Below are 72089 nucleotides of genomic sequence, written 5' to 3' on the forward strand. Positions count from 1 at the left end.
CGACTCCACAAACAACAGCAATATCTATGTAGAAAAAATCTACAGGAATACAACTGTGTAAAAGGTTATTATCTCTCATTAAACTGACTCAGATTGAATTTTGAACTGATAATACATGTGATTATATCTTAAGATGTTGTGTGGAATGATTCTCTAAGGTTAACACTGACTGCATATGATTATTGTATTTTCCTTTTAGCTTTAATTTATTGGTGTTGATTTAAATGTGTGCTACATTTCCATTCTATATTCTCACACATGAATATAGCAAATATATTCTATTTCAGACAACAAACACAACATTAGACAAACGTTATATAATGTTTTGGTTGTGTTGAATATATCCATAAACCACAATTATTACTGCGATGTTAATATGAGTCAGGTGTAAGCCGTAGGAGGACGAAGCTTGATATATTAATATTTAAAAAAAGAATCATATCTTTTACAATTTTACATCAACTGTGATTTATTTTTCTTCGTTATTTAACAACACTTTAAGATGTGAGCTATAAACAGACAAACATTTAAATGTTTGTTACAGACATAAAACTAGCAAAGATCCTTATTCCCTATTACAGGTAACCTTTCTGAAATCAGATTACCAGTGTTGAGAACTTCGTCCATCATTATCTTTTATGGGTTAATTTACATTACATAGTTATGACTTTTCTACCATATATTCAACACTGTTACATACACTACTGTAAGCAAGGAAAATTTGTCACATGTATTAAATGGTCTTTTGAAAAATCTTACATTCAATTTATTTCTTCAATGAATACAATGCTTTTTTCAGTGATTTTAGACGAGTAAAATACACTCACTGGACATATCAATGCATTGAAAGTTTAATTAACAATATTTATATTTGTTTTATGGGGAATGATGTATACAGACAGGTTTTGGTTGACCAAGTCAAACATAAACAATTCTCGTACATCATTTCTTTATTTGATATATTACACTAGAAAATGGCAGCCATCATACAAGAACTATGGCAAGAGAGACGCTGTAAAAATTGAAAAATAATTTAAAAAAAACAACTTTACCCCTCCTCCAAATGCCAAAATATAATTTCTAGTTTAATTATAGTCAAATCTGGGTAATTGTATGTACGCAATCAAAACATCGATTTAAAAAAAAAGATCTAGCTATAGTTTAATTCAAATATTGTTTTTGTGGATATCAGGTATAGTAATTAAATACGTAAATAGACACGTTTTTCAAGAGTCAAGTGTACCTTATAAACGCAAAATTCGTTGAATCGAATATTTACCAATGTGGTAATCGAGGTCAAGTCTCCATTTAAGGAATTGGTATTCAGAAATAAAACTGAAAAAAAAACCTTACAAATCAGGGCAGATGTTTAAGATTAGGAATATTTCAATATACATTATTGTTACCATAACTATATATTTTGAAAAAAATAAATCCAAAAGCTAAAATGTATTACTAAAAAGTAAAAAAAATAAAATTTTCCTAAAGTGTTCCGGTGCTTGACGGAAACTTTTCAAAATTGTATAGAATATTTGTTTCCTTATTGAAAGGAAATATACATCACTAATAATTTTCTCTTGTTTGAATCGACCGAAAAACCTGTGAAAATACAAAAATGAATTAGGTCATAACAATACACGATACACGATTAATGCAGGAAAATAAATACTACTGTTTTTCCTATAGAGGCGGAGTTAAGAAATAGTGAATATACCATCTGCGTAGGAGAAAGGTGTGTAAGATGTTTTTAATTTCCTTTTTACAGAGATTTTATATTATTTCCTTATTTGATAACATTCGTTTTCTTTTATAAGATCACTTGCTAACTAAAAACAAAAGGAGATATCGAAACCGTTTCAAAATCAAAAAGGTCCTTTCGGTTTCAGTGGTTGTTTTAAAAGTTATCATTTCCTGTTTGGATATTTTGAACATAACATTAATTGACGATTTCTTTCATAAGATTGGTTAATTACATAATTTTATTGGTTACAGCTCAAGTCATAAAATTTTGTTAAATTATGAAGAAAGATGAAGAAAGATAAATCCAAATTGATGTAAAACTGGCATAACTATTTTTAAAAGTATCAATTTTTTTCACCTTCGTCCTCTTTAATGTTATAACGGCCTCATTTTAAATAAACATATAATGTAATACATATAAAAGACATTTAATTGTAGAAATAATATACTTCAAGTTTCCAATATATCAAAAAAATCATCATCTAATTAAAATAGTAAACGTTACATATGAAACAGAGACGTAGCACCCAAATATCGATTGGTCCAACGGTGGTAACGAACACATAAGTTTTGAACTTGTTTTAATTAGTTACGGAGTAAAATACTCAGTTTTATTCCGTTTTTTATTAAGAATATTAGGTACTGGATGACGTACCAACAAAAATCTGGTACTGCTCCAGTAGTACCTGACGTACGAAGCGCTACGTCCCTGATCGAACAAAACACATATTAATATATCAAAAAACATTTGTTTACAAAAACTTAAATGATAAAAGCTAAAACATATTTACAATATTTAATATTTCTAGAACATTTGAAGCTGATTTGAAAAGAAAATCTTTTAATAGGTGGTTCCATATCAGAATAGTAGTATCATAAAGTTATTGCATATATATTGGAAAATATCTAATGAGTTTGCGAGTGCAAAATCTGTTCCACGAGAGGCACTATTATCCCAGCATTACCTTTTTCATCGTAAAACAAATGTTACAGAATTAAATGAAAATGTGTTGTTATAGTTGATGATGTCATGATTTTAAAGCTATTTACATCACCAAAATAACGATAAAACATTTTGATCAATGACAATATTTATCTTTTCTAGAAAAACAATTCAGAACTTAACAGAAAAAAATATTACATTTTTCATTATATCAGAAAGTCTGTTTAATATGTTTTATAACGAGTAAGTATTCCTCGGATCGTATTTTCCGTATTCACTGTGCATTTGCGTAACGTATCACTTAGCCGTAACGTTATGAAGTATATCGGCGTCTCAGTCATCACCTATTGATTTACGGCGAACTCGGCTCGGTGGTGACCGGACGGAAAGGTACCATTCCGGGTTTGGGTTTTATTCGTGTCAGAACATTTAGGAAGACAACTGATTAACAGATCCTTTCTGGTCTTGTTTACAAACAAACATTGGTAAAGAAGGTATTTAAAACGTATATTAGAAATATTGACAAATTTTTCTTTATATCATTTCTTTTGTTATGACAGGTGTATATTGGACTCAGTGCAATGTGGGAATATACTGCACGCTTACCTAACCTTGCTTTCTATAACACAAATATTGCAATATAAAGATACAAATATTCAGTAATGATGAACACAATGAACCAACACAGCAGGAAAATAACAGCAGTAAAACAATTTAAAAAAAAAATCCTCAACCGTCAAATCTTGAACAACAAGGAAATTGCCAATTCATAAAAAAATAAATAAATAAAAAATAAAAAAGTAAAGAACTAGTTGTTTTCACAGAATGTTTAGTAAAAAATTCAAATACAACTAAGTCAATTATTTGTGTTTGAACGAAACTGAAAAAAAAAGATTTTGTTGAAAGTATTCTGTAATAACCAGGCATAGACAAAATGAAATGAAGTTAAATACATTATGTCTACCTAGTCGCTCAGCCATAATTTGATTCTCTCAACAATTGAAATGATCATTCAAAACATATTTTGTATACAAATCAACACAAATGTGTGTTACTATAGGCATACTTGAATAGTAGATTAAACATGTCAAAATTCTATTCATGTCTACAGAATGGTGTCAGGTACACATTTATTTTGCTTTACTCAATACGTAACAAACGCTATTTTATAAGTGGTAATCGAAAAAATATTTCTCATAGATAAATCGTTTAATGAGGCATTATGGGTTCCTATCAATCATGGTGAATGGTCTTTGTAATCACTATATTATCAAGAAGTGTAATTTAAAACAAAATAATCGAAAGTTTTTTTCATTTTAACATACTTTTGTAAAAAAAAAAAACAAAACAAAACAAAGCGGTGGTAAGTGTATTTCATAATTTTCATCTTCACTGAGATTGAGAAAGGAAAGAAAATATCAAAATATCATAGTTCATTCTTTTCAAGTATATCAATATAAGAAAAGTTGCATGTATATATATATAATATCTAAGGCATGGCATTCTTTGTGTTTTGGACACCTCACATAATTAGTTTACTTGTGTTATCTGAAATTATTATTAAAAAGGAATCAAATGATTATTATTATTCATCATGACTACAATCAATGTTTAGCTGTGATGTTCATTACATTTTGCATTTTACATGTATGTTGTATAAAGTATTGTTTTCGTGATCTTTTGTTTTATCTTTATAATAAAGAGAATCATACAGTCAATATTATATGACTACTTTTGTTAACATTCGTATCTTTCTCTCCTTGAAATTAGATTTTACGTGAAGGGAAGCAACAATTGGGGAAACAATGTAAATGTTCTACATATTCAAGTATGTTTGTGGAACACAATTATGTGGCTTAAAAACTCATTTTAGTCAAACTGATCGGACATTTGAGAAAATTCTTAGACTTTAACTAAATTTTCAAGATTTGAGGCACTAGACCAAGGACTTTGATATGGATTTTCTATTTGCTGATCAAGACCAATTTTGTTTGCATTTGATATTTTGTTACTGTTTACACATGAATATTCTACCTTTAAATGATTCTATTTATTATTCTCATGAGGAGTGTTAATTGGATCACTATAAGTAATGCATTCAGAAATTGAATCAATTAATTTAATATTGTCAGTACTTTCGTACAGTGGTTCAGGATTGTGCTTTCCGTGGGTTCCTAAACAATTCTGTTGGGTCTTTGTACTGATAAAAGGACTGCTGTATGTTGCAGAAAGTTCAGGTAAAGAGTTTCGAGTAGTTCTATCCTTGTAATTCGTGGAATGGTTAGACAAAGATTTTAAAGATTTTTCCTGAAGTGTTTTGATTTCACTCAGTTTATTGTTTTCTACCTTTGGCTTTATCTGATGCTTTTGTTTCAAGTCACACCTGAAAAGAAATACAAAGCATACGAGATATAGACTAGAAATACTACTATAAAATCAAAACAAAAACCAAAAAAAAATAAATTGAAGCAATTTCAAATTGATCCATATTTTCCAGTAACAGAGCTTGATGTAAACGATAAATTTATGGTTTGTCCGCCTTGTTTTTCTTTAACTGCGTTATTTCTGTTTTATACTGCAATAGTATGCATATAATTATGACAAGTTTATTGTGATGTTTCCCTAACATGATTTTCTGTTAAGTAGCATCACATAGCGACCTTCCGTTGATTTGCGGTAATTTCCATAGAATTTTTTAAAAATGGCTTAAATTGGATTTCGAAATTACCATAAATAGTCGCACAGAGACTCTTCAAGATATTACACGTCCAAAGCGTCTTGAATTTTTTGTCATTAGATAGGTATTATCGCCTTCCCTATAAAATAGGACTCAGTATAAAGCAAACAAAAACTGATTTACGGCATACTAACACAAGAACAACTCGCATTTTGGGAATTTAGACTTAAACTTAAGATATATCAAACATATCTGATTAATTATGACACTTAGTTTTTCATTTTGTGATTTCCATTGTTATATTATCGTACGAAGGGGGATATTTTGTTGTTGTGAATTTTTTTATACTACCATATTTAAAGCAAGATTTTATATGATACAGCACAATGATATAGTATTTTAACATTTAAGTAAGTCGAAGAATAATTTTTTTTCAAGTCCTTTTTTGAGGAAAATTGCCACCCTTACCTAATAGAATATCTCAATATGAAGACAAAATGCTAACTTCTTGAAAATACTATACAAAGACATTTCTTTGCAATATTGTTTTAAAAATTAAGGTGTTCAGCATATCAGCTTATTCAAGGTTCATCATTGCCTTTTGACAAATATGGCCTCTATTTCACAAACAATTTCCCTCTGACTACAGATAAAGCTGTGTATCTAGAAGAATTTTAAGGCATAACATCCCGTTAATATAAGAAAGAGTAATCAAGGGAACCAGGGTTATAGCGGTAATCAAAAGAATGCAATCAAGGGACAAAGACCAAACATGGAAAACAGACACACACAACAAAGAACATAAAGTAACTAAAATCATACACACAAAGTAACAAAAGCAAATGAGCGAATCGGACTCCACTAAAAACTGGGAGCATGGACCAGGTGCAGTGGTAGGGTAAGCGTCCTCTGCCTTTCTAGAAATTACCGCCGATTTGCTCATTAAAAGTCAAGTCCGGGGTAGACAAACGTTGCATTCATTTTATGTAAAAACAAAAACATAATGACTTAATTTTATCAATTTTGCAGAAAATGAACTAAAATTAATGTTTTGAGATGTTCACTATGTGTTACAAGTAAACCCTATTCACACTGACATACTGGTCAATAGAAGGACAAATTAATAACCACCTGAACACAATAGGTGATTTAAAGTGTATAAATACGTGGACCACATCAGGTGACTCAGGTGGTTGTTCATTTTGCACTGTGTGCAGAATTGACAAAAAAATACCCTGCAAAAGTCAGCTCAGGTTTTGATGTAATTTTACATAAACTTGATGTAACTTTCCCATATCTCGCTTTATCCTCGAAAGAATATATTTTGTTTTTAATTTCTTTTTTTTACTCTTGAAATGCCGACTACAGGAAAAATGCAAAAATATGAAATTCCGAAAATTCATTTATTGAGATAAGGCCATTATGGTCACCTTAAAACAGAAAATGAGATGCCTGAAATAAGCAGATATGTCGAATACATGTCGAATACTTCTATTTCAAAAATGTTCAAGGTGTCATTGAAAAGTGTTATTATGCTTAAAGTTAGCATTTATCTTTATAGTGAGGCATTTTTGGGGGGAGACGGCTAGAATGTAAATTTTACACTTAAATGGACATGAAGTAGTTCAAGTATTTATTTCTTGGGCATATTTGAAATCTTAAATACTATATAAATAAAATTACTTAATACAAAAGCGTTTTAATTTTGATATAATAATTAGTTGCTGAAAAAAATTTAAAAGGGGGAATTCTGAAAAGGCAATTTTTATGAAATTACAAATCGATAGAAAATCAATGCTTTAACTGAGCAGACATGTTTTATATATATGTACGTTTTACAGAGTTCATATGCTGTCAATCGGCGCTTTACTTGAAACTGAGACCTTTATTTTATTGGGGTAGGGGTATTTTTTGTAGTTTTAAAGTAAAAGTAAAGTAAAAGTAAAGTTAAAAAAAGTTTGTTTTTTTTCTGAATTTTCTGTAAACAATATATAATCCAATACAAATTATGGGACGCTTTGGTCGTGCCTTAACCTGTAGAGTCTAACTTATGCAACTTATCATTAAAACTCGAAAATCACATTTCGAGCATTTTTTGACAAAATCTTATTATGAAAAAAACCACTAGTTATCAAAAGGGAAAAAATCCATTTGAGATGCTACTAAACAACTCATTCTTTACCGAAACATAGATACTATGACTTTGAAAAATTTAATTTGTCATTTTCATGAATATTTCGTTGGAGAAGGGGTACATATTTTGCATTTAACTTAAAACCCGCAAGCGTGATTGCAACGTTCTTGATATCATAAGAAAGCTTTTATTAGGCTTCATGATAACGCTTGTATTGCTTAAAGGTTCAAAATGCAATATTTTGTATTTTTGCCTCAACGAGGTATAAAAGTACAAAATGCTTCAGTTTATTTTTTTCTGATATTTCCAGCAGATTGTTTCGTAAGTGAGATATAAACGTACCTTAATACCAAAAATGGGTTGATCAGTGGGAGAAGTGCACTTGAGAATATCTCAGCCCACATATTATTAATATATCCTCTATTGACGTTATTATCATAATGTTAAAAGTAAAGTAGCAAGGCGGTTATTATAATTCAAAGTCAAGCGTAATGTATATGCACTTCAATAATTGTATTATTCACATTTTGGGCACATAGAAAAGCACGCAATGAAGCGCATAAAGCATCAATGTATTCTTCAATACAATGCAAAAGGCCGTACATGTAGGGCTGGTAATTCGGTTGTCGTTATGATTTTGTTCTTAATACTTGTGTTCCATTTGAGTAAATTACAGGTAGCATCCTTTGCATAATGATCAAGATATTCTTTTTATAAAATCCGGGGACAAATACAACGAAAGCCAAAATGATTTTTCGCACAGATTCATTATATGCATATGATATCTTATCCATTGAATTGTAAAACAAATATTACATTTTACTACAGTAAATCGTTAAGTAGTTAGAATAAAATAATGTTTACTTAAAAAAACTGAATGCATGGAGAAGGCAGTTAGCTACAATGATGCAAAAAAGAAAAAGGAAGTTTGCAATCATGCATTCACACATTCCAATCCTTTATTTAAATATAACATTGCATGATTTGAAACAGAGATAATTGTGAGATCAGAAATAAAAAAAAAACAGAACTTTTTAAATGTCCAAATGAGGAAGTGAAGATGTTTCTGAAAAGATTGAGCAAATGTTCTTAATTTACAGTGCGAATTTGTAAATACTAATAATGGGCTTTGTTATAACAAATAGATGTATGTATTCAAAATACGGACACTATTTTGTTTAGTGGTAAGAAAACTTTTAAACGTAATTTGAATATTCATAAAATTATTTTTATCACTTTAAATCCTAATTCTAAAATATTACTAAAGAGATATTAGTGGTACCACAACAGAACAAGACATTTTTTAATTTATGAATGAGGACAGAAAAAAGTATCTGAAAATTGGAGCAAGAATTTTTAACTTACAGTGAAAATTTCTAAATATTAATAATGTGCTTCGTTATATTATTATCAATTAGAAGTATGTATTGAAATTATGGACATGATTATTATTAAATTTATTCAGTGATAAGAACAGATTCAACAGTTAAATCAATTTTAATAAAATTGTTTTTATCACTTAAAATCTTAATTCTAACAAAAAAAAATTGTAATAGTGAAATGAGTATTTATTATTATCAATATTTTTAAGATTGAAAAGTTGTATATGTTATCTTTGAGAAGGTGAAAGAATGGTAAAGGGAGAAAATTTGGAAATTCTATAAGAATGCCTATTACCAGGGACTTCTTTTTTCTTAAGAACTAAACACACAATAATTACGCTGATGGTAGCACAACACACAGCCGCAACAACTCCAATTAATGTTTCTAAAGTTAAATAGAGACAAAATTAGAAAGAACTGAATTTACCAAAACTTCATAACGCCGGTACTTAAGACAATTCGCCAAATAAAGTGAATAGAAAGTGATATGACTGACTGTTTGTGATTTGTGAACTAATAATGCAAATGGCTACTGAATAATACAAAACAACACCAAGCATTGAGTCGTAACATAAAATTTAAATATTATCTTTATAAGCAGCTGTTGGTGTGACAAGGGTTGAGTCTTTATTGCATGGCACTGCATGGGAAGAATTAAGATTGATTTTACATACGATGGGGACTTGATTTTTTGTAGGTTTAAACTAGTCTGGAGTTGGCATGTCAATTGAATGCTAGTAGTCCTTATTTTGTAAATTTGTATTATTTATATTCAGTTACTTTATTTCCGATATAGCAAGGGACTTAGACCTTTTTGAGCTGATTTAAGGTGTGTTTAATTGTGTAATATGTATTTCCACAGGGGCCAGAATTTATATGGGGAGAGTTGTAATCATGTCAAAGTACTTTAACCCCGCCGAATTTCAGCGTCTGTCTCAAATCAGGAATTTCTGGCCTCTATGTGTCTTGCCTCGACTTCATCTTTAGTTTTTTTTAATTGAGTATATAGGAGCAACCCTTTCGCTTTTCCTGTGTATAATGATGTTTTGGAGGGTTTCTTCATCGTGTATTGAAGACCAGTAGGTAGTCACCAGTTGAATGAAAAGTTTGCTTATCTGTATTATCTAATATAGTCTTCATCGACATCGTTGTATAATCCTCTAGACTATAAGCAATATTGATATCAACCAAAGTGGCCTGTTTTATGTTTTTTTATTGTTTTGTTTTGTTTCATTTTTTTTTTTTTGGGGGGGGGGGTATATTTAGCCTTGGTTCTTGTATATCGTTACATGCCTTTTAGAGATGCATCTTCTGCAGTTTCTTGTTTCTCTTTGCCGATGTTTTGTCTGAGACATAATGAATACAAGCTCTGGTTGCAAAAAGTTGTAAAAGTTTCAAGTATCTGTCTTTCATTTACTCTTGCAGCTATGCAGATTGAATCATCACCACCTTTGGATATAAAATATGTATACGAAAATGTAAAATAGCCATATCAGTTTTTGTTCATATAAAACAGACATATAATTACATTTTTTTACAATAGGATATTTCGATTGGATATTTATTTTTTAACAAATTACCTAATTCATATTTTCTATTATTGTCAATATTGTATGCTTCAACTTTTCATCATGTCTTTAAATCATTTGTTTAAAAGTTTAAAATTGTTTAAGTATCGTATGTAAGTATTATTAGTAAAACATCCATGGTGACGCTAAATACTTTACCAGATCCCCATACAGTTGTTTGTTGACGAAATAGTGCAATCCAGTACTTTTTCGTTTCATTTGTGTAATCCTGAAGAAAATCTGCTTTACTTCGGAGCAATTGTGAATTCTGCTCTACACAATAGTGTTGTGCAACATGCCACGTAGTCTTTCTGTGACTTTGCACTTTTAAAAAGAAATAAGTAATAGTTTTATGTAATTTTATAAATTTTAATGTCAGGTTAAAGTCATACTCTAAAACAAAAGTTGGTTTCATTAGCCTAGCCCGAACATATGATTGGCCTGTCCTATCAATTTTAATTATTCTGGTTTGGCCTGAACATTTTTCTTTCTTATTGTTTGTGCTAAAATATGACTGAACCTATCTTATAGTATTTCTTCAAGGAATTGAAAAATATGATGAGTTATAAAGAAGACAAGTGAGTATAACGGCTGGAAAAGAGAAGACCGGCTGACTTAGCAATAATTGTAGTCGTAACACTGTTTCTAATGCTGTACTCATAGTATGACCTGTCATTATCTCTCGTATATAAACACTTGTTTGTATTCTCTCACGAAATATTTATTTTAACATTTAGAGTTTTTACTCCTTGAAATTACCATTAATGTGTTGGTTCCACTGTGGTCGGCTAATGTAACTTAAGATAGAATATAAACTTACAAAATGTAGTTATCCTCATTGTACGAAATAAACAAAAATAATAGTATAATTTTAAGATGGCCACTAAAGTTTAACAAACTGACCATACAAATCATAATTACACCGAGCAGAATAGGACATGATACCAACATATATAGATTTCAACATGGAAGATCAGAAGAAGAACCCTTTACACAGTAAGCCATTCCTAATAATCTTGTAAATTAAATAATTTCATATTCTTATAATTGAAGTTGTTAATATTCAGTCGTACAAGAAATTTATCTAACAAATTTTAAGAAAAGACTTACGAACTTACTGATAACTAATCTGTTGTTAGGTTCTTAACTTTTTGTCATTATTAACCATTGAAGAAAAATACGCAACAATTTGTCATTAAATGAAATCAATACAAAAGTACAAATCATATAATATTTCCAATTTCGATATATTGCACACGTATTTTAATGGCAAACCTTTCATTTGCAGCATTAAAATCTCTAAAAAGAAGATCCAAATAAGAAAACAATGCATACAAGAAATTCTCAAAACCAAAACTTCTGAATTGGAACACTAAGAAGTTCAACCATGTGTAATACAAAAAAAAATGAATCCTTTGTGTTTTATGATTTTTTTTTTTTTTTTTTTTATTTTTTTTTTAGAATTTGTAATACTGCAAACTTCGATAAATATATGAAATGATTCTTGGAAAGAAAGTCTAACTACTTGTTGGCGAATATTCGCTGGGTCATTTAGTCCACTTGCAATGAGAAGGGTGTCTATCTAATTTTTTGAAAAATATCCCTTTTCTGTCAGAAATGCTTAAGATCCTGACATAACCGCATTGAATAAATATGTACAATTGTAATAGTTTTCATGACAACAAAACGGTAACTTTGTAATGGCCCATAACTTCATGAACATGTGACTTTCATGGTGTTACGTAAATATTTATCTTATCAAAACATAATTTGAAACTTTTGATGTATTTTTTAATTTAAAACAAATTAGTGTATACCAATCAAAAGCTAAATTCCCATATGTGTGAATTTCAACTTGATACATATTGTTTATAGTACACAAACAAATAAAATGAAACAAAAAATATTGAGGAATTTATAAGGGCAAAAAAGTATAATTTCTTTTTAAATACTTAAAAACTCATCTTTAATGAAGATCAAAAGACAAAAAAATAAGACCAAAAATGTTCAGACCAATTCAGTCTATTAAATTTTCGAGACCAGGGCAAAATCGAAACCAGGTCAGGCCAAACCAGGTTAATGATGCCAGCCTGTTTTATAGTATGCCATGTATAAACTTATGCATATACAAATTCCAACTTGTATTTTTCTACGAATTAACTAATTATTTATATTTCAGTAATATATTAAATTAACTAATAATTGAATCAGTAAATGTTTAATACCTATACATTATATTATTTTCAATTCAGTTGCTTCATTTTTCAACTATATCATACACTTATGTATTTTTGTGTCCGTAGTTAATTTATTTTAGTCGGTATATTTTTTTTTAAATTACCGGATTCCGTTTTTCTCATTCAATTAACATGTTCATATTGGTTCTATTGAAAACATTTTTAATGTAACCTGCACTTTATTCTTTATTAATGTTAGGAAGTTTGATAGTTAACAGAGAAGAGTGGTACAAAACTAAAACTACATTTCCATGCAAAGAAATTTGCAACATTATATTGAAACAAGAGGAAATAATAGTTCATAGGTCACAGGTGTAGAAAAAATTACATGAAAAAAGTGGTTACGTTCAGTTACAAAAATACAATAAGGACTTAAATACCCACCAAAATGTATATAATATAAACAAATACAATACAGAACCACCACCCTCACCCCCCCCTCACCCCCAAAAAAGGGAAGAACAGCAAATTAGCTTACCGTAGACTTCAATAGATTACAAGCTTTAAAATTAAAGAGAAGTTTTGCTATTCTTGGCAACTTCTTTCATGTACTTTTCGCAGGTAATAATTTTAACTCCGTTTTTTTGGTTTATATATAAACTTTTGTCCAACAAAAATATGTAAACAAGAGTGATACAATAGAAGGAAAACGAATAAAAACTTTTCTGTTTTAGTTTTCATGCCATTTACATTAAGATGTAATTTGCCTGCAGTGGGTACTATGTCAAAGCGTGTGCTTAGGGCTATAAATAAATTAAATGTTAGTTAGAGAAGAGGATAAATAGACACACATATTGTGTTTTCTACTTCTGCAGAAATATATTACATTTAATGTTGCAAAGGTTATTAAATTCTTTGTTACAGTCATCAACTGAGTATGCCCAAAATCCTGGCTTCTTGAAATATTCAAACGTTCCGCAAACAAAACTTCTATCTTCAATGTCTTAAGAAAGAATATTGATGTTATTACATTAAACGGTATCAAAAAATATATATATATATATAACAACAAACATCGCCACAAACATTTTAATAATTCAAATTGGCAGAGTAAGTAATAAATTAATTCTAATGTAGAGAGCGGAAACGAATATACGCTAAACTTTAATAAGTTACCACTTTTACGATTGTCGAATAAGTTGCATGCCAAAGTCACAGACAATATCATTCTCTATAATGGCACTTCGAATATATGCTTTAATTGTTATACATAGGTCCTTGTGATTTAGATGTAGTTTCCCCTTGCTGAGTAATACCAAGCTAAACTATATTGCAATTAAACAGGTTTATGAAAAATAATTTACCTTTCTCGTATAATATACATTTCCTGGTTATACATAGACCATTCTCCTCTTTAGGACAAGCTCTAGCAGTGAATAATTTACCTTTGTCAGTAATGCCCGTCTCACAAAAACATGATTTAGGCTAGAAAAGTAAGGAAAAGTATTCTTATATCAACAAAATCAATATTACAATGATTTCATTTCTATAAAGGTCCTGCACATTATTATATGTATAGATATAAAGGCTTTTCTACCGACCTCAGAGCTTAAAATTGTTAGTTAAACGGACCCCAATCTAATGTTTCGGGATTATATTGAGATTGTATTGTATCCCTGTCGTAAAGACAAGATATCACAGTGTTTTTTCTTACATAGCTTAAATCGAACACCCACAGCCCCGTTTTCTAAAGATTATTTTTTCAGGTTTAAAGGTCTACTATGCCCATCTGTTCGTTTGTCTTTCAAATCATAGGTGGTTTGTATACTTTAAACCTCTGAAAGCATTTACCGGGCGAATTGGACAATGATATGAAAAATAATTCTGAACACATCTAAAATGTACAACACCCTTCCTTTTTTGTACTTTTGATCAAAATATATTAAAGTGTTGCATTCGTTGACTTGAGTAAGTCATTCAGTATACCCTGATGTTAAACGTGACTTACTTAATTAATCTTAAACCTTGCTACTCCTATTTGACTCATTTAATGATTTTTTTTTCAAAACATCGAAGATGTATATCTCATCTTATAATGATATTTTACATATACGTTAAATTTTTGTTTCAATAACTCTTTTTTACTTATTATGTGGGTATACATGTAGTACATTGTTGTTTAACTAACCTCCTTGAAACAGGAATTTATTAGCCAGAAATTCATGTCAAGACATCTTAGTCGTTTTGTTTAATGTACTTACATTGTGGTAGAAGTACTTTGTATCACATTCGTTACTACACTGATCTAGAGTTATTCCGTCAGGTCGATTTTCGTCACACCTATTCCTTACCCCTTTTAATTAAACAAGTCACAAATATTCAAATCATGACACATGCAGTAGCATAATACGGATGACCTTTAAATTAATAACATTGTTGATAACATTGGGAATTTTATGAAATTTCTTAGGCATGTCTTTTGTATTTTCGATTAATGATATCTGATGAGCACGCTCAGCTTTTTTTTACACCAAGCAATTATGTTGTTTTTTCAAAGTGTTGCTATTATTTTAAAATTGTTTCCCCCAAATATGTGGTGATAAATATTTGAAAAAAACTATATTATATTTAAAGTTTAGTAAAAAATGTATTCGAAATTCGGACTTGATATGTTGATTAATTGTATGTAATCGTGAACTCATATTAACAAAATCTGTCTAGAAAATTTATCACAAGGGACGTTTGTTACATGACTGTGTCATTCAAAAAGTGGAAAAGGATAAAATATATATGGTTTATTGATAATGTTTTTATTATCAAAATGTAGATGTATTGAAAAATGTAAACTGAAATATTTTTATCATCGTTTTTGGCATGAAATTTTACCTACGCAAACAAGAAGTGTGCTGACATCAACATAGTTTGACATTACATTCAAGTTAGCCAACACATAACTAGTATTTTATTTTTAAAATGTTGCGATTCGATTTTTAATAATAAAAAATAACTGTGAACGTATAGTAGGTAATAGAAGATGAACTCCTGATAACAGTATTCAATGTGAAAAATTGATAGCCCTGGAACCACTGAAAGCATGTTTAAGTCAATCATGATGTTACGTCCTGTGGAATCGTTCATACTGAGCTGACTAGTTTCATATCATCATCATTAAAATGCATTTATAATATGGTCTTTAATAACTAATAAAATCCAGATATTTTTTTTGTTCCGAAATGCCACAAGAAACTTTAGGCAAAAAGGCCAAGTAGGAATGCTAAGTAATACTGGTTTCAGTAAAAAGCCACACGATTTTTCTTTACAATTAAAGGCGAAATGAAGTAATTTATGGCTGTTTCGATAAAATTGACAAGAAAAAACAAATTGAGTCAAAGTTTAAGAAATTACGACTTAGAGTAGAAAAAGGGAAAAATAATGAAATATTTAATTAGATAAATAAAGGTTAAACAAGGACAAAATTTTTAAAAAATGAAATACGTTTTATCTATGCAACTTCGTCCTTTAACATGTTACACCTGCCTCATATTATATGTATAAACTTCACACCAACTCATAAAACAGTGTTTGGCATCAATTCAATGGTTTTGTCACTGTCAAGTGTGATAGTGTGTTTTATTTTGTTATTGTGTATTACTAGTTTGCTATATATATGTATGTAATAATTGTAAATTTTTCATTATGTATTTTAATTTTAGCGCCTTATATCGTTCATAACACATGGTAGTTAACCATAGACTTTTGGATATGGACAATATAGGTGACGACGACGTACGACGCTGTTGGATTTCCACAGTTTTGATTTCGACTTTTTCCGAGTACTTCGGGTATCGTGGGTCAATTCTTATAAAAGAATGACCAAGAATGACCCGGCCAGCGAAAGCTATATTTTATATAGCCTAGCTGGCCGAGTGGTCTAGGGCGCTGGACTTTGTGAAGGCGGTGTTGCCATAGATGTCACAGCAGTACGAGTTCGAGTCCCGCGGAGGGAACGACCAAAAATTTGCATCGCAAATTTGACAGTTCTAACATCGTTGGGAATTTTTCAGACCTTTCTATATATATATATATATATTTGTTACAGTGCCTTTTATTCGTTAAATTAATCAATAAATTGATTGAACCCTAACAGAGACAACCCAAAAATTAGCGCCACCGCACAAGCAATACACAATAACAAAATACTTTAAGGTAAATAGTTGTACCAGCAAACATTTGACAGTTTTATTTGAGTCCATTTGAGCATTTATAAATTTACTAGAAAAACGCAAAACTTTCCCTTCAATTAATTATCATAAAAAAGCAATAGGTTATTATGCAGTTTAATCTTGACAGAAATCCGTTTTATTTTGTAAGATGAATTTTATTAATCTTCGAACTACACCAAAAGATGATTTCATAACAGATCTTATTCAAAAAGAAAGATATGCACTTGTTCAGACAATTTAAGTTTTTGCTATATAGATGACGTCTTCGTGTTTAAATAATCTATTTCGATGATTTTATGAAAACACATGTAACAGAAGGACACAAGAGACACAAATAGATTTGCCTCTTACAATGATATTCTTTTTTCGATTGAGACAGCAAACACAGTTGCCTAATATTGTCAATTATTCTTTTGTCTGTGGCAAGATTTTAATTATGCTTATAGATTAACATTTTATGCCGGAACATCCCAGAGCATGCCAATATCGTTCTGATGTTTTACGGTGATGAACGAGGTTATGTTTCCGCAAGATTTTCGTATTTTCTTGTATTGTTTACATTACAGATATTTCTAGATGCAGAGAACACTTATCCTAATGGTGTACCTGATTCATACTCACAGTTTATGTGGAGACTAGATAGCTCATTTATTCAATTTAGTTTTCTTGTGTATTCTTGAAATACATTTGCGTAATGCTTGGTTAATGTTTTGTAAGATATTGTTCTAAATCACAGTTTTTTTGTTGTTTTTTTTTTTTGTCTCTGTAATAAATTTGTACACATAATTTTTGGATGAAAGTTAAAAATAGAACAACACAGATCAATGTACACATAAACTTACCTAAAGGGTTTAAGTTCCGTTTAAATCCAACCTTAGCACCTATCCAGAAATTTTCTCCTGTTGTGAAGTTTATCGTTATGTTTTTACTCACTACTCCACTTAAATCAGTTCCAAACAGTTTACAGTCGGATGGGATGTCACGGTATATTGTACTTTGGTTTAACAGGTACACATCATATCCTACATTCTCTAAAATAAAAATGACATTTAAACATAAAAAATTATCAAATAAAAATGCTGTCAATGGTAGAGAGGATTTAATATTAAAAAACCATGCTTTTCTTGTCTTCGCACACAGTTTATTTACTATAGTAAAATCTACAAATTTTGTAGGCAATATTTATATTTTTGCTGATTAATAGATTGTTTGTTTTGTCTCTATCTATTTCTGAATTACAAAACTAAACTATTCTACTTCCGTTTTTCAGAAATATATCATGCCATGCATTTTCTACTAAAACTACGATTGAAGTTATCTTTTTCTATCATGAGGGGCTTGGAATTCATTAGTATGTATTTTTTAATTTATATTCTTTAACAGTAAATTGCTAGTCAAGTTTGTATGTTTGTTGTTTAAATATTTAAAACACATGACCATGAAATCAGCGTTAAGTAGATTTTGATTAATTATTTTCATCATTGGTGGCAACGGAACTTGAATGAATTGCATTTGAGAGCAATTGTTCCTTAACAGGTTGTGACGGAAATAATTATGTTTTGACATTGTCCGCACTAGTTTCGTCTGTCGTTCGAAATAAAACCTCAGAAAATCTTTTCAGTATGTTCAGTATTCATTCAAAAATATTACCACAAATACAATTAAAGAAGCACTCACTACGTTTTGGCATTTGCATTTTCATTTCTATTTAAATTAAAAGTTGATTTTATTCATTTTGATTCTTATGTTTCGTATTCCTTTCGGTAAGGTATTGCTATTTAGTGGTTTACCTTTGCCTAAAATACGTTTGTTAGTCGCATTATGTAAAGTACAAAATACAGAGAAAGGATAATGCAGTCCGGGCTATTCAGTGATAATTTGAGCAACTGAATGCAGAATTTATTAATAATATTTAAAAAATGATACAAATACATTATAAAATGTAAGAACAAAATATATTTAAGTCCGGAAATAAACGCAATATTTTTATTTTAAAAAATCACACACTTTTCATTCGAATATTTTCAAACTAAAAATAGTATCCGGAGTGATTTTTTAAAAATAAAATTAACTTATTTGTGAAAAACTTGGAAATATCTTTAAAATTTGCCTGTATGGAGACGAAAGCGAATTTTTGTTTGTGTCATTAAAAACAAAAGGTCACATTTAAACATTCATAAATTACACTCAAATCAATACCCCGCCTACGCACAATGCGAGAGATGAAACCAATAGGATCTGGGTGGTGGGACTATCACAAATGCAGATTGCAGGTGCACTGGTAGAGTAAGCGTCCTCTGATTTTCTATAAACACTCGCCGAGTTGCTCATAAAAAAGTCAAGTCCGAGGTAGACAAAACGAAGAAAGGAAATCTATGATTAAATCAGTTTTCATGGTGCTGATGGATACACCATAACGATCCACGAGTTCATGATGACGACCATAAAACTTCTGTAGCGATGACTTCTTGTAGCAACATAACCCTGTTCCAGAAGCCTATTTGTTAGAGTTCTAGCGCGATACAAAAAGTCTGTGTAGTTTCGGCAAGCTCTGGCATAACGTATGAGTTGTGATATGAACACTCCATACGCAGGGGCCGAAGGGATGTTGCCACAGATGAAAGGAAAGTTGACAATTCTGAATGAATAGTCGTCACGTTTGTCGTAAAGTTTGGTGTTTGGTCAATAGTGTTCCTCTACCATCGATTTCTAAGTGTAGGTCAAGATATGAAGCTGACTTCACAGTGTCTGTAGTATCCTTTATCTCAAGTTCTTTTGGGTAAATGCAATGTATCAAATCCCCGAAATTAGGATTGTTTAAAGATAATACTTCATCTAAATAGCGGAAACTGAGATTGAAGGATCTAGCTAAATAATATTCTTTCTTTCTGATCAGATCAGCTATAAAGTCAGCCTCATAAGAGTGAAGGAATAGGTCAGCAAGTAAAGGAGCACAATTTTACTTCCATTCGACCGTTTGTTGAAAAATACGTCCACCACACTGGACAAATATGTTGTCGATTAAAAATTCCAGCATTGTGTAAACATCTTCCTCTGTATCTTTGGAAGATGATTTGGAATTATTTCTTACAAAGTATTAGGAATCTCTACCAAGAACTATATATGTGTATCTAGGTGTACCATCTTTTTTGGAAAAAAACAACGATGTATAATGTTTTAAGTCGGGATTTTAACTGAGTATGGGGAATAGAAGTATACAGTGTTGAAAAATCATAGGTTTTAATGCTATTATTCAGCATATTCAGATAATAGTCTTGAACTGATTGTCTCCAAAAGATCTTCGAAGTTTTCAGGATCCACATTGAATTAATACCACTACGGGAGTAACAAGTGTGGTGGTAGGACTGCAGACCCTCTTTGCCAGTTGTGAGTATAGAAGTTAAAAGTTTTGAAAGAGGTTTGGTGGTAAATTTTGCAGATCCAGCTATGAAATATTGTTTGTATGGATTCTTGTGAAATTAAGGAATCCAGTACATAGACGGTAAATCACAATCATTGTTCGTGGTAGAGAGACCAAAAGAGGATAGCACAGATTTATGGTTTTCCACAATCTCTTCTTTGGAGAGAGTGGTAGCAGTATAGGTCTTATCAATGCTATTATTTTCTACGTCTACCTCTGATAATAAACATTGGATATAAAACGTTTTGCAGACAAAAACAATGTTGTTTGGGCTTTGTCTGCTGGTACGGAAACATATTTGTCATGTATAGTAGACAATGTTTTTGCTACATCGGGGTCTTTAAAAAATTGATGTAGCCTTGGCACTCATTGACCTACTTAAAGTTATAATTCCAATTTATGGAGCGTGGTTCACGGTACTTGGGACCTTTAGAAAGGATATTACGCAGAGATTCGTTTTCGATAATGGTTAAATCTCCTGTAACGACGTGACCAAAAGGACCATATTTAAATGGAGATGTTTTGAACAGTCAGGTGGTTTAGCCTTGAAGTCCAAATCTCGAGGTTCTGTAATAGCCTTTTATAATTGAAAGTTTTGGATGATTTGTTTCCCAAAAAACATCCTTGGGCGAATAGACCGAAAACACTCGCTCAGCTCCAAACAGTACTTGAGAGAATGGAACTTTCAATATGCGTTAAATTTATGCAATACAACATAAGTGGCAAGCGTTCATAAATCCCAGAGGAGGTTATACACGGTATTGACTTGATCAACCCTTTAAAATTATCCGGAAATGTGTGATATTGTTTCAAATACAGAAAGATTTGTTTTTCTTTTTTGTCATAAGAAAGAAGACTTCACAACTATGTAAGGTAAATTTTCTTGCGGTGACCTTTTTTTTTAAACAAAGTATTAAACATTACGGTTTTGCTTATTTTTAAGATTCTAAGATTCGTCTTTAAACGATGAAGGATAAATATATGATTTCTGTAGTTTAAAAATGGACGCTGATGTAAATCGTCATTAGTGTAGATATCCTATATAAGAACAAATATGAGGAAGTAAAGAGGAAGAAATTTTGTTCTATTTACGCGTAAAGAATACACTGAAGTAGAATATAAAAATGGATATGGCCTACCTATGTCTACTGTTTCGAGACTTATCACATTGTTCCACTTAATAGAAAAAATTATTAAAACACACAACATATTGTCAAAGATAATTCTAGATAACTAAACGGCAAAATATGTGTGTACACACCAAATACCGGAAATTGTAATATTTCCTCATGTGATATTTAGACTACACACTAACATAACTAGCTCAAATGGATTTTAATTTTAATATTTTTTAATTAAAAATTGGTGTGTTACTTCTTAAAGATGCGGCAAACATAATAAGTGATTCTGGTGCTAATGATACCAATTTCCTTCAGGTGTGGGGGTTTGTCTACCACGACAATGCATACAACGTCACCTTGCGTCAACTTGCAAGCGTCCTTACAGCATAGCGACTACAAGCACCTGTCTACATTTACTAAGGAATGTAGCCTTTAAAAATGATAATAGAATGACTTGCTGTGGTCATCAATTTACTACATGTTTGTATACATTTGTATGAAAAGCCATTTGTTCCATAAATCCTTTAAATATTTCATAGTAATCATCACTGTTAGTTTTTTTCAAATTTATTGGAAATAACTCTCAATTATCAAAAGTTGAAATACTGACAACATAACCTTTTTAAATATCAAAGTGCTAGCACAGGTTTTCAGGCTTAGTATTTTAAGCATGTACTCCCCCATATTAATTTCAGATAAGCATTAGCTAATGGATGTCTGTGAGTCCCTATTTAAGATCTCACAGGTATTATTTCCATGAATACTGGAAATTCCTTTTTAATAGAAAACTGTCAATAACATCAAAAGAATATGTTTGATATATTTTTAAAAATATTGGTGTTAGCTTGGAACCTTTAATGCATGATGAAATAACTTACTTTTTAAATTTGTTTTAGCCTGCCTCAGTGGGAAATCCTTGGGGCCCTGTGGTTGACATTGGTCAAGGTGAAATGTGGGCTTTTCTACCAGAGTCACCAAAGTCCATGAGAGAACAGTTGAGGTTCAAATTGATTGAAGTTATGGCAGGAATAAATAAAGATGATGGATCATATTTTATTCGTATGTATTAAGTATGCATGTATTATCATCTGAGGGGTAAATTTTCCATGGACGTATTGTTACACTAGTAACTGTTACGGACCATGTTTTTTTTTGTTCGAAAAAAAGCTAGAGGTGTTTTTTTTACCCAAATCTGTTTTTTTTTAATTTTTTAACATGCATTTACTAAAGGGCAACCTAGGTTTCAATTTTGACAAGTATAATTTTTCATCAACTTGCACCATAGGATAAGGTTCTTGAAATGTTAATGGCACCATGCTACTCAAATTTTATTTATGATATGCTTTTTCAGCTAATTTGAGAGATTTAGATGATGTTATAGACAATACAAAATTCAGTATCATCAATGAGTTCATGACAGACAGAAAGGTAGAAGATCTATTCAACACCAAAGATGCTTTAGAGTTTAAGTATACATGGTGGCTACAACCATGGAATAAGTCCATGATTAGACAAATGTTGATGTATGTAAGGATAAATATCTTATCTACTTATCACATTGAAACATTTATGAAAATGAAAAGTTGTGAATAAAAATTTACAATGAGATTTTAATATAAATATCTAGTAAGTAAAGAGTAATCAAAGTTAATTCAAAAACCATACAAACAGTATAAATATTTAGTAAGTAAAGAGTAATCAGTATTAATTCAAAAACCATATAAATAGTATAAATATCTGGCAACTAAAGAACAATCAATGTTAATTCCATACAGAAAAGGTATGGCTTGATATTCACATGAATGGAAATCAGACAAATTTTCATCACTCCTCTTTAAAAGTATTATTTTTGTATAGTCCATGCAATAGCTTTGCATTGATACATTGTATGTTATTTTTGTTGCCTGTCTGTCTGTCTGTAAAATTGGTTTCTATTCCATAACTTGAAATTTGCTTTACCTGCCTTTTAAAGCTGTATCAAGTATAGATAGTAACAGTTTGCTGGTTTTTTGTTGAGTTAAAGTGATTTGTATGTTAGAAGAAGAACTGAGGAAAACTGTGGGGCTCAGTCAAGAATTTCACTGTTTAAAGCTGAGCTGTATTTGTTCAGCAAAAGTTTTGTTGAATAAGTGCACTACTAATTTTTGCTTTTATGGAACAGCAATGTTTACCAACAAAACAGTTTTTTTTAAGTTAAACGGATATCTTAAAACTGAGGCATAATAAAACATTGATATTTTTATTCAATTAACGCCACAAAAATTTTATTAATTCAAATTCGCATGGTAAGAAATAAATTAATTCTAATGTAGAGAGCGGAAAACGAATATACGCTAAACTATAACAAGTATCACGATTGTCGAATAAGTAGCATGCCAAAGTGATAGACAATATCATTCTCTGTATTGGTACTTCGAATCTATGCTTTAACTATTATACATAGGTCCTTGTGATTTAGATGACGTTTCCCCTTGCTGAGTAATACCAAGGTAAATTAAAATTTGCGTTTCTACGAAACGTGTGGAAGTCACCTCCCGTTTCTTGATTTGTATTTTGAGAAACATATCGTCAATTGAACTGCTTATTATTATTCGAAGCAGCGTAAAGTACGTGAATATCAAATTTCAACGAAACCGAAAAACTTGACTTTTCGACCGCGGTGGAAGCCATTTTGAAAATGCCGGTCGTTACGTAGCTCAAATTTCCAACTGAGCCGCAGAGTCATAATAGGGACGGCTCAAAGAACCTAGATACCAATTTTCATCAAAATCTGACTAAGTAAAATCATCGCGCGCAGTGGCGGCCATTTTGAAAATGGCGCCCGACTCGTAGCTCAAATTTCCAATTCAGCCGGAGATTCATAATCGGGACGGCTCAAAGAACCTAGATATCTATTTTCATCCAAATCTGAAAAAAATGAATTTCGGACCGCGTTGGCGGTCATTTTAAAAATGGCAATCGAGACGCACGCAATTTTTTTTAATGATTTTGTTTGGACTATTAAGCTTAATTTATACACTAAGTTTCGTCAAATTCTGATCAGCGGTTTTCGAGATATATGATCTTACAATTTCCGGTGTAAAAAAAATGGGTACCTTTAGTCCGGCGGCCATTTTGAAAAAAGTTGCGGCCGCTGGAAATATTTTTTAAAGGTTCTGCATCCTTCGAAGAGTAGTTCTAACATTTGAAAAGTTTCGTCTAAATCGGACCAGCACTTTTTGAGAATAAGGGCGGACACTTTCAACATTTTTTTATGACAGGAGAATTAAAATAATAATAAGAAGAAGAAGAAGAAGAAAAAGAAGAAGAAGAAACACTGTAAAAGCAATAAGTCACCGCCACTTCGTGGTCGGCGACTTAATGATAAAATTTACGTTTCCACGAAACGTGTAGAAGTCGCCTCTCGTTTCCTGATCAATCTTTTGAGAAACATATCTTCAATGGAACTGCTTATAATTAATCGAGGCAGCGTAAAGAACCTGGACATCAAATTTCATCGAAATCGAACAATTTTGAATTTTTTATCGCGGTGGCGGCATTTTGAGAATGGCACTCGATACCAGTTAAAATTATTAATTGAGCCGCAGATTATTAATTGTTGCGTCTTAAAAAACCTAGATATCAATTTTCATCAATATCTGACAACTTTGAAGTTTATATCGCGGTGGCGTCATATTGAAAATGGCCGCGATACGTAGCTCAAATCGCCGATTGAGCCGCAGATTATTAATCGGGACGGCTCAGAGCCTAGATATCAATTTGCATCGAAATCCGACAAATTTGAATTTTCGACCGCTTTGGCGGCCATTTTGAAAATGGCGGCCGAGACCCAGGCGATTTTTTTCCATTGAGCTTAATATATATACCAAGTTTGGTCAAATTCTGATTAGCAGTTTTTGAGATATTTGATGTTCATATTTCCAGAATAAAAAATGGGTACCTTTAGTCCGGCGGCAATTTTGAAAAAATGGCGGCAGCTGAAAATTTTTGTTTTGAAGTTCTGCATCCTTCGAAGAGTAGTTCGGACCTGCCACTTTTGAGAAAAAGGGCGGACACTTTCAACAATTTTTATGATAGGAGAATTAAAATAATAATAATAAGAAGAAGAAGAAGAAACACAGTAAAAACAATAAGTCTCCGCCACTTCGTGGTCGGCGACTTAACTATATTGCAATTAAATAAGCTGATGAAAAATAATTTACCTTTCTTGTACAATATACATTTCTTGGGTATAGATAGACCATTCACCTCCTTATTACAAGGTTTAGCAGTGGATATTTGACCTTTGTCAGTGATGTCCGTCTTACAAAAACATGAATTAGGCTAGAAAAGTAAGGAAAGGTATTCTTACATCAACAAAATCAATAATACAATGATTTCGTTTCTATAAAGGTCGTACACATTATTATTATAGATATAAAGGCTTTTCTACCGGACTCCAATCTAATATTTCGGAATTATATTGAGATTGTATGTGTGTACCTGTCGTAAGGACAAGATATCACAGTGTTTTTTCTTACATAGCTTAAATCGAACTCCCACAGTCCCGTTTTCTAAAGATTATTTTTACAGGTCTAAAGGTCGACTATGCCATCTGTTCGTCTGTATTTCAAATCATAGGTGGTTTGTATACTTTAAACCTCTGAAAGCATTTATCGGGCTAATTAGACAGTGATATGAAAAAATAATTCTGAACAAATCTAAAATATACAACACCCTTCCTTTTTTGTACTTTTGACTAAAATATATTAAATTGTATTAAATTGCATTCGTTGACTTCAGTTAGTCATTTAGTATACCTTGCTATTAAACGTAACTTACTTATTTAATCTTAAACCTTGCTACTCATATCTGACTCATTTAATGATGTTTTCTTCAAAACATCGAAGATGTATATCTCATCGTACAATGATATTTTACATATACATTAAATTTTTGTTTCAATAACTCTTTTTTTACTTATTATGTGGGTATACATGTAGTACATTGTTGTTTAGTTAGCCTCCTTGAAACAGAAGTTTATAAGCCAGAGATTCATGTGAAGACATCTTAGTTGTTTTGTATTGCATTCGTTACTACATTCATCTAGAGTTATTCCTTCACGTCGATTCTCGTCACACCTTTTCTTTGATCCTTTTAATTAAACAAGTCACAAATATTAAAATCATGACACATGCACTAGCATAATACAGATGACTTCTAAATTATTAACATTGGGAATTTTATGAAATTTATCATAGTTTTGGCATGAAATTTTACTTATGCAAAAAGTGTGCTGACATCAACGTAGTTTGACATTACCTTCAAGTTAGCAAACACATAACTAGTATGTTATTTTCAAAATGTTGACATTCGATTTTCCGCGATTAAAAATTATGAACGTAGAGTAGATGATAGAAGATGAACCCTAATAACAGTATTCAATGCGACAAATTGATAGCCCTGGAAGCAATGAGCCTATGGTTTAAGTAAGACCTTTCATATTTGTTTTACATTTATTTTTTATTTCTTTTTTAGGGGGGAGGGGGTAAAAATGTACAGTAATGAACAGTAATGTAATCACTGCATGTACACTGGTCTTTGACCTTTCAAAAGTCACTTATATTTGGTTACTTAAATTTATATTATTAGTTAGGTTAGTGTTTGTAGTCGTCTCGATTTTAGAATTCGATTAACGTACATAAGAAATCAACTTAGAATCCCCAAAGACGAGTACGTGAAGCATAAAGAACCCGGTACACAGTGAACGTTAACATGTTCGCATTTAAAAAGAAAACAAGGAAGAAATAAAATACATTTCTTAAAAGTACAAATGACCACAAGTGACCTTGTCCTTTGACCGATCAAACTCAAAGGATTTGATTTGTTTGTGTCTAATTTAAACAACCCTAAAAACTTAATGATTCCATCCATACCGAAAGCTTATTTTATTGGTAATATATCTGATGTGATTATAAATTCAAAAGTCTTCCGAGATCATAAAATAATTATGGGCAACACACGAGGTATAGTGGAGTTTACGAGGTAGATTTTTAGCGGTCTGTGAGGTGTATGTGAGAGAGGGGCTTTTTAATTTTCAATTTTAGGATATACTCTATGATTAGGAAATGAAACACATCAAATCTTTAAATGTTTGGTTTTTTTCACTTTCGATGCTCATTACGCGACTTACTTCACAGTCGGAAATCTCTATATTTGTTTAAGTTTCTGAATCATGTAAATCCGTGACGGCTAATGAATTAAGGTAGCCAATACAAAAGACGAGGATTCTATCGGGATAGTTGTATATTTTTCATGAAATAATAAATGACGAACTTTTTTCTTAAATAATAATTCTTAATATGCAAAACTCGGTATCCACGGTATTGTCCAGATTCTTTTAACTTTTCCGATAAGTTCATTGTTGATCTTTTCACAGACATGTGACAAATAAGTCACTACACCATGTTACTGAATGTAGAATTGATTGTAATATATTAATGCAATTACCCCAAATAAATGATCGAGTTATATCAAATTAGTAGTCTGTTATATCATATTAGTAATCTGCTATACCAAATTAGTAATCCGTTATATCAAATTAGTGCTTGATTATATCAAATAAGTAATTTGTTAGTATATCAAATTATTAACTTGTTATATCAAATTAGTTATCTGTTACATCAAATTAATAATCTGTTATAACAAGTTCCTAATCTGATAAATTAACTAACACAGATCAATAATCTCTTATGACAAATTATAAAAAGTAAATTGTATGACCCTAAACGGCTTCCGTAGCCCTGCATTACTTCATATTTTGTTATTTTTTTCCGCGAGTTGTTTGGTGGAGCGTGTTTCAATAGGAAGACGATTGAATTTTCTTCAGGGAAGTCTTGATAATCCAAATCGTTGATGCAGGAACAAGATCTGTGTACTCGAGTACGCAAATTGTGAAATATGAAGGTATGGATGTAGTACTCGGAACATGATTAACCTTTGAATATTAAACTTACTTTTAAAAACGATATCTTGTTTTAAAATAATTATAATAATACACAAAATAAAAGAAAACGAATTACTCAAGAGCGCAAAAAATAAAAACGCAGAAATCATGATTGGCCAATTAACAGTACTTTGTCGGTTAGTGTTACCGCGATATATCCCTCTTCGTGTTGAAGGTTAGGCGTTCCACTATTGAAAAAAATAAACAATACATTGGCCGGAAGTAGTTTTTTTGAAAGTATGTTTTAGATTTCAAATGTTGATTTATTCGGAAAGTTGCTATTCAAAACAATGAATTGTCAACACAAAACCAGGAAGTGACCTTTAAATTTTCGTAATTAACTTCCTTATCATGTGAGTTAAAATGACGAGTACCAAGAACCACACGTTTTGTCGGTTTTGTCTGCATTCTTGAAAGGACATCCGGTACTATTTGTACCAATTGGTCACAATCACTTTTAAAAAGTTCATGCTTTCGAAAACAATGAGGAAGCTTTAATTTTTTTTTTTTTTTTTTTTTTTTTTGTCAGTTATAACTTTCAAAAACGATGAGGGCAAATTCATAGTAAAACCGTTTATTTTTGTATTTAATTTAAGCATACGATGGTTGGGTTCCTTGTTTCATCCACCCTTTCTCTGCAAATTACACACATTTTTTAATAGTAATACTTGATTAATTTTTTTTATAGCAGAATTCTGTCTAAGTCTGGAATTAACATAAATTTGTTTTGTTTTTTACATCAGCTGAATTTGTCCAATCACAGTTCGCGAAATTATTTTCTAAGGGTAGAATACACAAAAGACCAAGCTAAAATAATGAGAAATAGTACCGTTTTAACTAAAAGTCTCTGAGCTAAATCATCTGAGGGTCATAAAAACATTCTTCAAGACTTAGGAGGTAGACCTAAGGTAAGGGACACAATTCTTAAAAATCATTGGAACGTTTGAATTCAGGATTTTACACCTACTTCATGAATGCATCAAAGTAACTTGGACTGATTTTATTCTGTTTCAAATGACAGCTTGAGAGGCATTGATGAAATTGAATATGATACAAACGTATTACTGATTTCAAGAGTTATGTCCCTTACCCTAGGTCTACCTCCTTTAAGTGTCGAAGTTCATATAACGATTAACCGTACGGGTTTTAAAGAGGGAGAATCTACATAACATGTATTGTGCCTGAAGACTGAAGTAATAATAGCACACGTTATTGAAGACCGATAAGATATATTTTAAAAAAATATTCTTCGTGTAACCAAACCTTTTAATTAGTGACCTTCGAGGCGTTTGTATATGTAAACTATATGTAGCACAATTTAATTTTAAACATATAAGGAGAACCGAGGTATACATGTATCATTTCTCAACTAAATTTACTTGATATCCATGATTTAAGACTAATATTCTTTATAAATTCTGACGAGAAGTGATTCATGCATGTCAAAACAACCCACCAAATTAACTTTTATTTTTAATTCAGAAACAGTTACAAACCTCATTTCTAGTCTTAGTTCATCATTCCGGTGTTATACTTCGAGATAAAAAATGAAATTTAGCACAAAGTCTTGAAGAACGTGAAAGTATCGTTTGTTTGGTGGGTCTTTATACTGTCTAGAAATACGCAGGGGTGGGTTTCTCGAAGCCATCTTAGGGATAAAACGTGTCCTAAGACTATCTTAGGATTCGTCTCTGTCCGATTTCGTGTTCTCAAAGCCACCTTAAATTAAGACGAGTGGCAATTTTCATCCTAACTTTAGGACGACTAAATGGGTATCTTAGGACCATCTTATCATATCTTAGGTTTCAATAACTACTTCCAACGTTTCCATTACCTTACATGTTAAAAAAGTAATTTTCAAAGTCTCACTGTGAATTCCAAGGACAAATGACATCTTAAAGTTGCATACCGTTGCGAAGCTTGGAAAATAAGGCTTCCAAAATCATTATGCTAATGGTACGATGATTGTAGAAATTCTTCACAAAATTTACTTGAATAAATAATACTAAAAATCCACATTTTTACCTGTTCTGCTAACTGACAGCATGGAGGCAAATTACTCACACATGTAAACAATATTCATGCACTTTTGTAGTTAATTACATATATGATTTTAAAGTACACATTCTACGCTTTATTTTGACTACTTTTAATCATAATACACACAAATAATGCACTTGCAATGCATATGTCTAGGTTCAGTGTGTTTTTGGTACTACATAGGGGGGGGTGGCCATTTGACCCGGAAGTGGTTAGTGAGACCTTATCTCATCATTTACCACAGAATGACCGACACCCGTCGGTTCAAACATATATTTTTAAGGAATGTGAATGATTTTAAACTTTGACTTGAATGTTTCACGATGTAATTCTACCTACAGCTCTTTACGGAGAACTTCGGGATCATTTGAACTAAACTGAAACATCTATGTTGGAACAAACTCAAAGATATTTTACTCGGTTTATATTGTGTTTTGACAAACGTTCACCAAGTGCTTCTTCTGTAAGTAACTTAGGACTGTATTTTAAAGAGGGGTTGATAGACAAGTTTAAAATGTTTGAAATGTAGAGCGTCGGTAACTACAACTCATAAACAGTCATTTAACCTAAGGCTCGCTATGTAATTTCTGGCAAACCTGACAAATCATCTTTGACATACGATCACTTTCGAACTTTATTGAAATATGATATGTCATCATTTCTTGAGCATTTCATTGAAGAAACTTTCATTCCGGACAAGAGACTCTGGTCAAAAGTCGTAAGTTAAACAATAACTAAGAAGAAAACAAATTGAAATTATTGGTACAACAACGACCTGACCTTTGGCGATATTTCAAAATCCACCATTCTTTAACAGAACACAGATTGACTTTGTTCCAAAAACCATTGCAAACGCAATTATCTTACGGTATTAACTTATCTAGGGACGCTAGCTGTTATAAGTGGACAATGCTCTCTTTGTGACCGATTTACAAGAAACTCAGTGTTTTACGGCATTACTTCCAGTACATGATTCAGTTAATTAATTTAACCAAGAAGATGATGACATTCTTATAACATTCCTTGGTGACTTTACCGAATTTGCTAATGAACTAGACACTGACATATGATACCAACTAATGCTATGCGTCGCGGGTCACATACATAAATTGTACACTTACTTCAAGAAAGATGTTTTTGAGTTAAGATCCAATACTAGTATTTAACATTCAACTACATGCAAGTGTATCATTCTCAATATATGCTATTTACCTACGTTTTTGTATTATTTACCTTTTTAATACAGAATTATTTACATGGTATAAAAGGTATTACATCAGTTTGTGCATATATGTGCTTGTAGTTTTCTATTTTGTCAAGTGATTTTTGTATTATATTCGTGATTTGTTTTCCTGTTTTGTATAACTTCATTTTTGGAGGAAATAAAGAAAATCAATCAATCAATCATTCAATTATTCATTCATATAATTAGGAAGCAAGCACTTATTTTTTTTTTTTTTTTTTGCTCACCAAAACGTGAAACAATTTTTTTTTTTTTGCAAAAAAAATCCATTTCGGGATACTTTCATCGGCACCATTGGCTGAAGCAATCATAAAGCATCCGCTACCATGTTCCCAAAATGGCGTCTCATATGCCAAAAACACAGCTCTACTTTGCCAAAGGCAAACTTCTCTATTGCATCACTTTTCCAAGTAGGTAATGGCGGGTTAAAAAGATTGTTGTGGTACTTTTTATATGACCTAACGAACACGTCACTACAACGTGTCGTGCACAGAATCTGCATTCTTTATCCCCATCGTCGCAGTAAACTCTGACGTCCTCGAACGTGTTGGTTTCATCTTTCCAATGAATTCTCGTAATTCTTTGTTTTAATTGGACCATGCTTGGGGAAATGTCGTCGACGATGGTCTGTAAGACTTGACAATACCCTCCAGTAACAGTTATATCTCCGCCTTCTATTTCTTCGTTGATTGGGAAAAGATTTGTTGAGACTTTGTTAGCATCATCACCCTCATACAATCCTAATTGCTTTAAATAGGAATTCAGAATCGACTGGATGTCATGCTGGTACTTCGGACTGACAGATTCAAGCTCCTCGCTTATTCGTTTTCTGAAGTAATGTTCAAACGATATGTTTTCTGTTGATTTTATGCCAGCTTCCATTTCCTCCACTATCGTCTCATAAATATGATTGGCTTTCTGGATTACGTCTTTGTTCAGTAGTTCCTTTATCCGTACTCCACTGTACACTTTCTCTGAAAAAGTAGTCAAGACGAGAATGAAATAAAAAGGGATAAGCTGCATATCACAGCTTTTAGCGATAAACATACTAACAATATCACTTTCAACGTCCATCAACAATTTTATACTCGTAGCATAGAAACCGAGCAACATCCAGTTAAAGACAACGTCAGCAATCATCCTATGGAAACATGTTTAACTGATCAAACATCCGGCGTTATTAAAATCACAAATTCATAATGATTCTTATTATAAAAAAGCTCCAAAAAATCCAAAATACGCTCAAATTGACCAATGACGTAACCACAAGTTGTGTCATCGTTAGTATCTTTCTATGATGCCTTCTCTGATGGTTTTACCTTTTGAGTATCTTAGTTTTATGATACGAGTTAATGAAAGGATACTGTAATTAAGCGAGAATTTTGCTAATATGTACGAATACTCGGCCAGGATGAAGTGGGTTAGATTGCTGTGCCAGTGGGCGAAGAAGTCAAAGAACTTTTGGTATAATATGGACTTATTTCACTTGTAAAACATTTCAAATGTTCAATTGAAGAATGCATGTGGCTGTTTGGTTTGAATTTATTTGACAAAATGCAACCCCATTGAATATTAATTACCGCTCGTTATACATGTACACGCTTTACCAAATCGTAAGTATTCGTAAAAACACGTAAGGTTATGTTATCCTAATCCGTTAATTATCCGTAAAGCTAGGACCAACTCGTAAAAATTCGCATTGCACTCGAATGTTATGCATTCGTAAATTGCTCGTTACTGTGAATCGTGAACTGTTTTCGTAAACACATCGCATTCATTCTTTGTACTTTCATACTCGTATCCAATCGTAAATCACTCTCAAATCACTCGTAAAAGAGGCTTCATTAACAAGAATTTGTGTTAGTTTTACGAATTTTATAAATTTCGGCGATTGGTCAAAAGATTGGTGTATGTAATTCGGATATAAACATGTTTTATTGATGCTTAATTTCTACGAGCGGACATTAAGAACTTCTACCATTAATATTTAAACAAAAAGTAGGCGTAAACTATCGCTTCATATATGTACATCAAGTATGCAGAGTCTCATGAATATATCAAGACTTTTTTTAAAAAAAAACATGATTCTTTTTACTACAAATAAATTATGGTATACATGTATTTCCTATAGAAGTCTAGCAAAAGTTATGACAATGATCATAATGATAAGAAAACTCTCAGATAATTGAAGAGGCACTAACATGGGAGTGTGTTCTAGTCAGTTATTTGTGCAGATTATGTCCTTACGAACTCATAAGATTGGAGGCTATATTGCAATCACCTTGTCCGTCTCGCCTTTTTCGATTACTCGCTTATCTAATACCTGTTTACCGTACGATTTGGTTATTTTATGGGATGCTTCTATTTGACATTAAAGTAGCTACATTTGTAAACTTAGCACCACGTGACGTGCAATTTTTGTATTTGCTTTGAAATATACGATAGACAACACAGTAAAACATAACGCGACCTTTCACCCTACGGGTATTAGTAGTTCATTCATTAAGTTTCTAGTATACACTTGGTTTTATTTGGTATCTATTAATTAAACTCAGATCTAACTTCATTGTGTAAGCAAACTGGCATATTTTTTTCCTTGCTTTCTTTTGCAATATATACGATCTTCAATAAAGTCAAACAACAAATTTGATCGTGAGAAAGACAAGTTTTCTTGGTATGTTCGGGCAAATGTGCATTGGGTTCTAAAACGTTCAACCTGAATCCCCATGCATGCAAAACGAAAGAAGTAAGCAATACAAACATCCTTTTTGATAATTTTACAAGTCTACAAAACAAAAAAAAATATAATTATATCTATATTCAAGTTTTCAGACAATCACATTTATAAACACAAAAAAAATGTAACATGAAAATTCAAAAAAGAAACGTGGTTGCCTATTGATATATAAATTCAATAGATTTTATTCATTTTTCCGACCCCTAAAATGCTTATTAGTTACATATCATGTAATGCTACATGTCTGTTCCCATTATCACGATTGGGAATCTAGGTGATCGTGAAAAAAATGTTGATTGTTAAAACATTACCACGATCAACACGATTGAATTTTCAATCATGGTTAGCGTATCAAAACGTATCATTAAAATTAAAGTGTCGGTCCTTGTAAAAATCAGGCAGTAGATGAAACGTGGTATTAAAAAACAACCATCATTTTGGAAGTATAATTTGGATATTTGCACCATCAGAATCAAGAAAAACAGACGAGATTTTCTATATCATGCTGTACCATTGAGTTACAATTTCATTGAAATGCACTGATAACGAATATTTTAAGGGCAGATAACTCTGTCAAAAACCTCTTTTTTCTAAGATACTATTGAAAAAGTTCTGAGCAAATCCAATGACGAAGAGATCATACACCGGTAATGATCTTCTCAAATAGAGAAAGCATCCTTGAGTGACATTTTATTGGGGTTTTGACATGCATGTTTCAGATTTTTCCAATTTTGTCTGATTCTTACAAACACTTACACTTGAGTATACGTTTTAACAAATATTTTTCTAAATGTGTTGTTTGTCGATGTCTCCATTTTTTTTAAAGCAAACCTTGACGTGTTTTCTACGTCTGTTGTTAGCCAGTTTGCTGACTTATTTTAAGCATATCTTATCAAATTGTCGATATGTTACCTTACTAATATGTTACGTCAAGTGCATGTTCATTAGTAATTTCTGTCCGGTGCTACCCTCGCCTCTTACTAAATTCCTTGTGTGACCGAAATGCGAACGTGTTGTAACCATGCATTTTAGGTTTGTTCTCGTTAATTCATGTACCAATGAAATTAGAGTACTAGTACTGGGTGGTAAATATAAAGAATGTTTTGTACGTGTATGTCACTGAATAATAATAATTACTTAGAATAACGTCTGTGAAGAAATCAGTCGAAGGATAACAGTAACACATGTAAATACCTTCTATAGTCTTACATGTATACGCTAGGAAGTATACATATAAACGGTTAATAAAATCTCAAAATACATTAAGCTAACTCAAATTTAATGATTTACATTTTAAATGGCGACACAAAATTTAAAAAAAATGAAATGCTTTACATGGCACAATTGACACGACCACTTATGTCGATCACTGGACAGTTGTGACAAGTATTATTACGAAATACCAACTTGATACAAATCTTAATTTGTACTGTAATAAAACGTATGACACAGAATTTATTTGTGTGGTAAGAACTGCAACAAGAGGTCAAAGAACTTTCTGTTTCCAATTGAAAAAGGCAATTGATACTTATTCAATGTTAAAAAACTATCTATTGCTGACCCTTTTTCTCTGCTAAATTTTCAAATGTTATGGTCATAAGGTATATGACAAGGCGATCCAAACACTTTTATCAAAACATTTCCCAAAACCCAGGAAATCGTTTGTTTAAGGCCCCATATTCCTGAATGGTTCTAAGAAGTCAAAATTTAAACTTTTCTGCTGTAGTATTAGACCAAAATATCCATATACTTCTACCATGTAACTGTCATCAGGAAAAAATGTTTCCAGTCCTTTTTATCTAAATGGTTCAAGCCACAACCCAAAATCAATCACAGACTTTCTTTATGGTAAATTGTTGTTGCTCAAATTTCAAAACCATCAATATTGTAGTCCAAACATCAGGCATCTTTGTGACCCTTTATTCATAACCTGTTCAGGTCACAACTCAACAATCAATCCCAGCCTCATATTTGTGGTATGACACCATGTGGTCCATTAACACTCATGTTAATTCTAAGTACACTAAATGTTAACGGTTGGCGACGAGAGCATTATACCATTATAATAACACAAATTACTTTGCGGGCAAATAAAAAGCAGTTTGGTAATGGTACTGAATACACAAATCGCTTAGTCTCAACTAAAGCCTTCAAGCACTTTGGTAATAAGTTAAAGTCCTGTCTGCCTCGCGAATCCCTTTCGATCTTGCACCATGTCTTGTAGAAAAACATTGACTGTTTGTAGCTTCTCCTGCAAAGCACATAGTTGGTTTTCCTTTACAACAAAGGGGTACCTAAAGAACTTGTACATCTGTTGGACATGAAGTCGTTTTATGATAGCTGTACGATCCGAGTGTCAGTGGATTAGAGCACCAAGTTGATCGCACAATCTTTGAAGGCAAAGGAACTTAGGAGTTGTTCAAAAATGTTTGAAAGAGCTTCGAACATGTATTCGATATGATAGGGACAGACAAAGTTTCCATATATTCAGCTGCCTTACCGTGAATCCAAGTAACTAACACCGATCTATTCTGTAGCACTTCGTCAAATGCAAAAATAGATTTGTACCATTCATTTGGGTCAAACTCGGCTGACTTTGCATTCTATGCAAATTTAATTCCACCTTGACCTTTGACCGAAAATGGTTTTTCAAAGAAAAGGAAAATTTTGTTGACTTTTCCAAATCCCGTGCTTGAAATTGCTTTTACTTTTGTATGAGAGAGGGGTGGAGAAAACAGTTCCTTCTAGTGTCTCTCGAGATATCCAAGTGGAAATGTTACAATAACGTGATCGTAAATGTGGTGCTCATTTCCTTGACAATAAACCTTCACTAAATTAATATTAGTAACTTTTGAATTAAGTTGAACTAGTGAAGAGTCAAATTGCTTGAAAAGTAAACGAACGACATCCAAGAAACCTTTAGGCAATTTGACATGACTACCAGGGATCTCTTTAAATTTACCAAGAAGATTGAGTGAGATCTGTTCTAAATCACCACCAACATGGAAACATAAATACAAATGCTGCGCTATTTCACGTTCTTCTAATTGAAATTCAAGCAACGTTTCGTGTAATCGTTTCATCACAAATTCCATGCGACTTGTTTTCTCCGTTAGTCTCTTTTGCCATATCAGATCTAGACTCGATTCAATTTTGCAGAATAAATTCCTAGCCCTTTTTACCAGCATTTTGGGAATCTCTCTTCCGTCCTCGGTACACCAATTTCCCTCAATTCTGGAAGATACATGTAAGTCACATAAGACATACCAACACTTAAAACTGATTTGATAATAGCAGTCTTTACCAAACCTAGAAAAAATGGCCAACTATCTGAACCAAACACCGTCTGAAATCCTACTTGATATTGACTGACAACGAGGAAAGACAACAATTCTTGGTGAAACTATTCCTGCTCTTAAAGTGACAACGCGGAAAGGCAATAACTCTTAATGAAACTATTCTCGCTATACGACCACTATTCAAAAGTTCAACTTAATCTTGCTTCAAGTCCAAGTACATGTAAATGTTAAAATTCATATGCATTTCAAAGTACCTCATTTGAAGTATTTTTTCTAGAAAAAAAACATAATCTACAAATCAAGCTTTAGCCCAATATCCCTAAAGTATAAATCATCATCTCCAAAAAGCAATTTAAGACTTTCTGTTGAATTATGGGAACTTTGGTGTCCATATATTATCACTCAAGCTATCATATCAAGAAATTATTATTTATTTTGGTTCCTTTAGGTCCATAATTCCAAAAGCGTACAAAGATAAACATACATAATTATTCAAGTTATTGCACATACATCAAGCAAATGTTTTGGAATCGTTAATTGATAGGCGAAAACATCAACGGCTCAACCTTTTTTATTCTATTCATAATAATGCTGCCCCAGAATATCTTATTGATATATTACCCCCATTAGTAAGTGGAGTATCACAATATAATCTGCGTAACAATGATGGCTATGTTGTACAACAGCACCGTTTGGCTAGCACTAGTAAATTATTCTTTTTAATAAAATAAGAGATTGGAACTTACTTCTTAATGGAGTCTTAATTCTGACGTAAGACATTCCAGAAGTTTAGGCATTTTAAAAGAGCGAATCAAGCAATCTATTTCAAAACCTCCCATTAATTATAATTATGAGATGAGAAAGATAAATACAATTCATGCGAGACTTAGAAATATATGTAGTTCATTAAATGCTGATCTCCATCAAGTCAATATAATTAACGATCCGTCCTGTTGCTATTCATTTCTTTTTGGAGTGCAAAAAATGACACAATTCATAGACGAACATTGTTTGCCCAGTTTATCAATATGACATTTCGATTGAATTGATATTAGCTAGTGATGAAAATTTAATTGTAAAGCAAAATGGTTATATTTCTCATGTATTCATTCATATATCAAAAATACGAACCGGCTTTCATGATAAAAAAACCAAAAAACACCTCTCTCTCTCTCTCTCCAGTCATCTTGTAAACATTGTATGTCTATTATGGTTACGGAATGATCTAATTTTTGTTGTAGTTTATATATATATGTAATTGTCGTCATTATGTATACCACTATAATCATTGTTTATACCGGGAGAGGACCTCGATAAGGTTGTACAACTTACGTCCAATCCCGTTGCTGATATTTTAGCAAATAAATATGTTTAAACTAATTAAACTAAGCAAATGTTTGTTTTAGGTCCCTTTCTAGGTAATTAATTCCAAAATTAATACTGTCACCACTTACCTTAAAAAAAACAAAACAAAACAAAACAATATACAACAAAAATCATTTTAATTTTATGAAAGGGCACCATATTATTGTATTTTAAAGAGATCCGAACACTTTAACTTGAGGTATTGAAGTTATAGTTCCGACATTGTACAAATGTTAGCTTCTGGTCCCATATTCGTTTTCATAAACGATTTTTGTCACAATCTCCAAAATCTGTTCGAGTGTTCCTTGTGTGGCATGGCACATTGTTGCATAATTTCAACGATATCTATACACTTTTTGTGGGCAAGCTCCGAACAGCGTCTGACGTTCGAAACTCGCCGTTAGTAAGAAAGGAAACAAACGTCTGCCGCTGCGTGGAGCTTGCGGATAGGGATGGTGTTTAAACAGATTTCACTACATATGTTCTCAAATTTAACAGGCAATGTCAGCTGATGTAACCAGTGTTAACTAAAAGTGATTGTGAAAATCCCAGCCCGACTTGTAAGATCACATAAATTGAAAAACAAGCCAGCGATTATTTAGAACAGTGGTTATTCCGAAACAGCAATCATGCACATGCAATACATACATCGAGCTGGTTTGATATGAAAATATAAACTGGTACAATTTGTAGGTAAGAGTCCTCTGGATCAAGGTGACAACAACAAGCAAAAATATGGCAGCTGTTTTCTCCACAGTGACAGATCTCACATGAAACTACTATAATATAGTATATAATTGTATACATGTAAGTAAATGCTAATAAATGTATTACCCATGCATACATTTTGTAAGCATATGATGCATACAGGGTGTAGTCACTTGGTATCGCGGATCAGTCTGCATCTGTTTGAAATCATTCAAACCTTCAGCTGTTTCTTTTATTATTTCTTTATTACTAGTTTGTGATAGCAATTTCTATGTAGCAATCGTTTAATAATCAATTCACTGAATTTTTTAATCTGGGAACGAATATAATTATATTCCAACACTTCTACACAGGCGGTAAATCATACTCAGTAAGAAAAATACTCAAGCGGTATAGGCAAGGAAAGCATACCACAGCCGGATGAAAGTATATTTAGAAACAGCCTGTCCATGTTCTCATGCAGGAAATCAAGAGAAAAGAACAAATTGGAAACAGTGTCTTATGGCTATTCCAACATGGAAAAACACTTATAGATGTGTATAACCCCTAATTAGATTTAAAGGTAAAAGTAAAAAAAAAAATATTAACTTTATGTTGGAATTAAAAGTAGAATTCTGACTATATTGAACTGACATGTTAAAAATAATGATGATAATTTTACATTATTATTCGAAGATGTAATTTTTTGGTGAAATATGTCGAAAAAAATAAAATAATATCAATTGTGTTATTATAATTATTAAAAAAATGAAATTTGAAAATCATTTAAAAACAGATAAACATTGATTTTCCCAATCAATATAATAATTTCAGTTCCCTTAATTGATGACATGCACCTTTCGACGTCCTTATTGATTTAGAAGGGGTTTTCAAAAGGAACATGAGATAATTGAATTAAATACCATGAAAATTGTCAATTTAAGGTCATCCATTGACCTTAAATGAACAGGTAAGTAAACCCTCATACCCCGGAAAGGCTGCAGCTGTCCCCAAGACATTGCACACAAGTACAGCAAACTAATTGCTCCTATAGACCCCAAACACGTAAAAGTAAACTGAAAGTGCAAACGAAACAAGACATCCAGAGGCCAGTAATTTCTGACTTGGGACAGGTGCTAAAAATGCGGTGGGGTTAAATAGTATGTCAAAGATGAAATAGTGTCGTAGTCATTGTTTTAACTCTATCGATATAGTAACCCTAATATACCCTCATTTATCATATACGTTGTAGTTAAAACCAGCAAGAGAAAGTAAGAGTTGAAATACAAGCACAATGCTGTCTATAAAATAGGGTTTATAGTTTTTTTTTAGTGCACGATCTCTCATAATTTTAGAAGTTTGACTTTGGCGATTCTTATTTAGCTATTGGTTCTTATGGAATTACAGTGATTCCCGTCTAAACGGAACTCCTTTTGGACTAAATGTTTTGCTCGGTTAAGCCCAATTTTAATTGGTTATCACAGTTTAAAATGTATTGAAACTGATTTGAACGAATTTCATAAGATGTCGGGTTTGCACAGGTTTTCCTTGGTTTGATATATACAGGTTTCATTGTATTTATTTTAATTTAAACGTATTTTAAAGCGCTGTAGTGCGGGTCTGATTTTGTCAGTTTTCCTCATAAAAAATGCCAAGCCCCGAAACAGGCCTGACTTCCGAAATTCACTCTAGAAGCTGCAGTCAGCCCTCTCAGAAGTTAGTAAGAGAGGAAACGAACTACTGCCGCTCCATGGAGCTTGAGGAATTACACGAGCCTAATTATGATATATAGTTTTCTTAATATGTTTTAGTTTTAACTGCGTATGGCACCAAGAAAATTAGATGGTTATGCCATTGTTTTAACCACGATCTAGGCACAGGGGCTTGCTACTACAATCAAATATGCAGCCCGACTAATATGTTAACACAAAGTTTGGGCTATATATATTTGATAGTTGGAGCACGCCTCTATGATCTAGGTAAGCTCTTGCCATCAATGGGGTTTTTTGTCGTAAGTTGTTACGTTTACTTTGAAAGATTTCCCCACTGAACTTCTAAATGGTATTAAGTATCTACTTCAAAACTGTGTCGGTTTTGCTGATCATTCGGACAAATGGATGGATGCCATAACTATTTTATTTTCAATTTATATCTTTAAAAGTATGGAGAAATAACAATCGTCGCTATTTTCTGAAAACAAATTCTCCATTTGGCTATATGGCCTTTGATGGAGTTATTGATCTTTAATGGACCTTATTTTTTTAAAGTGATTATTAGATATTTTATTTTTTTTTGGGGGGGTCTGTTTTGAAATCAGCAATTTACGATGAATGAAATTGCAAAATAACATTTTTTATGACAAAGCTAAGATGTAAACAAACAATCATGATAGAAGTTGTAGAATAAGTTATAATAACTAATAAAGGCAAAAAATGTGACGTTTCTTCAACTTGAAAATATAAAGACTGATCTTAATATGTCGGATCACAGTCTCAGTATGTGGAACTTGTTTTTAAAACTACTCCATGTACTGGATGCTCTATCGTTTGATTGTCTATGAAAAGCCAAAAGTTATGGTTATCTCTTATTTTATTACCTCACCTGGCCAACGGCCAAGTGAACTTATGCCTTCACTTGGCGTCCGTCGTCGTGGACAAATTTTCAAAAATCTTCTCCTCTCAAACTACTAGACTGACAGGTTTTAAACTTGACATGATTGTTCCTTAAGGTGCTTTGCACAAAATAGCCGTTGGGATTTTTGAACCATGAAAAAACACGACCGCCGTTACTAAAAATAGAACATAGGAGTCAGAAGACAGTTCTTTTGCAAATAACTCAAAAACCGTTGCCTTTAGAAAATTTCTGGCATGTGGTAGTATTGTTCAGCATCATGAGACGGATCTATGCCGAATTTTCAAAACGATTCGTCAAATGATGTAGGAGTTACGGCTCCTGAAACAGTTTTTTGTCCATGTACAACTTTGAAAATCTTCTTCTCTTTAACCATTTAAGATTATTGAATGAAAATAAGCATAATAGTTCTTTAGTGTATTGTACTCAAAATGACTGTTATGATTTTTAATCGGTGAATAGATATGGCTGCCTATACTAAAAATGGAACTTTGGGATCGGAAGACAGGTTTTTGAAAATAATTCAAAAAGTGTTGCCTTTAGCAAAATTCTGGTCTAGGTCATGAAAATGCTATTAAAAGCATTTCCTGCATTTGACAATTTAGTTGATTTTAACTTAGCCTGTCCCATTCCTCAAGTTCTTCAAATAAGCAAATGGTTAGTCAGGTTAGCGATTCAGGCTCCCTTGAGCCTCTAGTTAATTTTTGCGTCTAAGTATATTGAAAACCGTAAAAGAAAATGATCAGTGTATATATTACGACAACTAATTACAAAGGTTATTACTTACAATCATATTCGTAGATATGGACATTTATTACATCTAAAGAACAAAAAAACCTGAAAGGTTGAACACATTTTTTTGATTTTTTTTACAACAATATCATGCCTGCTTACTTTTTTTTTATAATAATGTCTTCTATTTTTAGAAAACCTGTCTTTTGACAGTTAATATTTAGGAAGGCACCCACAATGTGTCGTAATAATTGATATTATTTTTTCATTCTGTACCATAGTTACAGATTTTTATGACAAAATATAAAAGAATCATTTTCATGGATCTCTCTCATGTAAGGACCTGGAAAAAATACTTTTTTATAGGAACAATAGGATTGTTGAATTTCCTTAAACGGGTACCTCAATAGAGCTTGTCATAAAATTATCTGCAGTGACGCATCTCTAGAGTGTTATCTTATAGTGGACGTTGTGCAAGTGCTAAATAGCGCGTGGCATTCCACGGGGAATTGTTAGTAACACCCAGGTATATGGCCTAGCAACAACCGAATATTAAGGATTTAAAGACGTGTATCTTGCAAATTTACTAAGTGTATTAGGAGGATAACTATTCTTAGGTTTAAGGTGATAGGTGTTTTTTTTACAGTATTGACTATCCTTCCGGATCTCGCACGACCGCTCCTTACAGGGGTTCAAATAGTAGATGTATTTTAGTAATTGGAGGTAGCAGAGCCCAGCCCTCGGGATACCTGACAGAAGTATGTCCTACTATCGGCTGTGCTGTTCTGTTGACGCTCTTGTCGCAAGGCTAAATTTGACTAAAGGTATTTTTTTAAATGAATAATTAATCGTTGATGTACATGTATATATATATTTAAGCGTTAATGTACATGTATATATGAGGTTTTGCTAGATGTATGCTTAACAGACTATTTTGTTCGAATTATGGAAGGTACCTTTAATTTTGTTAATACTCAAAATGCTATATATTATTGGTTCTTAATGTTTGTTGACCAAATAAAATGATCTGACTTCAATTTTGGGTTTTTGTTCTGCCACTTCGAGCAATGGAACACGAGAATGGACTGAATCAGGCGTCGAATTCACAAAAAAAATCGTAAGACTAAAGTTGATCGTAAGTAATGACGTCGCAACCTAAAATAGTATTGTGATGTCATAATTTACGATCAACTTTACTCTTGCGACTTTTTGTGAATTCGACGCCAGAACTGTATAGTATTTTGGAATTAATTGTACATGATTTTATAACTTGGAACTTCATAATTAAGATACGAACTTATTTTCATACCTAAGATTCATACATTACCTGTTACTGGAATTCTAGCCCCGTGCAAGTCCGGGTGTTAAAAGAATAGGCCTGCAGCAGCGCTAAGCTTGTCGTAAAAGGCGATTAAATAGTGCTCAGAACCTTAGCCGGGGTCTATAGCGCTCTGCCCACAGAGCAACTGGGTTGTGTGCCCCGGGTGGTGAAATGGGGTACCCCTGGTATGTTACATGCTGGGGTTGTCAGGCTATAATATGGAAAACCTGACCGCAACACATAGTGGTGCACCGTGTTGGGAAAGATGCCACGTTTCTCACACGTTAAAGAACCCTACTGTGGTATTCTCCCGGAGTAGGAACCATATGGCTCCGCCACAGGAGGCTGAATTGCCCGACCCTACCCACCTCCCCCTATTTCCAGTGGCAATCAAAATTTGTCGACCCCATTATCCTTGTGTCCCATCCCATTTTTCATTTCGTCATCATTTCATGTTCATTTTATCATCCACTTCATGTTCATCGCCTGAATATAGCTGAAATATTGGTGCTCGGGCGTTACACCCCAACAAACAAACAAAAAAAAACAAACTGGAATTCTAAATTATAGCCATTTAGCTTAATAGTCTCATGCTTATTGCTCAGTCGGTTACATTAAAACCAAAATTTGCAAGATCAAGAAGTTTGAATATTTGGTGGTGGATGAGATGATTGGCAAACATTTTAATCTTTATGTACGAAACTGTTGATCCTAATTTAAACAAATAATAGCTTTTTCTAAAAATCTAAACGTCTCTTAGCTTTATCTAATGTTGAGAGATGAATCAAGGGAACCAAGTGGTAGTCAAAAGAATGTAATCCAAGGACAAAAACCAGACATGGAAAACAGACATACACAACAACTAAAATCATACATACAAAGTAACAAAAGCAAATGAGCAACTCGGACTCCACTCAAGACTGGGAGCATGGACCAGGTGCACCGGTAGGGTAAGCGTCCTCTGCTTTTCTAGAAACACCCGCCGAGTTGCTAAAAAAAGTCAAGTTCAGGGTAGACAACGAGGAAAGGAAAACTATGCACTGTTGAATAAATCAGTTTTCATGGTGTAGATAGACACACCATAACGATCCACGAGTTCATGATGACGACCAAACTTCTGTAGCGATGACTTCAATCTTGTAGCAACATAACCCTGTTCCAGAAGCCTATTTGTTAGAGTTCTAGCGCGATACAAAAAGTCTGCGTAGTTTCGGCAAGCTCTGGCATAACGTATAAGTTGTGATTTGAACACTCCATACGTAGGTGCTGAAAGGATGTGGCCACAGATGAAAGGAAAGTTGACAATATAAATGCATCCACACTTCAGCCATACTTGCAAACTTGACCATTTTTTTCAGTCATGTACCCATGCTACGCGACTGGTTGCCCATGTTTAGCGTTTGGTTATATTTATTCCATCTCGCATTATCAAAATAATAGAAGCAAGGGGTACATATAGGCCAATATCACAGAGGCTATTTGAAAATTTGATTTTTTTCATCTAGGTCCTGGACTTTCAACCCATTTTATTACAACTTCGATGACTTCGAAAAACTGCATTCTTCAATTCAGCAACAGAACAGTATATAATATCGACTATCTATTGATTCCCCTATATTTTCGAAGCTACAGTATGAATTCTCTTCCTTTGTCTCTCCAAATTTCGTAATTATCTCCGTCTTTCAGCCTAGCCTGTTTAATAGAAGGTTATTGTGAAGTGGAATTCGAATTTCGTGTTTGTTATCCTCAGAAACTGTGGTGAATGCTAAGTTATATTCCATTGTTTGTGTCATTTCTCGTTAATTACCATTTGTAAAATACCCTTTAAATATCAAATTACCTCACATGCAGTAATATTTATGTACGAGTTATTATGTCCATGACGTGATTGCATGGGTACATTACTTTTGTACTTTCAATTTTAAAGACATTATGTGTAATCACGTGTGAACATTGTGAATATGTTTGTTTAAAAAAAAAACATTTAAACCTATGAAATTGTGATTTTTTTTATAAGCCAACAGATTATTGACTCACATCAAATAGGTCGAGCGTAGGTATGACTTTTTGGTGTAAAGCATAATTTTATTTTTAAACAAGATTAAAAACACGTTTAACTTCTGGAAAAGAGTCCATTAACTTGAAGCTGCAAATAGTATTCATAGCTGTTGTTCGAAACGCATTTGTTTTTTTTAAAATCTGCAATCACTACCTAGCAAAAAGAAAGAAGCTTCATGCAAGATGACCTCGCCTACAAACATGCTGAAAAGAGGAAATTAAGAATACTATGAAGGCAGGGACACTTTGAAAAAACGGTGTTCATCAGAAAAAGGAGAGTGTTGGCACATTATTTACTATTTTTGTCAATTTTACACATGAAAATGACAAATTTTCTCCTCAACCCCCTGCACCCCATTGGAAGGGAAAATTGCAAGAAATGACTGAAGAAAGATACGAGGCTAGTAGACAGGGGAAGGGCCCGGCAGGAGGAAATGTAGAATGATGTGCAAGGGGCAGGAAACAATAAAAATTTGGAAAAAGGGTTTAAAATTTAAGAGGCAGTTTAATAGGTAATTATTCCTTGCTTAACTTGTGGTGGATGACTGTCTCGTTGGCAACTATAACACATCTTCTATTTTCATATTTCTAAAATACTCATTATTTCTGGGATCTTGAATATTCAGACATATGCACAAAGGACGAGCGTGACCATACAGATTAACGAGGTTAAATAGCCTGATGCATGATTTTCAGAGAAATGTTTATGGTTTCAGCAATTCGTGAATGATTTATGAAAAAAAATAAACTAATTCAATTTAAATAAACCTGAAACCATGTAAAATACGATAACCTACCCATCTTCTTCCATAACATAACATTTTTTATTACGTAAACGCAAATTAAATGAAATGGTACAAAAATATAGAAATAAGAACATATAAAACAATCAATACATTGCGCATTATATAGCACAAAAGGACGAATGATATGTATTTATATAAATGTGGAATGTTACAAGCATCACATTTCCTACATTACCTTTTGATTTGTGTCGGCAGACTTACTTTTGGATTTACATTTTTTTAAAAAAAACCACACATTTTCAAAACAATATAATATGATAATTATTTTTTTTGCGACAATTACATTTTTTTCACATTCTATGATTTACAAAGATGCATACTTAATAGAGTCACACGGTGAGCTGTTTTACGGAAGAAATACAACGTTTTGGTCAGAAAAGGGCAAACAACCTTTTTTAGAGCTTTGTTTATATTTAAAATCTATATTTCATTAAATACAATAAAAAGTCATATAACATCGTCGCCCATAGACCATTCATGTTCGGACGATATCTTGACGATAAGAGTATTCATCATTTATTTATGAAAATCTACTACAATGGGCCTTACAACAAAGGGAGGCTGAGATTGAACTAGGGGTGGACATTGAACGGTTTATGAATATCAAGTGCCAGAAATATAAATATTTGCTTTATCTCCAGACAATAACTTGACAAAAACAGCTCAAGAAACAATAATTTTCATTATGCTCGGACAATAAATTAACTGCATAAAAAATCCTAAAAAAACACTTATCGCACGACCACCACGTACGGGAATTTTCTTAATACGTCTTTTAGTAAATGGAGGTAGCGAAGCTCAGCCTTCGGGATACCTGACCGAAGAACTCAGTCATAGTATGTCCTAATAGTGGCTTGATTGCTCTGTTGACGCTTTGGCATACTCACAGGCCCCGAGAGCGTTTCACAGCTCTAACTATTTGGGAATACGTCAACGGTTAGACTGTAGAACTTTTAAATTAGTTGTTTATTTAAAATTGAATTTATAAATACTCCCGATGTTGCCCCTCCCTCCATTATGCTACCTGGAAGATTGATAAAATAGACAGCATGCAATGTATTTAAATATTCTATTTATAGCATAAATTCTATGAACAAAACAAACATTGGCGTTAAGTTTAAATTATTTTTAACTTATTTTGTCACCATGGCCAATGAGTATAGACAATGGAAAGTTACAAAAAATATAAGACAGAATAAGTCTTAACATAAAATGTGCTTTCATGTGGAGGACCACAGTCATGACCATTCAATCCATCTTCCGGCAGTTCTGCTAAAAGAGCCAGTTTTCTGACATTTCTAGCAGAACCGCTTTACGAAAACAGTTCTGGTAGAAGAGCCAGCTCTGCTACAACTGTCAGAAGAGCTTGCTTTTAATTAGATCTGTCCGAGAAGTTTTCTAAATCTGTCATAAAATTGTTCTTTTGACAGTACTAGGAGAGTTTTGTGAGAGATTAAAACTGATCTCATCTGTAGCAATCTATGTCATTAGCTAGTGAATACACAATGTATCTTGCAAAATAAAATATAATTATCATTTTCAGTTCACCTAGCCATAGGCCATTTGAGCTATTGCCATCACTGTCGTCGTCGTCGTTAACAATTTCTTCAAACATTTTTTCCTCCGAAACTACAGAATGGATTTAGATGAAACTTTAGAGATTGTTTCTTAGAGTATCCTGCACAAAATGACTGTTTGGATGTTTGATCGGTTAAAAACATGGCCGCCGTTACTAAAAATAAAACATAGGGGTCATACAGCAAATTTTTGCATATATTTCCAAAACCGTTAGATTAAACCAAATTATGACATAGTTAAAAGTATTCAACATGATGAGATCTATCTGTGGTCAAGTTTAGGTGAAAATCTGTAGACTCATGTTGGAGTTATTGCTCTATTTGGACGTTTTTGCTGTTTTTAATTTCAAAATATTCTCCTCAGGAACTACTATACAGAATTCTATGAAAGTTAGTATTTTCGTTTTTAGGGTATACTGCACAAAAAAATGAATGTTTGATGTGTGGATTTTTTGATTGGTTAAAAAAACATAGTCGGTGTTACTAAAAAATAGAAAATAAGGGTCAGACAGCAGATTTTTGCATATATCTCAAAAACTGTCAAGGTTAACCAATTATGAAGTTGAGTTAAAGTATTCAGCATGATTGGATCTATCTGTGGCCAAAATTTGGTGAAAATCTGTCAAACCATGTTGGAGTTATTGCCCTTTTTGGATGTTTTTAGCTGTTTTTTGATATTATTACTTTCAAAAATCTTCTCCTCAGAAACTAAAACACAGATTTCAATGAAAGTTGATATTTTTTTTAGGGTATCCTAACGAAAATGAATTTTTGAATTTTTTGATTGGTTAAAGACATGGGCTCCGTTACTAAAAATAGAATATAGGGGTCAGACAGTAGTTTCTTGTATACATGAATATTACCAAAACTGTTAGGTTGAGCCAATATCTTTCAGTTGCAGAAATGATCCTTATTATAAGGCCTTCAAAAGTGTTCAGGGATCAAAGTTGTCAGGCGACTCCATGTAAGAGTTTTCGTCCTTGAGGAGCTAATAACGACTTTTTATTATACAGTTTTCAGCCAATATCTTGAAAACTATGAAAAATAGAATGACTTTTCAATTGCTAAAATGATGTTTATTATAAGGCTTACAAAAGTCTTTTTGGATCAAAGTTGTCAGATGCTATTCCCCTTGAAAGACAAAAAATTACGTTATATCTTGAAAACTCTAATAAATAGAATGAAACTTTCAGTTGATGAAATGATCCTTATGATAAGTCCTACCAAAGTATTCATGGAGCCAAAATTGTTTGACAACGCCTTGTTATTGTTCTTGAAAGGCAAAACTTTAACTAGGTGAGTGATTCAGGCTCCTGATAGCCTCTTGTTTTTAAATGAATGTGATGTGATTCTTACTAGCTTAATGGTTGTTAGCAAGCGCTGAAAACAAGTTATCTTGAAATCAAAGAATTAAAATATTCAAGAAAAATCAAACAAAATATTCGAAATAAAATGTCTTGTTAACATTAATTTGGTGTCATTAAATAAAAATTGTTAAACATTTTGTGTCTATATTAGCTTTAAATCTTTACAATTTAATTTGATTTGTAACAAGCTTTCTGATCAATTATTAATATTTGGACCGATATAATTAGAAATTAAATTATAAGGAAACATTTTCAATTTTTGAATTATACTCAATAATCTGGTTTGGACCTGTGTATAACCTATTCACAAATAAGAAACTTTCCTAAACTCAAGACTCTGGTAGACCAAAAAAAACATTTCATGAACAAAGAGAAAATCACAAAGATTGAAAGCAATACAACTTACAAATCAAAGACTGAAGTCTTCAAAGTCGCTAATCGTCAAATATTCCTGTCACTGATTTTGACTAACTTTTAACTTCTAAAATGGTACAAATGCTATATGCTATATAATCGGCAAACTTCCGCAAAAAGCTTGGTTTCGAAACCAAGCTTTTTGAGGAAGTCTGCCCATTATATATATGTATATATATGACCTTTATATAATCAGTTGTAGAGAACGCCTGTGTTCAATTGCGTAATATTACATAAATTCAATACTAACCACATTGAATCATTTTATCTTTTAATGTAAACTTCTCGTTGTAATACAAGCAAAAATACGCATAGAATGTGTATGTGCTTTTTAAAAAGTACATTGTAGCGATCTTTGGGTCGCTTATGATATTGACCAGGGAACCAGTTTAGGAACCAGATGAAGCATGCAGCTTTCAATGAGTATTCATAAATATCGGGGCGTGCTAATGTATATGACCTATATAGTCTCGTAACGAGCCTCAGTGCCTGAATCGGAAACAGGGTAATGTTCAAAGCTAACTGATCATTTCATCTAAACTTTCCGTCCTCGTACAAGCAAGAAACACACGTAGAACACACTTGTATGACACTTAAGAGGTACATTTTTATCTCGAATGAAGCTAGAACTATGACGGTGAACACGGCGAGGATCTGCAGCATTATGTGGCGTATAAATACATATTTATGCAAATCATATGCGAATATTAAGTACTGAAATTACGAGCGCTAGAAGTCTTAAAAAGTGACATAAACAGACATAACATGTTACAATGTAGTGAAAAACACAAACAAAACCAGCTCATTCTAGGTAAAAAAAAATTTAAACACACAACGAAAATTGATTGGAAAGAATTTTGGAAAAAATTAAACACCTTTTAAACAAATCTAAGAAGAGTCTGAATAAAATTTCTATGCAAGATAATTTTACTACCATTTTGAAAAATTGAACAAAAATATTTGGAGGTTGGTGAATATCATATTGACATTGATATAAATAAGTCATCTACTGAACTGGATAATCTACTTAAACCCTAATATTAGGCCAGGGGAAGTACATACTAGTAATGTAAATAAATCAATGAAAAATGGAAAGTCGTGTGTTGATGAAATATTCAATGAATTTATCAAATATACAATATATGATAAGTTACCTAGAAAAGCAGAGGACGCTTACCCTACCGGTGCACCTGGTCCATGCTCCCAGTTTTTAGTCCGAGTAGCTCATTTACTTTTGTTACTTTGTATGTATGATTTTAGTTACTTTGTGTTCTTTGTTGTATATGTCTGTTTTCCATGTCTGGTCTTTGTCCCTGTATTACATTCTTTTGGTTACCGCTATAACCTTAGTTCCCATGATTACTCTTACCTTTATATATATTTTTATTCAATATTATGTTTGATAACGGTATATTATATTTATTATATTTGATAACGGTATATTATACCGGTATATTAATTTGGGTAAGGTAAACTAATATTCCTATTTTCTATAATAAGTGGTCCAGCTATAATCTGAATTCATGGAGAGGGATTACTTTGAACTCATGCGTTTACAGTAAAGTGTTTTCTGCTGTTCTGAATAATGAATTGAACAATGAGCTCACTTCCAGTGTTCATTAAGGATTTAGAAAAGTTTATTTTTCACAGTTATTAGTATATTTTAAAGGGGAAACTAAGTGGTTTTGTTCATTCGTCGATTTCAAAAGTGAATTTGACGCTGTATGGAAAGTTGGGCTTAGGCAAAATCTTCAAACATCAAACATACAGAGGAAGATCTTTAAAGCAAAATATTGTATGTTGGAATATATATATCAAAATTTGTATTCATAAAGAGAAAGAATACCTAGATTTCTTTAATAAAGAAATAGGAGTGAAGCAAGGCGAAAATCTCCGTATTTATTGTCATTGTACCTTATTGATTAAGATACTTTTTCCTAGAGAATGATGTAAGCTGTTTAAAAACAATTTCTTAAGAAGATTTCGATAAGTAAAGGTGTTACATAAAACAGAACTATTTATCATATTATATGGTGATGACAAAGTGTAAATGTCAGACAAATAGATGACCATTCAGCACAGTAATATCTGTCTACTTCTTTTTATGAGTTAGAATTTAAAATTTACGAGAGTAATTAAGGTCAATTTTGATGATAAAGGATTAAGTTTTATATGGAATAATCAATATATGTACAAATGGATTTTTTTTTAAAATAAATCAGTTGTGAAGCAAAATTCAAGAAAACTCAGATATGTTCACTCTGACAATCTTAAATACGTGTATACGTTAAAGCCACGCATTATATACTTGGTGTGACTGTATTTGCATACTACTCTCTTACTCGATACCATCATACGCTGTCCTATTCATTTACATCATGCGATTATCTTCGCGCTCTAGATTTACTTACGAGGAAGTATCACATGGTCAACGAACGCTATAGTTTTACATAGTCTAGTTGGCCGAGTGGTCTAGAGAGTTGGACTTAGTGCAGGCGGTGTTGCCATAGATGTCAGAGAAGGGGTTCGAATCCCGCTTAGTGAGCGACCAAATTTGCATCGAAAATTTGCAACCTTGCATCGATTCTAGAGTTGGGGTGTAGTTTAGACATACACATATATATATGTGTGTGTGTGTGCGTTTTATTAAGTGATCAAGGAGTCAAGTTACATTGTATAGTGTCTGAGTATTTAAATATAGTTGAAAGTTGATATTCATGACAATACCTCTTGTACACAACTATGTCTAAGGATAATAAGTTAAGTGTTGGTTTGTTTTGTTGGCATGAAAAATAGTCTAGTGTCCAAAATTTTAATACTAAAGCTGTAAAATTCATGTCACTAGTTGACTTATTTAATCAATAAAATTCAAAAAAAATATTTGTATAACTAAAACGAAAGAATTAGCTTAAAACTGTACGCAAGTTACCGAAAAATGAAGCAACTGGAATAGATTGTAAAGGAACGAGTACATTAAAAATACCGGTTTATTAAGAAGATAATTAATATCATCTTTCATGAGTTCTTGATGCGTGTGCCGATAAATCCGGTCAAGGGATTAAATAATTTCGATATTTACAATATATATTATCATTATAATATTAAGATAATTGCAAATGTACCTGTTTTCAGTGGTTTTTCCTTTTTTTTTTTTTTTTGGTTGGGCTAAAGGATTATTATTTTGTTTTGCGCAATTCAACTTCGAAATTTGGGGGGAATGGTATAAAAAGATTACTCGTGCAAATGAGTTGAGGTGCAAAAGGATATAGCCCAAACATACAGCGGACGTGTAAATTAAAATCAATTGGTTGCTGCCCTAATTAGCAAATGGATCTCTTCAAAAATGGCCGTCAGTTTGTCAATCACTTATCGAATATTTACCTGTTTTAGCTTTCACAATATAAGAAGAAATTATTATCATAGCTATTTTAAGACTTTGTACTATTTCAATGGGAATATTTTCATCAATTATAAGAACATTTGATACGCTTTCAACGCAAAGAAAGTCATGTGTTCGAAAAACTGTCACCGGTCCTCTGTTTACGTTTCTCAATAATTAAGGACGACATCTTCTTCCGGTCTGTAACCAAACCAAAGCATGCAAAAAAATCAATAAACGCCGTGGTTAAGTTCATATGCCGACCAAATTCACTAGTTGCGTAGTCTTGGGGGAATACATGATGGTAATTGTGAAAGCCCTCTCCGGATGCAAAAAACGTAACCCATGGATTTTCAGCAGGGCTGATGTTTTTATCATATGGACGGTTTCCCCACATATGGGCAGCGCTATTTACGAACCATGAAGCATTTAAAAGTAAAGCATATCTTAGTACAGTTGCTAGAAAAAACCCATTATATAAAGACTCTCCCCAAAAATACCATGGAACTACGGTTGGGACCAGAATACACATCAGAAGTACACTTGAATTATAATATCTGAAAAAAAGAATAAGATGTGCTAGTAAAAAAAACAAAACTAAAGACATTAAAGCGGGAAAATCACACAAGCCGTATTGGGCCTCGAAAAGCTGTATTTGGCTTTGGTGGTGCCACAGCCCAATACAGTTACCCTCTATCCAATACGACTGACTTTGACCTATTGACATACATGTAAGATATGGAGCTATTGATATGAAAAAAATATCTACAACCTAATATCATTGTGGAATTATTCATACATAATTAGCATATAATTTTCTTCTAAATTTATGATTGGTTGTAAACCTTTTTTGGCCTCGGCGATGACAGTTTTGTTTTTATAACAATATAAATTCCATGTACGAGATGCTTATAAAATATCACGTCCGGGGTAGACGAGAGAGAGAGAGAGAGAAAAACTATGACACGGTGGACAAATCGGTTCTCGTAGTGCAGATGGATATCAGCACACCAAGCATATAACGGTCCATGGTCCCGGTGACGACCATATAACTTTCGTAGTGATGACTTGTGGCAAAATTATCCTATTCCAGAAGCCTTATTGTAAGAAGTCTAGCACAGTACAATAATTTCGCGTAGTTTCGACAAGCTCTGGAATCCAAGTTAGGTATTGTACTTTAATTATTAAATGCATACCTTCGTTGCATCATTACAACTTCGTCAGCGTACAAATCTGAAAGGTCTGTTGACTCCATCTTTCGGATCACCTCTGGATGTTCTCTTACCATTAACCAGCCAACGTGCGCGAAGAAAAAACCTCTTTTAGCGTTATGTGGGTCTGCGTTTGTTTCAGAAAATTTATGGTGAACTCTGTGGTAATGTACCCAATCGATGATATCTCTCTAAAAAATGAATGTGCCGACTTACCGTATTTATATACAATGTTTATCACAATCACAATATCATGCGAAACAAAACCAGTGACGGATTCAGAGAACGACGAAGGGGACTTTCGTCCCGTCAAAATGGGAAAGCACTCATACTTTCGCATGAAATCTTCATTTCACACATTCCCCACATATTTTGTTACCTAAAATTTTGATTTTCCCCTTAAATTAGCCTTGCCCAGCTCGGTAATTCATTATAATAGTACGTCCTCTATCTTGCTTGGATCCGCCATTGAATTGATTTGCATGTACAGGACTTTGTATAATCCTGACAGCTTTTCTGTTTTAAAAATACATTTGGACAAAAAACATTCACAAACCGACAAAATGAAACCATTACTAACATCAAGGCAAAAAATGTATAAGTAAGTAAATAAGTAACTAATTACTTTATTATAGGGACCTGTGTTAACATATATGTTAACTATGTTACATCGAATAAGTATAATATATCAAACATCCGCCACTTTGGACCCATAAGTCACCTTATATATTTATATCATTTTATAAAGAAACAAAAAGATAATCACGGATTGTCAATAGAACATCTTTCACGTAATAACAAAAAAAGAAATATGAAAATAGAAGTATTAAAAGAGAACGTTGACGCGATGATATAACGGCTGAGAGGTTATATAATTGAAATCAATTAAATACACACATTTTACACATGCGATGATATAAACACTAGTATACAACTTTAATCCAACTTCCATACGGGGGATGTTAAACGAAACAGTCGTTATTTTGGCTACGCCTAGGGAAATTTTTGTCACAAAAATTACCGTATTTGTTATATTAGAAAAGAAATAATTCTTTGCAGGGATAGATTTGTACTCATTTTAACATGGGTTTTGCATTTGTATTCTCATTTAACATCTCGTTGTTGCTCGGCGTTAAATAATGGAATATAATTCGAATTCGAAGGAATTATTTCTTATGTATGTGCATGAACGGAAGAGGAGATAATTATTGTCTGGGAAAAAAGTCGGATATGTACACGTAATTGTTGTATCTAAGAAACTGTGTCTAAACATTAAATGCTGAGAGGGTACTTTTGATCACACGGAATCGGTTGAAGTTGGAATCATATTTGGATTTCATATTGTATGAATTCTCACCATTTCTGTTCGTCTTACAGAGGCGCCCAGGGTATTATATTCTTTAAAATATTTTGAGACTGTACTAATTGAAATAGCAACATATTTTGCATTTCACAAATTGTTGGTACAGATGCATGTACAGATCTGGTCATCGTGGGATTTGTATCATAAGAACGTATAAAGTCTGTTTAATCAAATAAGGGATACCATTAAAGGCCAGTGAAAAAAACATCACTTTACGTTTTTCAAATACAGTTAAGAGTTTTAAATGGTAACATGAGTCTAGCATGTGTACGCTGCGGATACCTTGACGGAAATTCTGTATGGGTTTGCCAGAGTAGCGTTGAAATTTGATGATATTTGACATGTCATGTAGTATAACACAGTTTTGATAAATTATATAGCATTATTGCGTAAGGTTTTCCATATTGGCTAAGTTATTGGTTCGAGGCTAGCCATATTGGACTTCATTGACTAACTAGTCCAATACTAGGCCAATTAGGATTTTTAACAGGCCAATATGACGTATTGGACGGCTAAATCCCGTACTGACGCACTTAAGTATTCTGTATTGTATTGGCAGTTTTGTTCATATTTAGGCTAATATTCGAACGTTAGTCAATAATTTCTTCTATTAACCAACTACCCAAAATACGTTAAAATATGTCAAGAACTGACCAACTGGTATGAATTCAAACCGGACGTCTATACAGGGCCAATATGAAATAAGAGAGAGCCAATATGGATCAAACCAGTGCCAGTGCGGCATTATAACTTCCGGTCGTTTGACGCTGTCATTTAGAGTTAGAATAGGATTTCATGAACTTTGATCACCAGGACTAAAAGCTGCATAAACACAAAAAAATCTGTCATTTTATACAAAAAGGATATTTAAGACTGGTTAATGCAAATAAGCCTACATGTTCTTGGTAAAATACCAAAACAACTGTTCTACAAATCATCTACATGTAGTTGCGTTGGTTAATAAAATTGTCAATAAATATGTAATTTCATATTGGCCCTGTTATAGATTTTGGTCAATCATATTGGCCTCAACAGCCGTATTGGCCCTCGGCGATGCCTCGGGACAGATACGACCGCCTCGACCAATATGACAGACCTCAAACCTATAAGAGGGCCAATATAAAATTACCAATTTATTAACATATAGTATTGTTCGATCTTACTCACAGGACTGGTGTGTGCTTAATGCATAGAATTATAGAGCATTTCTAAACAGCTTTTTCTATTTTAGCACCACTTTTGAGTTTTCTGTTATGTGTACAAGTTAAACAAGTTTGTTCATTACAGAATTACAGAATATTAAGCAGTCATCAAAGTCGCTGAATGACTGGAAGGTCAATATGTAAATGTAGTAAATTTGACTTTGTCCTATTAAAAATACATGATAGTCAACATAGGAGCTTTGTTAATTGGCAAAATATCGTTTCAAGGAGAAAACTGAAGAATTTTTCATATATAAAAAAACTATACATGTCGGTAAAAAAGGTTCGTAATCAAGTTACAAGCAAGCCTTACTGAGTCAAAATTGACAACAGTGATGATCGGTAGCTGCAGATAAGTTCGTGTTATATATTGGTAAGACAATAGTGCTACAAATGTGAGCCAATGCCACTGGGGTCACTTTTGTTAAAATTGGGTACGAGTGTGCAGCTGGAGCTGAAAAAAAAAAACACCCCTATTCATTTATTTGTCTAGCAAGGAAAACCATCCCATTCATATATTTTTCAGTGCAAAATACATGCCCATTCATATGATAGTATTCTATCCGCACATCAAATTGAATTCAGAGAAAATGCTAAGAGATGTCATGTGCCACTCACAGTCTGGTTTTTTGCCAGGACACCCTATTAATGTTACCACAACCCAGTCAAAGACCTACTTACTTGTAAAGCGGCTGAATTCATTAAAGCCAATAAAATACGTAATGGTGTTTTAGCTTTGTATGAATGATGAGACCATAGTCTGTGTGCACCAGCTGTGATACCCAAAGCAGTAAATAGGAAGTAAAATATTGCTGGAAGAAAAAGTACAGTTGATGTTAATGTGGCATTGTGGACATATTTCATGTCATGGTCTGTTTCTATAGTTGCAATGAACATTAAATTGGTATGATTTGTGATTGTAACCTTCATTGGTTAAGTTATTTTATGCAAATCGTGACTCGCAGGACTTTGTTTAGAATGACAACAGTGGAATATCGTCGTGAAATGGCAATCCCACAAAGCCATACGTTCTTCTGATTATCTCTCTGCGAAAGGGCATGTGACCGGATTTCCATTTTTAAAAACTTTTTTTTGTAATAAACAACTTTATTATTCATTTTTATAATACATTACATTGTTCTTGTGTATCATAAACACAAGTGGTTAATATAACTTCTAACATTATATGTATACCTACTCCATAACCAAGTAAAAGGGTGGGATGATGGTATCCTTGTAAATCCATATAATGCTCCAACATGAAGCAAAGCATATTTCACCACATTAGTCCACAGTATTTCTACCAAAGGTGGTTTTTGTTTTCGACTTTCTGGTGTATCAGCGGTGGGTATTTGATCCAGTCTAAGATTATCACCTTCACTTACACTCGATTGTATTTTAGTTGGGTCATATTCTAGTGCCATACCTACACACACACAAAAATACACAATGCCAATGTCATTCATCGTTATATGGGCAAGAGACCAAATAATGTAAAGCAATGAACATGTGTCTTAAGACAATGAACTAGATACTGTATCAAGTGTATTGATAGAAATAAGAGACTCTCTATATAGAATCCAGGCAGATCATATTATATGGGCAGCAGAGTAAATTTTATGCCATCGTTTTTAATTATTCTAATGTTATGTTTAAATCTTTTGGAGTCGGAGAGATTAATTTTTTTTCTGTTCGAAAAATGGATGACACAGAACATATTTTCATATATCCCTAATAAATTAAATAAACTATGAACAGAATTCAAAGAGTTATTTCCCTTCTTTAGAACTTTCAAGACTAAGGGATTTCCATGCAATTATGTCATTCTTACTAAATACATGTAGATATATTCAAACCAACATTTATGTTATAGAAAACATGAGTTTGTGATCCAGTTTAATGGATGAAAATCTTTTAGAATTAAAATTTATCATGTTTAACTCACTTTCTATATCTCCCATAGGCACTCACGTAATGACTACGTTTTAACATACATAGAAATGCTAAATAAATGTTTTGTAATGTCTAATCTCAAAGAAGTTGATTGAAGAAACTCCAAAATGCTTTAAGCCATTTAATAAAACTTTCGTCAATTGTTCAAATTGATAGAAGAAAGCTCCCTTTGATTTTATATTACGTTTTTTAGCTATAGGACTTTTTGCATTTAAACAGGGAGTGTTTTTTTCTGTCTGTTTGGCACTCTAATTGAAAATTGCTTGCAGTAAATACCACGAAACTTTAGGATATTCTTTGTATCCATAGTCATAGGATCCCTTCCGTTTATAAAATTTCGAATTTACGTTTTCTATTTTAGGCACTTTTTCATATAAAAGCGGGGTGTTCTTTTTTTGTTTGGGCGCTATAAATGAAAAAGCTTTCAGCTAATGTCATTAGACTTCGAGATATTCTTTGTATCTACTGTCACATGCTCTTTTTCGTTTTCTATGAAATTACGACTTCACGATTTCGATTGTCGACATTTATACTTAAAAAGGGAGGTGGTTTTTTTTTCGTGCTCAGTCGACGGGCGTATTATATGCTCATGGCGTAACCCTTTATTAGCTGATAACTTGCAAACCGTAATAGATAGAAAGAAACGTTCAGTCGTTGAAATGATCCTTATAATAAGGCCCATTGAAGTCCGCAAGGGTCCAGGTTGTAACAGAGTCATTGCCTTTGAAATGTAAAAAAGGTTATTGGGTGAGCGAATAAACAAACCATTGATGTATTTTGATATTAGCATTAAACCATCCCTTGTTTATTTTTTTTTTTTTTTTAACAGCTAATGAAGACTAGTTTTAATGTGCATCCTAATACGTCAGCATTCAAGAGATAAATTCAAGAGGCTATCCATTTAAAAAATAGTCCGTGCGAGACCCGCCCTTCCGTGTCGGGTAGTCAAGGACGTTAAAGATTAATCAAGGGAACCAAGGTTATAGCGGTAATTAAAAGAATGTAATCCAGGGACAAAGACCTGACATCGAAAACAGGTATACGCAACAAAAACATAAAGTAACTAAAATCATACATACAAAGTAACAAAAGCAAATGAACAACTCGGAAAAAAGCCTTTAGTAGTATGTAAAAATAAGTCAGATCCTCCGAGTGGCACAAGGTAAATTTTATCCCACTGAATTTCTTGTTTTTTTTAATGTGATGGATATACCATATGTATATCAAAAAATAAGTTTGTTTTGAATCGACAATGGATGCTCAGAAAATTACTTTAAAGTTTCTCTCAAGATATAGCAAAGAAACAACCTCATTTTGGGGCGGATCCAGACCCTTTGTAAAGAAGGGATGCCAGCCGGGTTCCTTAGAAAAGAGGGTGCTAAGACATTATTTGCCATTTTACACATGAAAATGACATTTTTTTCAATTAAAAGGGGATTCCAACCACTTGCACCCTTCCATGGATCCGCAATTACCATCATTTCAGTTATAGTACATTAAAACATTAAACGAAAAACACTTACCTGCAAACACGAAAAAATGGTTTTGAAATTTATTGTGAGTTTGAAGCGCATTTATATCACATATATTACGTTCGGTCAAAAAGTGAACAGGAAACGTTAAGTAGTCCGTGTCTATATTTAAGCTTATTACATATAGAAAACAGGATATAATACGATTAGTGATATTTCAGGGAGACTAGGCAATCTTAACAGTCCTTATCTATAAAAGACTTTGGTAACATTTCAAAAATAAAATCAAAAATATTGTAGCGGTGGAGAGGTCGATGGTGAAAATAACACTCGCTAACCTCAGTAAATTGTATAGTATGTGTATGCGTGCTGACAACCGATTAAAAGTCTCTCAATATTATGTCTAGCATTGGCTACGAGAGAGAAGAATTCTGATAAGTTCAATCAATTTATTAACAACCATATTTTGTTTAACTACTAGTATGTATAGATCATAAATTATATGACAAAATGGCCTGGCTATATGAGATAAGAATTGAACTCTTTAAAATTAAGTGAGTTCTCAATTAAAAGTAATTTATTTCGAAGTCTATTTTGGCCTATAATTAAATATCCAGATACCACAGTACGATCAATATCACGTTGATCAAACGATAATGTATATAGAGTAATGTATATCTGAGATTAATAAAAAAAAAAATGGCCAAAGCCTAATTTCGAACTAGTTAAAAATGCAACACTTAACTATGAAAACACGCTAGTTAAAGAAATTAACAACACGTAGCCATACTGATTACTTGTATTTATAGAAATAGTGAGCCGCTAACCTCTGCTAAGATCACTATATAATCTTTACTTAATAATTTTAATATAACCGTGATAATTCCTCAAAGGTTTTAAATTAAGAATTTATTTATTTATTTAACTTTTTTTTTTTTTACATCTTCATGCACTTAGAAATCCTTCCAAAATGATAAATTTCCTTTTAAAATTTATTATCAAAATCATTAAATAATAAGAATAAGAGTATAAGGCCAAACATCTCTTACTTTCTTAAACTACAAGAGCGTAGTGACACCTTTCAAGAAAGGCCTAAAAGTGACGTCATTTATACGTTGACGTTTGTTCTTATACTCGGATATCGCACAAATGCACAATTGTGCAACCTGGAAAAACTACATGTCATTCAGTGCTGGCAATAATATTAGCTATTTTTAATCTAAAAAAATAAAATAAATGGCTGATCTTCCCCTACATTTATCCCCCTGTCAAAACATTTGCGTCCTCACAAATTCTTAAATTTAAATTATATTTTCTTCGAAAAGTAAAACAAATCAACCTAAACATTTAATTTACTGAAAAATAATTTGTGAATAATACTTAAAATACCCCCAGCAACACCTGTCACTACAAGTGTAACCTTAAAATCAAAATACGGAATACACTACAGTCACTATGCATTACTTAAAAATTCAAAGTTTTAAGTCACTTGTTCTGTTTCTTTGTGGGCGGGGAAGTAGGGGTACTTTTTCTTTGTCTGCGTCCAGTCTGGGTGGTACAAGGTTTGGGAAGAGATGGTCTGCTGCTGACGGGGGTCCTTCTAATCAGTTCCCCCTGGTTTCGAACAACCGATCTAAGTCCTTGCACTTGATTGTCTAATCGTCTAACCTTGTCTGTAAGAGCCTTCATCTTATTCAAGGTATTTTGAAAGAAAGTCTCCATCTTTTCCTGCATGCCACTTACCAGAGTGGGAACACGTGGACGATGAAGAGGATGAGGAAGATGATGATGAAGACTGCTTTGATCTCTTCTTTGTAGACACCAGGGGACATGGTTCCATTCTTCTGTTGGATGTTCCTCAGCTTCCCCAAGCAGTTGGGTTAGGATATTCTCTTGACGATCGTGTTCCCGTTCTCTAAGAATGATCTGTCTGACAGGAGAAGTTAGTTCAGGGGTCGAAATGATGGGTGAGGTTGTCCCGAAACATCTTCAGAGTTATTCAACGTTGGAGGTGGTGTCTTGAGGTCAGGAAGAATAGGAGGAATGGAAGCTTCCTCATCTATTTCTGTGGTGACCTCTTCAGTTACCACCTCAGGGGAAGACGTCGAATATGAAGATGCTGGAGAGTTGTTGTTACCAATAGTAGAGTTGGATGGTATTGACTGTGGAGAATTCGGGTCTTGACTTACAGGATTAAAGGGGCCAAAGGTTGAATCAGTTTCAGGAGATGACAGGATAAACGGATGTCCCAGACTTCCCTCTCTTTCCCTCAAGTTGGCCATCTCTTGATCCTTTATCAATCTTAAGTGGACTCCATCTTTCGCATGAAACGGATTTAATGATTCATGCAGATATTTCGCATCGTCCCCAAGGTACCCTTGACACAAAATTGCGTTTGTTCTGAGGGTTGCATGTTCTGCATGAAAATTGACATGTATATCTAACTGGTTCTTTGACACTGTTTTATAGTGACACAATGAGCAGTAATAATGAGCCCTGGTATAATCATTAAGATGAACCGCCAGTATATGATTAATTACTCTGTATCGGAAGGAGTAAAATGGGTTACCTCCTTGAGGACACATTTAACAGATAGATTTTCTTCTAATCTTTAGGTTGAAACTCTCCATGAGATGACTACTCATCTGAAATAAATTAGGGCTCTGAAGACTACGAAAGTAAACTCTGACAAGTAGATGGGCCGTTGCAGAGACCCATGGGAAGTGTTTTTTACTTATACATGGCCATATTTTGCTACAAAGGCAGTTTTGGGTATATCTTTTCTTTTCACTAGTATTTGTTGTAACCCGCTTGTTAGATCAAATGTACTGAAAAGTGTCGACCCTCTGAGAGAATCCAAACAGTCTTGGATACGAGGAAGAGGAAAAACATCTTTTCGAGTTAGGCTGTTAACGCGTCTATAATCAACATATGGTCGTAGCTTTCCGGGTTTCTTCATTACTAGCACCAACGGGCTCATCGACTTTTGGACTACATTTTGATTTAGCAACTGTTCCACCACTTTCTTCTCTTCATTGGCATAAGCTATTGGAACTCTTGGTGGTTGTTTGATAGGTTTTGCATCCCCTGTGTCTATGCTGTGCTATGGTAAGTTGGTCAATTCAAGATCTGTTTCCTCCTTCGCAAAAGTGTCTGAGTACTTAGTTACATTTTCAATGTAACGACTCTATTCGCTACACTTTTCCATCGGATGAATTGATACATCGTGTACTAAGTTACAGCCCTAGATTAATCCTACGAGGAGGAATGACCTGGCCAGCGAAAGCTATATTTTTATATAGCCTAGCCGGCCGAGTGGTGTAGGGCGCTGGACTTTGTGCAGGCGGTGTTGCCATAGATGTCACAGCGGTACGAGTTCGAGTCCCGCGGAGGGAACGACCAAAGAATTGCATCGCAAATTTGACAGTTCTATCGTCGTTGGGAATTTTCAGACCCTTCTGTACGTTTACATTATCTTTCCTGTATCAATTTGATCCGATGGAACAGTGTAGCGAATAGAGTCGTCACATTCAGAGTCATATATAATTATATATATAAATTAAGATAGGGGTTTCTCATGGGGGTTTCTCATGGGGTATCTGGGAATAAAAAAATCATTAAGTTTTTGCCTTAGTAATCTAATTATTACTGAAAATCATGTCATTTTCACAAAATTTTATCAAAAAATGGGTGTGGTAATCAAATAATCACTCAAAAAGGACCATTGTAATCACATAATCACCTTAAAAATAACACAGGAATCAGGTAATCAAGACACCCATGAGGAGGCTCAAGATATGACAGTTTTTATACGCAAATTCTTCTTACTGTATCATCCTCATTCAAATCTTGTCCTTTCGGCTGTCCAAACTCATTAGCGTACATTATTATCGCATGGAGGCACCATCTCCCTTCATCCAAATTATCTGTGTTTCTCCCTGCCAACAACCCAATTTCGTCTAGTTCCTTTCCTGTTATATTTTTTACATGCTGTGCAATTTCTTCTAAGGTGAGGTCATCTGTCTTGAGGTCTCTCGATACTCGTGCATACTCTTTCAAAGACTCCGGCTTCCCATTCCGTATTCTCTTAAATAACGGCGTAAGCCTGATCCCTCTAAGGTTATGCCTTCTTTTCAGTACAGTTGGTAACACCATCTACAAAATAAAAAAAAATAACCCCTATTTGCGCCTATATCTAACTTTTCACATGTTCATGAACACAAACAAACTCTTGACCAACGGATTAGCTACTAAGTCTATACTTATTTAGTCACCAAATATGATTAAATCATACAAATCTACTTTTCCAAATTAGGACACCATCATGACATTACACATTTTAATTGACAATTAAACACAGGACAATACAAACTAGCTGTTGCATGTAAATAAATGTACAATGTTTCCATTAATTTTATCATTATGAAATAAAGCGCCTTTGTTACTCTTTGAAAATTCCATTTTGTTCAATATTATCAGCTTTTTAAAAGTTTCAATATTTAGCTAAACCACTGGAAACTAGTAGTAGGAAGCACTGTGATTCTAGCAAGCTATCTAGTTTATCGATAAACATTATACCCACACTTTGTAACCTGAAATTCTCAACACGAACCATTCAATTTTCCTAAAACCATATCATGACCTTACACGTTGTCTTTAGTACATACATTGTTAATAACCAAATCGTCCACTCGACTTTAAGGTCCAATATATTAATACATCGATACACCTTTTAACCTTTAAATAACTTTAAACAAGTTAACCGTAAGATTACTTTCATGCACTAAAAGTTGCCTATGAACAATGAAATACTTAACTCCTGATAGAATTTCAAATTTATAAGCGGAATCTATATTTTAGTACCTCTGTGGAAATATTTTAACATAGAACTCCAAATTAACTATCTATATTAATTAAAACTTATCACTTCATATTCAAGCCATACCTCATTTCTTTCACGTGTAATTAAAAAGGCGGGAACCTTTTCTTTTCTTTTCTTTTTTCTTTATTATTACTCTATTTCATTCTTTCTTTTTCTTCTTCTTTAACAATACAATATTAACTCAAATAAACACGTTTTTTACTTAAACCACCAAGGCATCAACACATGTCCACCAAGGACTAAATAATATGCCACCAAGGCTTCTCTTGCCCACCTAGGGCTTCCAATGCCCACCTAGGGCTCTCAATGCCCAACTAGGGTTCAAAAGTGCAAGAGAGCTCCTTCTTCTTCCGTGAATGTTGAACGAATGACCAGTTGATTGGACCACATGTGCACGTACTTCCGCTAAAGGTATTAACCAATGAGACAATAGCTACGTAAATTATGCCAACCACACCACCAGTGTCACCTTGGGTTTCAGGGTCAGTCTCAACAGCATATTCCTCAGTTTCTTGAATGGACAGTTCTGTTGTCTTCCTCAATAGTCTCAGGCTTCTTCGAGGTAAAGGACTGGATTCTGGAGCAATGTTTTTACCATGACAACTTGTGCTAGGAATTTGGACCGTTTCTGCGGTTGGAAAACTCAAATTTTTTCTCTCGTCAGCTTCATAATCGGAATTGTTATTCAGCTCTAAGTCTAAGAATTCTGATAAGTTCAATCAATTTATTAACAACCACATTTCATTGAACTACTAGTATGTATAGATCGTAAATTATATGACAATGGCCTTGTTATATGAGATAAGAATTAAACTTTTTAAAATTAAGTGAGTTCTGCATTAAGTGTAATTTATTTCAAAGTCTATTTTGGCCCAGAATTAAATATCCAGATACCATAGTATGATCAATACCACGTAGAGCAAACGATAATGTATATAGAGTAAGGTATATCTGAGATTAATAAAAAAAATGGCCAAAGCCTAATTTCGAACTAGTTAAAAATGCAACACTTAACTGGAAAACAGACTTACACAACAAAGAACATAAAGTAACTAAAATCGTACATACAAAGTAACAAAAGCGAATGAGCAACTCGGACTCCACTAAAAACTGAGAGCATGGACCAGGTGCACCGGTACGGTAAGCGTCCTCTGCTTTTCTAGAAATATCCGCCTAGTTGCTCATAAAAAGTCAAGTCGGGGTAGACAAACGAGGAAAGGAAAACTATGACCGTTGAATAAATCAGTTTTCATGGTGCAGATGGATACAACATAAAGATCCACGAGTTCATGATGACGACCATAAAACTTCTGTAGCGATGACTTCAATCTTGTAGCAACATAACCCTGTTCCAGAAGCCTATTTGTTAGAGTTCTAGCGCGATACAAAAAGCTCTGGCATAACGTATGAGTTGTGATATGAACACTCCATACGCAGGTGCCGAAGGGATGTTGCCACAGATGAAAGGATAGTTGACAATTTTGAATGAAAAGTCATCACGTTTGTCATAAAGTTTATTCAATAGTTTTCCTTTACCATCGATTTCTAAGTGTAGGTCAAGATATGAGGCTGACTTCACAGTGTCTGTAGTATCCTTTATCTCAAGTTCTTTTGGGTAGATGCGATGTATCAAATCCCCAAAATTAAGATTGTTTAAAGATAATACGTAATTTATATAGCGGAAACTGAGATTAAAGGAACTAGCCAAACGATATTCTTTCTTTCTGATCAGATCAGCTATAAAGTCAGCCTCATAAGAGTGAAGGAATAGGTCAGCAAGTGAAGGGGCACAATTTGTTCCCATTGGAATGCCGACCGTTTGTTGAAAGACACGTCCACCACACTGGACAAACATGTTGTCGATTAAAATTTCCAGCATTTTGTAAACGTCTTCCTCTGTATATTTGGAAGATGATTTGGAATTATTTCTTACAAAATATGAGGAACCTCTAACAAGAACTATTGATTTGTATCTAGGTGCACCATCTTTTTTGGAAAAACAACGATGTATAATGTTTTTAAGTCGGGATTTTAATTGAGTATGGGGAATAGAAGTATACATCTTCATCTTGACTTTTCACACAAACTGGTTTAAAGAGTCTGTGGAAACCAATATCCAAAATGATGGCAACAAGTATGTATAATGATGAGGTGGGTCAGAAACTGGAGTGTCAAGACTTGTTTTGTAAAGGGAGTGTAGCAGAGTGAGAGGTATAGAATAAAGTTTGGTTCTAATGTGATGAAGTCCAAGAGGTTTTTGTATGAAAGGAAGGAGACCATCTATGGAGACATCATGCAACTATGACCATGACTCCTTTCCCGTCTTGGATTTTTGTCAAATAAATTCAACACATTTATGCTATTGTGATATTGGCTTGAAAGGTTTTCTATACTTTTGATGTTGTCATTGCATCTTTAAGGTATCGCATTACCTAGTCTGCGTATCCAGTATTCCTCCCTTTCCCTACATAGTTTCAACTTCGAACGGGACTGTTCGTAGGATGGAAATTTTTTTCTAAAATACGAACTTTCATAGAGAGGATTGAATGATCTTGTTGATTAAAGTGTTGATAAACTGTCGGGAATTTGGTGGTGTTAATTCCCGAACGATGACCGCACATTCTTTTATTTGATCATTCTTATGAAAACACGCTAGCAGAAGAAATTAACAAACACGTAGCTATACTGATTACTTGTACTTAGTTTATTAGATTCCTTATTTGAAATTCAGATTTTTATCGGAAATGTACAGGTTTCCCTTATTTCTAATACATAAATGGACCGATAATCTGTGCCAAGAATCAGTTTATGGGAATATTTAAATGACTGTGAACCGCTAATCTCACCTAAGATCACATTGAAAATGTTTTCAATTTGAAATATGAAAAATGTCTGAATGATAACTTCTGATAAATCTTCAAAGGTTTTAAATTAACAATTTATTATTTTTTTTTGCCATCTCAAATACTTCAAATTCTTCCAAAATGATAGATTTCCTTTTAAAATTTATTATCAAAATCATTAAATAATAAGAATAAGAGTATAAGGCCAAATATCTCTTACTGTCTTAAACTACAAGAGCGTAGTGACACCTTTCAAGAAAAGGCCTAAAAGTGACGTCATTACAACGTTGACGTTTGTTTTTTATACTCGGACATCGCACAACTGCACAACTGTGCAGTTGTGCGGTACACGAGAAATCCACCAATCAGAGCGTCGCCATAAAATGGAAAATCTCCGTTCGTGCACTTTAGGGCTAATTCTAAAAATAAATATACAGACATAGTTTAAAATAAACATACATGATTACAAATAACAAATTGTTAATTATCATATCATTTTGCAAGAAATATTAAACAATTCGATTAACAGTTTTTTACTAAAACTATCCGACAATGAACTATTCCGCAGCAAATCATTATTTACAAAATATGGAGGCTAATCATCCAGTAGTGTGGAAAGGTCTATAATTATATTCATGAAAATAATTAAAAAATGTAAAAATAAAATAAAAGTTAATTCCAGGTATCTATTATATGTAAGGTAGCTGTCTGTTTCACTTGTAAGACGAAACTTATTGCAAATTACGATTTTCACCCAAAACATACAAAAATGTTCAGAAAAATTATACTACCGATGATTTCTAAACACATACTAAAATACTCAACAGAGTAACCAACAATTAGGCATTCTCATTCAGTGAATGATAAAAACAGTGAGAACTAAAATAAATTTAGCCTTAACAACCTGGAAAAACTACATGTCATTCAGTGCTGACAATAATATTAGCAATTTTTAATCTAAAAAAATAAAAGAACTGGCTGATCTTCCCCTACAATATTAATATGATTGATGACGTAGACAAATAAAAACAACATCAATTTAACAGGAAACACGTGATATTTATAACTAGTCATTATATTTTCTTGTTTATAATACCAACAGATTAACTGATACAAAGTATACAACTGATGCGATTGTTAAAAGTGTAAGTTTTTCGCTCACCTGGCCATGTGAGCAATTGCCATCACTTGGAGTCCGTCGTCGTCGTTGATAACCATTCTTCAAATATCTTCTCCTATGAATCTACAGAATTGATTTAGATGCAACTTATATGATTGTTCCTTAGAGTATCCCGTTTTGATTTTTGATATGTTAATAATATGGCCGCTGTTACTAAAAATATAACAAAGTGGTCAGACAGCCGTTTTTGCCGTTAGTTTTAACCAAATTCTGACAAAATAAAAGTGTTCACTATGATAAGATCTATCTGTAATGTAATTTTGGTGAAAATCCGTTGACCCATGTTGGAGTTTTTGCCTTTTTATGTTTTTGCTGTTTTTGATATTATTACTTTTAAAAAATCTTCTCCTCAGAAACAACCACACAGAATTCAATGAAAGTTGGTTTTACTATTTTTAAGGATACCTTGAACAAATTGACCGATTGGATTTCTGATCGGTAAAACAAAACATGGCCTTTGTTACTAAAAATAGAACAAAGGGGTCAGACAGCAGTTTTTTGTATTTAATTTAGTGTTTTTTTCATATTCCCGACTTTGGCTTCGTTTTGATGATTTAAAGCAAAGGGGGTTCATTTTCTACAAATTTAGCATCCAACAGACAGCTGTCAAATTGGAGTGATTGACAGCAGTACACTTCAAATTCAAATATTCAAACTATTAAAGCTGTGGTAAGTACTTGGATACCTTTAAATAATTCATTTCAAGCCATTCAGGTACTTACCGAAGTGAAAATAGTTTAAGTGTCCAAGAGAAATGTTTACTGGTTTCCCTTTCCCAAATGAAATCGCCAACCAGGTTGTCAGCCTTTTTAGTTACAAAAAGAAAAACCCCGGAGGAACCAGGCGGATGGATCTGTCCGGAAAATGACCGATCCGATTCTAAAATTATAGTGAAAATGTTTTTCACCATAACTTTTTTTCTTAGCTCCTCGCTTCGCGCCAAAAATCTTGGAAGAGTTGTTGTTCTTTATTTCTAGTGCTATCCAACCAAACTTTTTGGGCCCACCTGTTGGATTGATAGAACTACTTTGATTCGCGTAAGACTACAATTCCGGCAAAATTTTCAGGAAGAAATTCTCCTTTCTCCGAGGTTATTTTCAGTGTAGCGGAAATGGCCGAGTAGTTCCGATTGGGTTATCGGGTGGTGGTTTTGTCCCAAATTCCGGAGCATTGGTCTCTTCCATGCCGGCACTACTTTTGCCATTCAAGAATAAACAGCATGGGATACCTGTACACTTTTTCATTTATTAATCTGTCTATCGGGACCAATGTGATATGCCTTGAAGCTGCTAAAATAGGTAAGATTTGATAAATTTTAATTTAATGTGATTTCTGATTACATGGTTATTTTTATTATGATTTTAATGTATACAGCGAACATCAGGGGTAAAAATGCTCTTTTCACAGATACGGATACAATACAATACCTGAAAAGGTGTTTTTGTACAATTCGAATTTTCACAGTCGCAAATTTTGGAAAAGATTAAATTTTAAGAGTACAGCTTCGAATGTAAAAATGGAAAAAGTATGAAAATTTATTTATTTTTATTTATAACACAAAATATTATCATGACCACTATGCCTGTGTTTGAAAATTTTTGCAATTTTGGAAAATGGCCCAGGTCCATTGGTTTGTTTCGTTAAAAGATGAGTTCAACAGTGTGCGAAGATTTGCTAAGGTTTAATACGACCTGAAAAAATAATTGCGGTCGTATAATTGTATGACGTTGTCGTCCAGTAGACAATTGGTTTCCATACAATAAGTTAAGTGTTTTGAGGTTGAGTTTTATAAAATTTACAAAAAAGATTTCAAAACATAAAAAATATTGATTGATCGATTGATTGATTGATTGTTGGGGTTTAACGCCGGAGCAGCAATATTTCAGCTATATTCAGGCGATGAATATGGAATGGATGATAAAATGAACATGAAATGATGATGATGAAATGAAAAGG

The 72089-nt window shown here is 32.9% G+C and overlaps 3 protein-coding genes across 6 annotated transcripts; 1 reads left to right on the forward strand and 2 right to left on the reverse strand.

Annotated features, from left to right (window-relative positions):
- Window positions 1–2152: 2152 nt before the first annotated feature.
- LOC148619784 (uncharacterized) lies at window positions 2153–21538 on the reverse strand. Of its 4 annotated transcripts, none has more exons than XM_088580048.1 (9): window positions 21405–21538; window positions 17687–17875; window positions 14883–14974; window positions 13986–14106; window positions 13508–13624; window positions 10604–10768; window positions 10170–10325; window positions 9215–9261; window positions 2153–5066 (listed from the first exon to the last, which is right to left on the reverse strand). In XM_088580048.1, exons 1-9 carry the CDS (start codon window positions 21472–21474, stop codon window positions 5061–5063), a joined length of 963 nt encoding a protein of 320 aa, XP_088436174.1. In that variant the 5' UTR covers window positions 21475–21538; the 3' UTR covers window positions 2153–5060. The 4 variants fall into 4 exon arrangements, with proteins under 4 accessions (XP_088436174.1, XP_088436173.1, XP_088436176.1 ...); XM_088580047.1 differs by having other exon boundaries at window positions 9172–9261; XM_088580050.1 differs by lacking the exon at window positions 13508–13624 and having other exon boundaries at window positions 9172–9261.
- Window positions 21035–44136, forward strand: LOC148619785 (uncharacterized). Its single transcript, XM_088580052.1, has 4 exons — window positions 21035–21138; window positions 22283–22445; window positions 22738–22909; window positions 43752–44136. Exons 2-4 carry the CDS (start codon window positions 22337–22339, stop codon window positions 43915–43917), a joined length of 447 nt encoding a protein of 148 aa, XP_088436178.1. The 5' UTR covers window positions 21035–21138; window positions 22283–22336; the 3' UTR covers window positions 43918–44136.
- Window positions 44137–53012: 8876 nt separating this feature from the next.
- On the reverse strand, window positions 53013–61356 carry LOC148619786 (stearoyl-CoA desaturase 5-like). The gene is made up of 5 exons (XM_088576953.1): window positions 61280–61356; window positions 59002–59229; window positions 58485–58615; window positions 55224–55429; window positions 53013–54584 (listed from the first exon to the last, which is right to left on the reverse strand). Exons 2-5 carry the CDS (start codon window positions 59225–59227, stop codon window positions 54155–54157), a joined length of 993 nt encoding a protein of 330 aa, XP_088433079.1. The 5' UTR covers window positions 59228–59229; window positions 61280–61356; the 3' UTR covers window positions 53013–54154.
- Between the last annotated feature and the right edge of the window lie 10733 nt (window positions 61357–72089).

The sequence above is a fragment of the Perna viridis genome, chromosome 4 (assembly GCF_037379345.1).
Source record: "Perna viridis isolate PV_CMFRI_1.1 ecotype Kerala chromosome 4, ASM3737934v1, whole genome shotgun sequence".
Classification (NCBI taxonomy): Eukaryota; Metazoa; Mollusca; class Bivalvia; order Mytilida; family Mytilidae; genus Perna; species Perna viridis.

What these genes read in the sequence shown, in the direction of transcription:
- LOC148619784 (XM_088580047.1), bottom strand. Translation starts at nt 21,474, where the DNA reads ATGTTGTGTGTTTTAATAATTTTTTCTATTAAGTGGAACAATGTGATA. An exon ending in ACGGAACTTAAACCCTTTAG is followed by an intron (nt 14,975 to 17,686) that starts GTAAGTTTATGT and finishes TTTAATTAAAAG; the next exon opens with GGGTAAGGAATAGGTGTGAC. An exon ending in ATGTATATTATACGAGAAAG is followed by an intron (nt 13,625 to 13,985) that starts GTAAATTATTTT and finishes TTCTTTCTTAAG; the next exon opens with ACATTGAAGATAGAAGTTTT.
- LOC148619785 (XM_088580052.1), top strand. Translation starts at nt 22,337, where the DNA reads ATGTGGGCTTTTCTACCAGAGTCACCAAAGTCCATGAGAGAACAGTTG. An exon ending in TGATGGATCATATTTTATTC is followed by an intron (nt 22,446 to 22,737) that starts GTATGTATTAAG and finishes ATGCTTTTTCAG; the next exon opens with CTAATTTGAGAGATTTAGAT. An exon ending in ATGATTAGACAAATGTTGAT is followed by an intron (nt 22,910 to 43,751) that starts GTATGTAAGGAT and finishes TTTTTTTTACAG; the next exon opens with TATTGACTATCCTTCCGGAT.
- LOC148619786 (XM_088576953.1), bottom strand. Translation starts at nt 59,227, where the DNA reads ATGGCACTAGAATATGACCCAACTAAAATACAATCGAGTGTAAGTGAA. An exon ending in TGAATTCAGCCGCTTTACAA is followed by an intron (nt 55,430 to 58,484) that starts GTAAGTAGGTCT and finishes TTCATTTTTTAG; the next exon opens with AGAGATATCATCGATTGGGT. An exon ending in GTTGTAATGATGCAACGAAG is followed by an intron (nt 54,585 to 55,223) that starts GTATGCATTTAA and finishes TCTTTTTTTCAG; the next exon opens with ATATTATAATTCAAGTGTAC.